The sequence below is a fragment of the Haliotis rufescens genome, unplaced genomic scaffold (genome assembly GCF_023055435.1).
Source record: "Haliotis rufescens isolate VD_foot unplaced genomic scaffold, xgHalRufe1.0.p SCAF_21, whole genome shotgun sequence".
Classification (NCBI taxonomy): Eukaryota; Metazoa; Mollusca; class Gastropoda; order Lepetellida; family Haliotidae; genus Haliotis; species Haliotis rufescens.
This window is the reverse complement of record NW_025963902.1, coordinates 315191-387279: the sequence shown is the minus strand read 5'-3', so window position 1 is coordinate 387279 and position 72089 is coordinate 315191. Positions and strand designations below refer to the sequence as shown.

Sequence of the window (72089 nt, the reverse complement as noted above, 5' to 3'; positions counted from 1 at the left end):
CGTCGACATGGTCGTTGGTGCCGTGATGGTCGCAGCCGACGTCAGATTAAAAACAACTCTTCATCATCGACGTGGTCGTTGGTGATGTGACGGTCGTAGTCGACGAAGGGACGTGACATCTGGCCTCTTCTGTTAACGAGCACCGATCTAAACTCGCTTTGTGGTTTGGTCACTTCTCAAGGGAGATGTACAACATAACGTGACCTCATGTAGCATGTATTCCAGATCAAAAACTAAAGGTAGCTTCGCCATCTTGTTTACCATAAACCGGAACTAGAATCTTGAAAGTATATATATTTACACAAACACTGCAATAATGCAATATTTATATTCTTGCAATTCGAGACTTTCACGTGCATGCACGTTGCTATATAAGACTGCAATAATGCAATATTTATATTCTTGCAATTCGAGACTTTCACGTGCATGCACGTTGCTATATAAGTGCAATAATCTTGGACGCGACGTTAAACCCAATTTCACCTCACCTCATCTCACAAAACCCTCCCTATTTGAAAAATTAAAACATGCAGAAGAATTCTTTGATTGCGGACTAAGCGCCAGTACAGTTCATATTTGGAATATAATATCGCTTACTTAAAATATTTTCAGTTGACAATGAAACACGTGAAAACATCAACTGAGAGGTGTAGTTTCTTTTGTCCCACAGTTATTGTACATGTGGCAGAGGCAGACTTTCTGACGCTTCGTGTGGTTTGTTTAAAATAGAGCGCAAATCTTGCATCCGGGCACACAGACTCGGCCAAGTCGGTGATAGACCGGGCGATATATGTACCACGTGACACACTGACCTTGACAAGACAACAACGTACTTTCACTCAGCCGACCCACAATCTGTCTATGTGGTCAGCTATCAGAGTTACATCACCTGACGGGACCATAGCTTTCATCTCTACACGCCCCTTTCTCAGGGTCACTGCATGAAGTCGTCATTGGCAGGGGCGGATCCAGGATTTTAAATGATAGTTTTTTTAGAAAGCATTTTATTTAAAAAAGGACCCGTGAAGATCCGGGGTAGAGTAGGTCTTCAGCAACCCATGCTTGCCGTAAAAGGCGATGATGCTTGTCGTAAAAGGCGACTGACGGGATCGGGTGGTCAGGCTCGCTGACTTGGTTGATGCATGTCATCAATCCCAATTTCGTGGATCGATGCTCATGATATTAATCACTGGATTGTCTGGTCCAGACTCGATTATTTACAGACCGCCGTCATATAGCTGGAATATTGCTGAGTGCGGCGTTAAACAACAAATAAACAAACAAACAAACTTTTACGAATCTCGTTTTCCAGGAGTATTTTGAGACGCCAAAGGAAGCGCCGTAAAATGTTGCCAGGGGCGATAACTCTTCGTACTCTGAGCAAACCCGTGACCCAATATTGGCCACCTGTGGGTCTCCCCTCAAAGATCATACTCTTAATTTTGTGTGAATAACATCAACACAAATAAAGCTTTACCAAATTCAATTTGATATAATTTCATCTTCTGGTATTATGGAAGTGGAGATAGGATTGCTCTAAATCAATGTTTTCTAAATTCTATCATTCAAGAACTCATTTATGTAAAAATAATAAATGAATAAATACATATATAGTTGGCAAAACGGAATGCAGCGGTTACCAGACACGCACATATTATACAGGTATTGTTCTCGTTATGTCGGTAAAGAATCTACAACTATTGAAAAGGCAGAACAGTCTATATTTGTAAAGTTAACATAGTCAGAAATCGGCTTTAAGGCATGTTTCTAGTCCTGCACCATGACCGTGGAATATATTTATTTTATGAAAAAATAATAATCTAGAAATACATACAAAAGCAAGTCTAGCCAGCTCAAGCTAGCTCTATTCCACAGCATAGGGATTTTTTTTATTTTTAGTGTCAAGAAGGATATTGTGTAATATAAGATTTCAGAGATTAAATGTTAGTCTAGCATGTTTCCTATGATCATTCATATCGAATGTTATTGATTATGGAAAATAATAACAGTTTTTATTACTGATGTTTTAACTGATTTTATTGTGAGAATTTGCTCAAAAGTTCAACTTTTGTTTTGCTCTAGTTTCCTAAGTTTCATAAAACAAATATAAAAATTGGTTTGTCTTGTCAAAATCCTCACCATATCTGCCTTGTTCAACTACCAGATCCGACACACGAGTACAGTTAGAAAACGTTAAACGTGATTATTCTTTTCTAAACTACCCAAACATTATATCATCTGAAGGTAATATGTGTTTTAAAACGTTTTCTCACAGAAAGCTGTGTAACAAGTAAATATCACAGTACAATCTTATATCTGTCTATCAGTCATTTTATTTGCATGTAGTTTTTTCTGTTAATGAAATGCTACAAATGTCTAGTTCAAATCTGTTTGTTTGCTTGGCAACATGCGTGCATTTTATACATGGGTTTATCGCCATACATGTAATGACGTTGAGAGTTATATGGCCTTTGTATATATATTGTGTTATGTATGTTAGTATATATACGCCAGGTCGTATGTCAGAAGGCATGTCGGTAGGCATGCTGGCATGTATGTCAGTAGGCATGCTGGTATGTATGTCGGTAGGCATGCTGGCATGTACGTCAGTAGGCATGCTGGTATGTATGTCGGTAGGCACGCTGGTATGTATGTCAGTAGGCACGATGGTATGTATGTCGGTAGGCACGCTGGTATGTGTGTCAGTAGGCACGCTGGTATGTATGTCGGTAGGCATGCTGGTATGTATGTCAGTAGGCACGCTGGTATGTATGTCGGTAGGCATGCTGGTATGTATGTCGGTAGGCACGCTGGTATGTATGTCAGTAAGCATGCTGGTATGTATGTCAGTAAGCATGCTGGTATGTATGTCAGTAGGCAAGCTGGTATGTATGGCAGTAGGCACGCTGGTATGTATGTCGGTAGGCATGCTGGTATGAATGGCAGTAGGCATGCTGGTATGTATGGCAGTAGGCATGCTGGCATGTATGTCGGTGAATGGGACAGTTCGTACAACAGGAATTTCCTGACAGACAATAGATTAACATGAATGCTCACAAAGCATGTTCAAAGCGGTGTTTAACCAAACCCAAGATGTCAATCCCTGTGAATGAACAAAGTTTTGCTTAAATCTGCCTGTGTTTTACTACGGCATCCGATCAGTGTCCAAGGGGTGGCAAATATGTTGTACAAGTATCACTTGTCCCCAACTTGTATTTTCATGTTTTCATGATTCAAATAAAACTGTTTTCTATATTTAACGGCTGCATCACCGCGGAAGCTAATATTCATAGGATATGATTTTTTGATTTTTTAACCACGCTCAATTCAAAATTTGAAACCTCAGCCTACCTAGCTCTACCTTGAAAACACATTATGTTTATCTCCTAACTGATTTGCACATGCTTTGATGAGAGATCCATCGAAGTCCAAAACATTCCGAGTTGTCCGTAGTTCCAGACAAGCGGAATGCCGATATAAAACCACATTGTCCACAAACTACATCGTTTCAATCGTTGTATCGAGTTGACCGAGTTGGAATGAAAGAGGTCCTATTGAACACACGAAGGTACTATCTATCTGGGGTGGTAGGTTCAGTGGATGTTATACCATATGTCGCCCTGTGCATGTGTTGATGTATTGGGTTGTAAATATGTCACAAACAGAATGCACCAGTGTGTCAAGGTAAGCATGAGTATCACGTGTCCAATAGCATACAGGTGAGGTGTTAGTGTGACGCAGTGAGGCGAGGTGAAATGTGTAACATCTCGTGCACGATTATTACGCATTTATAGCGAAGCGTGCGAGGGTGCGTGCAGGACTGTCCGTCTGCCTGCCTTTAGGACTAGTCTCGTCCGGACTAGTGCCGATTTGATATTGCTTGTCCACTGAGTGAGACACCATGCCGCAGTCAAAAAGGGCAGTGGGATTAGGTACAAGAGCCTCCTTACCCTGCCACGGTTTAGCATTGATACGCCACCAGTCCTTGTTTTGTCCCTTTATTGGCGAGCGCCAGACAGGGTAACAGCAAATTCTTTTTTGTTTGTTGTTTACCAAATCCTGGCGCGGCAAAGGGGCGCAATGCACTAAGGGCGTCCTATAGATAACACTTACTGAGATGCACTTGGTCAAAATGGCTGCGTAGACTGGTGTCTGTGCCTTCGTCAGTTGGCCACGAGAGGAAAAGAGACTCATTTGTTTGATAGGCATTACTTAAAAGTTGACGGATGACAAGATAGACACAATTTTATGGATAACAACTTCTTTAATACAGTGAAAAGCGGCGTTTCGGTATAGATCCTTATACCGTTGTCAAGCAAGACTAAATGAGGGACATAGTACAGAATATATATTGTAGGTGGAGGATTAACAGTAACGAACAATTGCATACATGAGTGGGATAACATTGGTATGTGTTGACAACAAAGAGATGATGCTGTCACAACACGCGACGTGATGGTTCTTACGAGCATAGTTATCTCTTAAAGATAAGGGGACACGGGTGGCCCAGTCGTCTAAGGCGCCACGATTCGCTGTGCAGAGTTGCATCCCTTGGACACGCCAGAAGCCTATGATTGTGGGTTCGAATCCCGGTTCGCTGCGATTTATGTGTCTGTGTGTGTGCGTGCGTGCGTACTAATGTCGGTTTTCTAGTGCTAACCCTCTGAGATACCATGCCGCAGTTTCATATGGATACCCTACTCGGACACAATGTAGTGACTCCGAGACGACCAGTCCTTGGTTTAGGCCCTCAATGGCGTGCGCCAGGTCAGGGTAACAGGTATACCATATATTATCGTCTTTTGGTATGACGCGGCCGGGGATCGACCGTGAAGATTCGGGTTACAATAGGTCTTCAGCAACCCATGCTTGTCGTAAGAGGCGACTAACGGGATCAGGTGGTCACATCGTATCCCAATTGCGTGGATCGATGCTCATGCTATCAATCACAGGATTGTCTAGTCCAGACTGGATTATTTACAGACCGTCGTCGTGTAGCTGGAATATTGCTGAGTGTGGCCGTAAACAAACTATACACACTGGGTTAATAAAACCGACATTTTTTAATTAATTCAGAACACTCGGCTGTTTTCTCGGCTTCATATCTCTGCTCTCTCGGCGAAACATCTTATATGAGTGAAAGTGCATATATTGTAGGGAATAAAAATCAATGATCAATGATCAATAAAATCCCAATAAAACACCCAGCTGTCTTCTTCACTTCGAGTCTCTGCTCTCTCGGTGAAACAATAGATATGAACAAGGCCAAACTGCAAACTCCGGAATGTCACATGACTCTCACCGAAGTCGCTTCTCTCTCACGCACACAACCTCCACAATATACAGGCCGAGTTGTCCAAGTCGGACCACTCAGTCAGACAGAGGTCTTTGTGGTGTCATTCCGGGTCATTGCTGTGTCATTCCGGGCCACGACGAACGGTTCCCCAGGTCACGGAAAGAGCCGAGTGGTTATGTAAGATCTTGGCGCTCGGCCAGCTTTCTGTGCCCTGAGACGACAGCTATGCTTTCTGCTCAACAACAACAACAACAACAACACACAGTGTTGTTTGTGTTTGCCAAACATTTACCAAATTTCAATGTTTCTGTGTTTGATAAAAGTGTATTGTTAAAACTATATATTTAACAACATTTTAATCCAAGGTGGCCCAGTTGACATGAATATGACAACGACTTAAACCTTGCTTTCCATGTTTGTTTTGGTCTATTTCGTTAAACTCGTGTATACACCTTTGTCAAACTCACAGTGTTTATCAGTTTGATAAGATAGTCTTATAATTACTCTACATGTAAAACCTGATTTTTGTTATCCAACAAGACCCCGTTGATAAGGTAAGTCGGTCATTTAACGACTCGTCATAACAGTGTATACAACATATGCCAATATCCTCACGTCATTGTGCGTAAAGGCGAATAACGGGTCGGGTGGTCAGGCTCACTGACTTGGTTGATGCATTTCATCGTATTTAAATTGCGTGGATCGATGCTCATGATGTCAATCACCGGATTGGCTGGTCCACATTCGATTATTTACAGACCGCCGTCCCAAGCTGGAATATTGCCAAGTTCATGGTTAAACAACAAACATTGTGCTAAGGTATATCAACTTGAGTTATAGGACACGTAGAGTCAGGATTCGAACCCGAAATGTGCAGTAGGTGACCACGAGGCTGCTACTGTGCTACTATTTACATTCACATCCAAAGAAAGTAGCCATCATCTACCTACCCAGCGTGTACTCCACTGTACTTTTATCACATCTCCAACCGCATAAAGTAAACTACGTTTATAACGAACACGCTTATAACGAACTGACTGATATATCGGACTTATTTTTTAGTCCTGGCCATTCGTTGTATATATGCTGTATCCATATGCTTATAACGAACTATGGTTATTACGAACTAAAATTAGTGGTCCCTTTGAGTTCGTTATAACCGTAGTTTACTGTATAGACATCTAGATCGTCCTATTGTTCGTGTTACCATAGCTCCTTGTTATCAAGCTCGGTACCATCACTACACCTTAATTGGCTTCTCACCTGCTAATATCATTGGCATCCTCATCTTATTGCCGCGATATAACTGTAATACTGTTAAAAGCGGCGTTAAACCCAACTCACTCACTCATCTTATTGTCATGGTGAGGTGAGGTGAAATGGGGTTTAAAACGTCGCGACGTGCATGTACGTGTGTGTGTTTGTGTGGCTGCTTGTACTAGTCCGGACTGATGCCGATTTATAGTGCTAGCCCACTGAGATACCATGCCGCAGTTTAACATGAATACCCCACTCAGACACAGTATACTGACTCTGAGCCGACCAGTCCTTGTTTTAGCCCCTTAATGCCGAGCGCCAGACAGTGTAACAACAAGTACCATCTTTTAACGTCTATTTGGTATGACGCCGGTCGGGGATCGAACCCCGTACCTTTCGCTCTCCGGGCTTATTGTCATGGTTGTACATTGATCCTACCTACATATCAGCATGTATATATTTACCATAGTACAGAGACTCAATAGGTTTTCTCAGCTGTTACCATAACGAGAGTCATGTCATTACCAATTCCAGATACTCGAATAGTATAATCCAGTTGCTGCAGCGGTGACTTCGTTCGCTGTTAGGGGCTTGTCTTTTAGGCGTCTAATGTGATTTTCCGATTCTCTGGGTGAGTGAGTGAGTTGGTGACGGGGGGGGGGGGGGGGGGGGGGACAGACCCCTGGTTGAAGGGATGAAGATGGTTTAAGATTCAGATTCTTTATTACTTCATAGACAGACGCAACAGCTTAGGGCATACTCAGAAAAGTGAGTGAGTGAGTTGAGTTTAACGCCGCTTTTAACAATATTCCAGTTATATCGCGGCATGTCAGCTTGATGTGGGAGGAAAGCCCGAAATGATGCTGGTCTTAGACGTTTACCACTTTGGTGAAACCCAGGAGCACGGGTATGGTGTTGACAAACCTAGAAACATAATCGGGGCGAACCGGGATTCGAACCCGCGATCATATGTTTCAGGCGTGCCCAGGGAAACTCTTCACAGTGAATTGCGGCGCCTTAGACGACTGGGCCACCCGTGCCCCCTCAGAAAAGTGACCACTCATGCATGATATTAATTGCAAACGCTCAATCTCAAAAACGAACATGTTGTAGACATATTTGTGTAACACACTTTCGTCGCACATGAGTGAAGTAAATACTTTTCTCTACTCGTTATATATAGTCACTAAGTGTTGCATCAGCTCCACTGGCCGCGTGACGTGAGCCAGCAGGCAGGCGTGTCTTACACCGGCATCCAGGCGACCACGCCCAACTCGGTATACAGTCGACCCTGCTAACTAAACTCTACTTACATCAATTAACACGCTGAAACATATTTTAAACAGTTTATCAGTATCAACCGGGTTTTTGAGGTTGTGAATATTAAGTGGCTGAAACAGGTGACTTTGGAACATCGAAATGTAATTGTGAGTGAGAGTAGAGTTCCATGCCACTCTTAGGGGCGGATCATTTAGTATTTAGGGCGGGGGGGTGGGGGTGGGGGGGTGGGGGTGTGTGTTGGTTGGAGTGATGTTTTCTTTTTTTTGTTGAAGGCTGAGATTTTGTTTGCTTTATAAAAGAGAGCTCTGATATTTCTTGACGTCACATTTCAAATTCAGCATATAGAAATAATGTGAAATCTTTCTCACTGTTCACTTAAACAGAACACATGTATGTGGTTATAAAACAAAACAATGAAAACTGTCTAACAAAGCATTTCTTAAAAATAAACAACACGTTTTACAACACCGCGTATAGCAAAAGCCCAGTGTGCAGTTTTCTTCAAATTGCCAGAAAACTGGTCAGCTTGACATGTGTGTATTCACAACAGCTGGAAGAATGTCCCTTAAAATTATTTAGAGTGTACATAATGGATATAAATAGCATAAGTTTTTATGTAAACTGACGAAACCCGAATTGTGTCACAAAATGGTTGACAATCATATCGCCCAAACAACACAACCAAAACATTCTGCTGAATGATACTCGTGCAACAGTTCCCAGATCAGTGCATAGAATTTGAGTTTGAAGTGAAACCTACAACATGCTAACCTACAAAGACATACGGATGTAAAAGTAGTAGCACCATGACTGTGGATTATATATATTTTATGAAAACAAAGAAGTATGAAAACGCATACAAAAGCAAGTCTAGCCAGCTCCAGCTAGCTCTATTCCACATGCTATGAAATCAGCATAGGGAATTATTTTTTTTTACTTTTAGAGTCAAGAATAGTCTGTCTTACAGACCCTGATACAAATATATATCAAATACAGCCCATGCAAGTCTATAATGTTTGGCAAGTCTAGATCACTGCAGTATCTGAAAATGAAGAGAGTCACTGGGCTCCTTTTTATTATATTTTTATTAAGATAACTGAACAACTGTTTTTTTTATGTACGATATGTTCATTTCAGAGACTAGATTTGAGTCTAAGTCAAGAAGGATATTGTGTAATATGAAATTTCAGAGACTAAATGTTAGTCCAGTGTAAAAGGAACGGTGAACTGTCTAGTCACACCAGACCGTTGGACAGTGTCAAATAACGTGCAAAGATAGGGCTACAATAGGGAGGATAAGCTGTCGGTATCATACATCAAGGAGCCACGCATGACCACGTCGCAACCGGTACTACCGTACTTGCGACGGAAATCCCCGGCCCTGTTTCAGCGAGAAAACAACAAGGCCCCAGAGAACGTTTTTCCTTTGCCAGCACAATCACCTGCGTTAGCATCTATAGAGAACACACTGACAGACGAATTAGAGCGCGACCTTGCCGCCAGTATAACGAGTGATCAGCACAGGCCCTCTGGAGGGAATGGCTTTGAATCCCATTTACCTTGATCATCGGCCCTCGGATGGTAGCTCAGGGTGATGACGGAAGACAAAACTCAGGGGTGAAGTTTTTGACGACAGTGTTTATTGTTGCAGGTTGAAATGAGTCGAAAGGGAGCATATTGATAACAACGTGACAGAACGCCCACCGGGACCGAGTGGCCAAAGTTCCCTGGGAGACCCGTTCTGTCACTCACACGAGTCGATCTTCTGGCTGTCTCCCTGACTGACCATGTCAGTCTGGTTTTGTAGAGAGAGGCGTTACGTAACGTGGGCAAGGTCATTGTCATGTATATACGTAACATCCGGCGACGTAAGGAGGTGTTAATTGACATTAAAAGGTAGCGCTGGGGAGTAAGGGTCCTGCCCGATCAAATACCAATCAAGGTATTTAAGATAAATGAAGTTATAATTAAAAGTATTGAAATGGTTTGCACTATTTTAAATAAAAGTATGTTTGTTGTTTAACGCCGCACTCAGCAATATTCCAGCTATATGACGGCGGTCTGTAAATAATCGAGTCTGTACCAGACAATCCAGTGATTGACGTCATGAGCATCGATCCACGCAGTTGGTATCGATGACATGCATCAACCAAGTCAGCGAGCCTGACCACCCGATCCCGTTAGTCGCCTCTCACGACAAGCATCGTCGCCTCTTACAACAAGCATAGTCGCCTTTTATGGCAAGCATGGTTTGCTGAAGACCTATTCTAACCCGGATCTTCGCGGGTCTTAAATAAAAGTATTGAAATGGTTTGCACTACCAGACGCCTCGTTTGGTTATGTTGTATTTTTCCCCGGTAAAGGTAAATGACGATTAATGGGCATGTCACACAAGGTCACCTGACACAGATTAAGTAAATATTATTGATAACCGTAATTAAGGAAAAGTGGCGGTTTACTCCCGCGATACCCACGAGGACAACTCACTGTGCGTCACCTATTGCTCTGGGTCATAGGGCAGTCAGCCATGGTACTTGGGGAGCCAATTATATGAAATGGTTTGTAATGTAAGGTTAACATATTCAATGATTTACATACATAACCATCTTCAAACACGTTTACAGGCCAACAAAGGGTCTTCTCAACTGGAGCTTTTCTGCTGGTCATACGGTCATTCTTTCCACTGTAAGATATTTGTGTCCAGGCTGCTATATGTATTCTCTTTGGTCAAACCCGTGAAGATCCGGGGTAGAACAGGTCTTCAGCAAACCCATGCTTGCCGAAAGAGGCGACTATGCTTGTCGTAAGAGGCGACTAACGGGATGGGGTGGTCAGACTCGCTAACTAGGGTGATGCATGTCATCAGATCCCAATTGCGTCATCCTCAGGATGGTTGTGTATCTCACGATAAGTCGTGATAAAGTTGTTGGAAGTGTTGATGGTGGCCGGAAACTCTTTTTTACAGCAACGCCAATGTGCAGTGGTGTTTCTTCTGTTCTTGACTCTAAGTCTATGACCATTATGAACTAAATTCTGTCCATCATGTGTGTAAGCAACAATCCAAACATTTACACGAACATTTGCCAACGCTTGTTTGATCTGTATACAAACATCTATACACATGGCATGATCATGAATTAACATGTGAATTTCCTTTATGAAAATCATATTTAAAGTACTCATCCATCGGGTATCCACATGATCAGACACTATTTGAGCAGAGTTCATCCTCAGTGAGTATGGGTTTACGCCGCTGTAGCAACATTCCAGCAACATCGCTGCGGGTGACACCGGAAAATGGGCTACACACATTGTACCCATGTGGGAATCGAACCCGGGTCTTCGGCGTGACGAGCCAACCTTTTAACCAATAGGCCACCCCAACGCCCAGTTCTCCCTGAGACGAGTCCCCCTACAACCAAAAATCTATAACAATACCCAGGGTGTGAAGGCACAGGTAGTTAAACTCCGCCCACACGTAACGCTAGCTTAACTGTACGCCACTCTTGTTACAGACTGTATTGATTTTTCCATCACAAGGGATAACTATTTCACAGTTTCATCGCTAAAGGATCTTTTTAATCACGTAAGTAGTCATTTAATTATTGGTTTTTTAAAAGAAATAGAATTATTAAATAAATTTTGATGATATGTTCTGTAAATAATAAATATTTTAGTATTGGTAGCGGAAAACTTGTTAACTGAGACTGTTCGTGGCTTTACCCTTGATGGGGGTTGAAGTAGTGTAAAATGATTGTCCCCCTGAGAGGGTATGTAAGACCACGTCATTCAAAGAAATTTTTTTTTCACCACAATTTTAATCGTAGTATATATGTTCATTTAACCTGGCTAAATGTGTCATTAATCGCCAACAGCGGAAGGGATGATGTAAATCCGGCTGGGGTCCATGCAGGTAGCAAAAGTCCCCATGGACCCTAGCATGGTGATCTACCTTCAGCTGCTGGCGAACTATAGCCCTTTTTTATATTGTACCGTAATTTATAGTGATATCTTTTTATTGTTGTATGCTAGTTTTACATATAACTCTGTGATATTCTAGTAATTTTACTGTCCATCGCTGACAGGTTCTTATTTGGTTTAAATATATGGATAAATATTGTATAACTTCTCGTCACGATATGGCTGAAATATTGCCGATGTGACGTAAAGCATAAACTCACTCACTCACTCTAGTTACAAGTAAGGGGATCGTGTCAAGAAAACATGGGGCGAGGGTCCCGAAGCGATATTTCAAATAATACTTTAACAGGGACATTTCATTTAGGTACACCTGTAGTTTCATATGTTCTGATTTCACCAATCAATATGCACAGTTTACTTAAGAACGGACTTTCGCTTCGTGTGAGTTCGTTGGAGGAGGCTCGAGTTTGGACCCTGCGCTATGAAGGTTCAAACTCCAATAAACTCACAGGCGTCAATTCTTGTATAGATTGTGCATTTTGACATAGCTGAAGTGAGCGAGATATGTCGATAAGAGTTTGATAACACTTCGTCTTTCCCTTGCTTTAGACGCGGGATAACTGCAGCATGTTTCCATGCTTTCCGGTCGTCCCTTTAGACCGTATCGTGTTGTACAACTCAGTGAGTAAGCTTCTGGTGGATCAGGTGTCTTTTTCAATCCCTCGTAACTAACCAGTTGTGTCAAGACCAGGTGCTGTGGCTTTTCAACATTGTATTGCACCATTAAACGCTTTCACAGATCCCGGTTAGAACAGGTCGTCCGTAACCCATGCTTTCCTAGTCCTGCACGATGAATTTTTTTTCTAGAAACGCATACAAAAGCAAGTCGTAGCCAGCTCTAGCTAACTCTATTCCACAGTCTATGAAATCAGCATAGGGAAATGTTTTTTTATTTTTTAGAGTCAAGAAGGATATTGTGTAATATAAGGTGAGGTGAGGTGAAATTGGGTTTAACGTGGCTTCCAAGATTATTGCTTTTATATAGCGACGTGCATGCACGTGTGTGTATTTGTGTGGCTGCTTGTACTAGTCCAGACTGATGCCGATTTATAGTGCCAGCCCAGTGAGATACCATGCCGCAGTTTAACATGAATACCCCACTCTGACACAGTATACTGACTCTGAGCCGACCAGTCCTTGTTTTAGCCCCTTAATGCCGAGCTCCAGACAGGGTAACAACAAGTACCATCTTTTAACCTCTTTTGGTACGACGCGGCCGGGGATCGACCCCCGGACCTTCCGCTCTCCGGGCGGACGCTCTACCACTAGACCACGGAGGCGGTCTGTGTATTATAAGATTTCAGAGAGTAAATGTTAGTCTAATGCTTGCCGTAAGAGGCGACTTTGATTGTCGTAAGAGACGACTAAAGGTAATCGGGTGGTCAGACTTGCTAACTAGGTTGATGCATGTCATCGTATCCTAATTGCGTGGATCGGTGCTCATGATGTCAATCACTGGATTGTCTGGTACAAACTCGATAATTTACAGACCGCCGTCCTATAGCTGGAATATTGCAACAAACAAACAAACATAGTTAATGTTATTTGTAGACCAGATGCATGCTTTGCGGCTGCTTTGATATCTTAGGCATGAACACTTTTTCCTGCTGGAATTCGTCACTGCAATGTTTGTTGCTGCGGACATATGAGACAGACAGGATGTTTTATGCCAAGTTTTACTCAGCTCTGATTGGCTATGTAAGTGTCACGCCCCCCAGTGGCAACGATCAGTCACGCATCTGCTGAGCCACGCTTGTGTCCTGTTTCTGTTCCATATGCTTTGAGAAGTCTAGATAAAACAGATTTCGGACTATAACTCAGTTCGACTTTGCTGAGATCAAAGTTTAAGTTTAAAGGCTCACAGAAAGACAGATTTGACAGACAGATCTATTTGTATAAAGGCCAATTGACCCATAATGAAAACATATCTGTCTGTCTGTCCAGGAGATGTTGCAGGGGTGGTTCTCTCCTCTAGGGGGTGTATGAAGGCTACATCCACTGGGTGAGCATCTGCTATGACCTTGTGAGAGGGAAGGACAACTTGTTCAGTGGTTGGGTTCAGGCCCCTTTTTTGACTGCACGAGACATTTGGCACCTGACAAATTGGAAATGGCAAAATGAGGGACAAATTCAAATAGAAAGGCACATGATTGACCTTTGTGATTATTTAATCTAACAGGAATGGTGACTTGCATGTTGCGGGGTATGGTGACTGATGAACAAGTACTCACGAGACCTGAGCCAGTGGTTTGAAGAGGTGCCATTACTAGACCATGATGGAGGGCAAAGGTATGTGTGCTACAGTCTATGACAGTTCATTTGCATTGAGGAAATCTTGCCCTAGGATGATTGAATGTTGCACAGATTTGAGCACTGAAGAGTCATGGTTGACGAGAATACCACCAATGGAGAGGGAGATTATCACTGACCCAAGTATGTGAAGGAATTCACCCCCTACAGCGCTAACATCAGACAGTGTACTTGCCTGCATCTGTGATAGGGGCGTACCTGCCCTTCTCAATGTGGAGAGAGACGAGGCTGACAGGTGCCCCCTGTATCTACTAAGGCATGACGGTGAACCAACCCGTACATACACCGCTTTCCTAATCTGTAAATGGGTGGACATACTAGATGATTCTGAAGTATGCCTACTGTCATATACGTGTCGATTCCAAAATTGAAAGAATATGTCAACCCAGAAATCTGTATGTGAAAGAATTCAGTGTGAAACCAACACACAACCAACAAATGGTATACAGTTGTAAATGTAACTGGGATACATATCAACACACATTACTGCACAACCATCACAACAGGAAACAAAGGAGGGGTAGTACAATATTCAATGGCAAAAAATAATATGATGGCAGGGGTCAATATCAAAATTAATACAAAAACACGGTGGTGATAGCTAAAGTCAGTGAACATAACATATATCTTAGTTGCCTTGGGGGCTGGATGCAAGGGGTCTAGTCAGTTAGCAACGGGACCGTCTTGATGTGATGGTAAAAGATTCATCCTCTTCAGCCACTGCCGGGCGTAGCCTGTGGCAGTCCATTTAGGTACCAGCTAACCTACATAAGATGTAGGGGAAGGCTGTGGGTGGGGTTGGGTCATGTTGGGTTTGACTGGAGTATATTGCTGTCAGTGTTGGCGCCCATTGCAGTCCTTGTGAGATCCTCCAGTGGCTCGTCAAGGTCACCGGTGTTGTGGTCGGATTCTGTTGTTGGCTTGGCAGGTGTCCGTGGATGAGTCGGCAGGGTCTGACTACTGATGTTGTAGTTGATGGGTTGGTATGTAGCCATTGGCTGATGTAGGCTCTCCGCCACTTATTAAACGGCGAGAGTTGGGGAATCGGCTCGCTTTGCACAACCAAACCCCACAACACTAAACCTGAGTGAATAAACAATCAGTTTATTAGACACAGAATGATATCTATGTATATAAATCAGTAAACAATAGAAATGTTTACAATCAATTATTAGAGCATTTTTACAAATCAGTTATAGAAATTATATATGCGAAGAACATTAGATTAACGGTGTAGGGACCTAATGGACAAAAGCCCTCATGGACAAAAGTGAGTGAGTATGGTTTTACGCCGTTTTAAGCAATATTTCAGCAATATCACGGCGGGGGACACCAGAAATGGACTTCACACATTGCATCCATGTCGGGAATCGAACCCGGGTCTTCGGCGTGACGAGCGAACGCTTTAACCAACAGGCTACCCGACCGCCCCTCATGGACAAAAGCCTTCATGGACAAAAGACCTCTGGGACATAACCCCCTACTCCCCAGGACAAAAGCCCCTATAAGCTTCATTAGTAAAGAAACAGAAGGTCTAGGTTTTAGTTAAATATTTTATTATTTTACGACACAACAACGTGTTATTCTGGGTGTTTTTTAACACATAAGTAGAATCAAAGTAGGAAGTAGGTCTTCTAGGCTTTCGGGGGTGTTGTCTTGAGATCATTTAGATGTTTACTTAATTAATACTCTGAGGCTTCCCTCATAAATGGTTGATTTTAAAACGTCCGTGGGTGTTTTTACGACATTCATTTAATAAATAATTGGCAAAATAATAGCTGATAGCTCATGTAGGGGCCTTTGACCAACTTGTCAAATAAGGGCTTTGTCCTAAGGGGATTATGTCCATGAGGGCCTGTATCCTGCAATCAGATTAACATGATATAGAATCATTACACGAGTAACGTACTACATTAGTCACGATACATATTCCAAGGTACACAACGTATGACACAACAGTTTACATATGATGAATAGAGTATACCCGCTAGCTAATACACTACTCGAGTGAGAATTCACACAAGATACATTCAGTTCAGCCACAATACATATTCCAAGGTACACGACGTAATACAGTCAATAGAATTGGCAGAGTTCACAGAGTTATTGTGAACTTTAGTGGCGCTATCTCGACCGAATTTTATAATTTATTAGTTTTACCGAGGCATTGATGATAAGGGTGTTTATGAGTGAAGTTTAGTGTCTGAGAATAATAGCCTGTCAGCTTTTCTCTTCTCCACCATGGCAGTTAGTGAAGCCAGAGGTGGACCTAACATTAACTAAACTTAAGAAATCTGACACAAGTCAACTAATTTATCAACAACAACATAAGCACATATGATACTTACAGTCTATATTTACAGATGGATCCAAGGATGGTGACGCAGTTGCAAGCGCCACCATCGTTGGATCCAGGACTACCTCACCCCGGTTACCAGATAACTGTTCTATTTTTACAGCAGATGCAAATGCTATTTCAACAGCACTTAAATACTAGTATATCGACAACCAAACTAAACATAAAGAGTTCATCATTTTTTAGACTCTCTTTCTTGCCTACGGGCTATCAAAAATATGTCTTCCACCCATCCACTATTAATAGAAATTATTGAATTGTTTAATAAATTTGCTACTGGCCAATACGACATCGTTTTCTGTTGATTACCTAGTCATGTTGGAATCACTGGGAACACAATGGCAGATGCTGCTGCAAAAGCAGCACTCAACAAATCTGCGATATCCTGCCATCCGCTGTTACATCAGAGATCTCTAAGTTTTCAATTGTGTAGATAACTATATCTTACATTGGTTATGTATAATTTGTAACTTAGATTGTAAGTGGCTGTATCCTCAAATGGGGTTGAAGTAGCGTAACAATATATTGTCCCCCTGAGAGAATATGTAAGACCACATCATTCAAAGTACATTTATTCATACCTCAGTTTTAATATTGTCATTTATATATCTGGGTAATCTTTGTCATAGTTTCTAAAATTTAACAATACCTTGTCCGTAAAAATTAAATTTGATGATAAAAAACAAACCAGATGACAATAAAACCGATCGCCCAAACGAATCACGGCAACGGCCATGGTAACCCGATGCACGTCCCCCCCACCTCCACTGTCACAGGCCTCACCGAGGACCCATTCTAACACCACGTCATCGCCGGGACCGTCTTCAGTGGCAACACAGCACCAGCACTTGCGTCACCAGTGGTGGGGAAGAGTCCTCTTCTCAGACGAGAGTCGTTACTGTGTCTCAACAGCAGATGGCAGAGAGAGAGAGTCTGACGACGCCGTGGGAAACGTAATTCGGATGCATGTGTTGTTGAGAGAGACTCGTTGGGTGGTTCGAGCATCATGGTGTGGGGTGGAATTGGTCTTGCACATAGGATCGGCCCTGTGGTCTTCCAGAACATCGGTCCAGACAGAGGCAATGGTGTCACAGCACCTCGGTATATTGATCAAGACTTGAGGCCACACGCCATACCTCATTTGGCACGTCGCCCCAACCACGAGTTTCAGCATGATAACGCCCGTGCCCACACTGCGAGAGCAGCAAGAGACTTCCTCCAGCAGAATGGCATCAGAACCATGCAGTGGCCTACCCTCAGTCCCGATTTAAAACCCATTGAGCACCTGTGAGACGAGATTCAAAGACGGCTGAATGACGTCCGACCAAGGCCGACAACTGCAGCTGATCTGCGTCAGGCGTTCCCCAGAGAGTGGGCTGAAGTGCCTATGGCCTACATCAACCGCCACATCCATTCCATGTAACGACATTGCACGGCAGTCATCAATGCACATGGCGGGCACACGAAATATTGACTTGTGATGCCAGTTCCTCAGAGACTGGTGTTGTGTTTCACTTTACGAACATTTGACACTTTAATTTCAACCTTGATGATGAGTTTTGCCAAATTTCATCTGTTTAATATGTCTCAAAGTATGTTTACAGTGTTTGGACAAATAAGGTTTCTCATATATCTATCCATGGTGACGTTTCTTTGGCGGTTCAGTATATAATTATTGTAACTGTTTCGTCACGATATGGCTGAAATATTGCCGATGTGACGTTACATTTCACTCACTCACTCACTTGCTTGTATGCCACGATTATGTACACGTGGTACGTGTGATTTGATGAGGGTGAATGATAAACAGCTGTAGATATAGATAACGGTATTAACGCCTTAAATTATTTTTGTTTGTTTGCCTAACTCTGTCTGACCACCGCAATAAGAGATACTGCTCCCGGATTATGTCAGATGCTTTGCTACTGAAGCTTTTAGCGGTACTTTTTACACTTCAGGCTCTGCTTATCACAGTATACAAACTAAAAAGGTTGGAAGAATGATGTTTGGTGAGTGATAAACAAAATCTCACCTTCGTGTCTTTTGATATCAAATATATGAGATTCTCTATATATTCCCTGTTGCCAATAATTAATATACTCAACAACAAAAGTTCCTGTGAAACTTATATTTTAGTGTATTTTTCAAACAAGTAAAGTTTGGTTTTCCAATATTGTTGTACATGTATGGAATCAAGTAAAAAAACGCAACTGCTACAGAAAAGCATGCATTCCATGCAAAGGTTGACTTTTATGCAAGCCCCATGCATTTCACTACCCAAGAATGGGTATAAAATTACGTGCGTTAACGGGATTCCATAGCATCGTGCTGACAACGACCACTCAGAAAAACAACAAAATTACGCAATTATTCAACATAACGAAATGCCACGCCTGTCCGAAAATGATCGTCTGCGAGCCAGTGGTATGCTTGAAGCAGGATCGAGTCAACGTGATGTAGCAAGACAATTTAACGTCCACAGAAACACCATTTGGTGTTTATGGCAACGTTGGCAACAGACGAATGCAGTCAGAGACCATCCTCGGAGTGGCAGGCCACGCGTAACCAATAATCGACAAGACAACTGGATTCGAACAACACACCGAAATCGATTCCAGCCAGAAACAGTGACTGCAAGAAGCATCCCTGGCCTTCGACGAATATCTTCACAAACCGTACGTCGTCGCCTCAGATGTGCAGGGATTGTCGCCAGAAGACCCGCCAGACGTTAAATTTTGACAGGAAACCACCGTCAAGCACGTCTACACTGGTGCAGACAGCGTCTACGCTGGACGGCCATGCAGTGGGGACAAGTTCTATTCTGTCTCGTTTTCACCTCAGCCACTGCGATGGACGGATTCAAGTGTACCGACGTCGAGGTGAACGTTACGTCATGGAAGAAGATCGGTAGCGTTATGGTATGGGGTGGGATTACAGCAAGACAGAGGACCCGTTTGATGGTGGTAGAGGGAAATCTCAATGGACAGCGCTACCGCGACGAGATCATCGGCCCTGTTGTTCTACCGTCTTTGCGTCGTCATGGCCCAGGCATTACCTTTCAACATGACAACGCCCGGCCTCATATTGCTCGACTTGTTCAGGATTCGCTTCAACAAAACAACGTGAATGTCATCCCCTGGCCGGCTCGCTCCCCTGATCTCTCAACAATCGAGCACATGTGGGATGAGATGGATCGGTGCCTTCGACGTCAACCACGTGTTCCACAGACACTCCAGGAACTTCGAAACATGCTCCAGCAGATATGGACAGATATCCCACAGGACTTTGTGCGACGCCTGGTCCATTCCATGAGACGAAGATGTGTTGCTTGCATCGCAACCAGAGGTGGACACACACGCTATTGATTTGTAAAGTGACATTTTGGTCATGTTTTTTTTAAAATGAAATCAGGCATTTTCTGAAGTCAGTATGGCAAATTAAACCATTTGAACACTTACAGTAGTCTTTTATCTGATGCAAACCGAAATTGTTTCAGATTTGGTGAAAAAACATAATTTTGCATTAAATCTTATTCAATGTCAAGGGAACTTTTGTTGTTCAGTTTATTTGGCATGTAACCGGATAACATATTTGTAACACTTGTCCTTGTCCCCAAGTTGACATATTTATTACTCACTGAATCTCAATAGTCAACATTGAAAAAAACGTAGTCGGCATAAGGTTGGAATATGAAAACAACGAAGGTGTAATGTTATTAAACGGTTGAGTAAATAGCGTTTTCCTCCGGTCTTTTAATATCTAGTGTACAAGAGCATGTTGAAAAAAAGTAATAAAATATTTGAATTTTATTACTTGTATCGACTACTGGTGTCATTTGATGTGAAAATGTACCAGGGGGATATCCTCTGTATAGTGCCCCGATACATATAGCTGGAATATTGCTGAGTCCGGCGTATAACAACAAATAAACAAAACCATCAAACAAGCATGTATTCTCTATGTACAGTTCGTGATGATCAACCATTTTAATTAAGACGTATACATTGTTTATTGTTGGAAAATAAATTTGATGAACGTTACCATGTCTAACTCAATCGATTTATTTGACTTCAGTTTGAGGAAGGTTTACCAGAATCGCTTGTCTGTGTGTGATTCTGTATTTTCATCTAATACATATTTTATTAAATAATATTATCTATACACCTTCGGTATCTGTAATATCCGTACTAATTGTGTGAGTGATCGATTTTGTAGAACGTAACATACGCTTGTCCAGTGATTTACGTGTTTATTGAGCCGATGTACTATTGTTTACATTTTATGGTTGGTGGGTATAAAATACCGTGTCAACCGACGAGACACGTGTCTACCTTATATGGGGCGTGACAACCGTGAAAAGTCGGTCAAATCTTCACAGATACTTGAGTTGACGGCTATTAATCAGTTTGCGTCTTTGCGTGAATGGAATGCAAACCTGACAGGAGATAACCTTCGCCAGCTATCTGGTATTACTCTACAGTTATCTAGGAAATATCTCATTCATAACGACAAAGCGATCGCAAAACAACAATCGGCCGTGCGATTATTGATTGACAGAAGGTGTGAGAGCGTTAGCCAATCAGAATCGTTGTACATATCATTCTCTCGCTGACCCAGACTGTTGGTCGCTACGGGATCGAGGGCTGGTGTGTTGCTATTGAGTCGACTGTGTGTCGGTTTGACGGAAATCATTAGCGTTGTGTCGCGTTTAGTCTCCACGTTACTTATATTTTGTAGATGTACAAATGAGGAAACTAACTATCTGAACCAAGGCATCAGTCGCACGTGTGTTACCCGTGCGGAAGGCTTATTTTGGCAAGAGCCCAATATTGTCAACACTTTTGAGATTTACAAGGATTTGCCATCTTCGGTTTCTTTCGGATACAAAAATTGCGGCCCTTAGCTCAATGAGACAAATACTGTCGAACAGCTTTCGATTTTCAGAGCCGGATGACATAGGTAAGTAGCCAATATGTTATAACGAATAACCGACAATGAAAACAACATGTAGGCCTACCACTGACGTAATTGTTACGAAGTAGAACTCGTTGTGTGTTGCGTGATGTTGATGTATTTTAGCTGAATTTTACAACTCCTTTCCCAATAACGAAAGCAGCACCTGTTAGCGTGATGGTGCAAGTACGTTAGGTGTACGAGTTGGTTTGCGACAACGCGCGAGTACGTGAGAGTATTCACGAACATGTTTTCGAGGGAAAATCGTAGTGGTTTCTAGAAGTGGGTCAAACGGGTCACGCGCTATAACGAGACCAACGTGGAATCTATTGTTGAAGGTTGTTGCTCTTTATTGCAAATGTTACCGTAAGCACGCAATTAATCAAAAGTGTACAATAAAATGTCAAAATATAATTAATAGTTGTATTGTGTACAATTCAATACAAACCTAACTAAAAGGACTAACCTCTGTTAATAATACAGGCCACTAGGCCTATTTGACTCTGGACGTCACCAAATGTTATTTTCAATAACAAGATATATTTGGTTTGTGTGAGGGTAACAATATACTTTCTATTTATGTAGCACCATTTCATAAATTTATAGTCAGGGTTGTTTATTGAAATTATATGTTTATCACAAGTCAATATTTATTCTGAGTGTATTATTAAGAGCCATTTAGGCAAATTATGGGCTGTCATTGTGACTTCTCTCACGTCATTGTATAGAGCCAGTTATAAAATGGCTGCAAAATTGCTTGCTTTTTAAAATTTCATCTTCATAATAGAAATGGGAAATTGTATTTTGAAACAGCTAAAGTTTCAAAAAGCACACAAACTGTTTTTAATATAGGACCCCAAATGGGGATTTTGCAGCGTTAGAAATAGGCACTAGTCCTATAGTCCTTGCCAAACTGCCCAATGGTAAAGCTATCATAAGGACTAGTATAAATTTGCCCTTTTTATAGGTTTTGTTATGTTATCATTATAAGGACTAGTGGACAAAAACTGTTAGTTTCTAACCCTGATTTTGGGTTAGAATAAAAGACAACTTATGGGTGTGGCAGACTCGGTGACCAGATTACAACGCAATTGTGCCCCCATGAAGTGGGTTGTTGCTCACAATATCAATCACTGGCTTTGTCTGGCCCATTCTCAGTTATGTACGGACCGCCTCCGTGGTCTAGTGGTAGAGCGTCCACCAGGAGAGCGGAAGGTCCGGGGTTCGATCCCCGGCCGCGTCATACCAAAAGACGTTAAAAGATGGTACTTGTTGTTACCCTGTCTTGCGCTCGGCATTAAGGGGCTTAAACAAGGACTGGTCGGCTCGGAGTCAGTATACTGCGTCTGAGTGGGGTATTCATGTTAAACTGCGGCATGGTATCTCAGTGAGCTAGCACTATAAATCGGCATCAGCCTAGGCTAGTACAAGCAGCCACATACATGCATGCAAATCGCTATATAAGTGCAATAATCTTGGACACGACGTTAAACCCCATTTCACCTCACCTCAGTTATGTACAGTCCACTCTCAGGGAATCCGGGGAGGGTTGCCAAACAATATGACAGTCTCTAAGCTAAGGGTCATAACAAATAATATTTTCGGTGAGGCCCGGGACAAAATGGACTTTAATATTATAATCTAAAGTGCTTTTTGCATTTTCTTTTCAGGAGGGTCATTAAAAAATATGCAAGGGCATGGGGAGGGTCGTCCAAAACTAGGACAAGCATGAGGGAAGGGTTATTATTTTCTGTACATTAGTGCATCAAGAACCTCTGACCCCCGCCTAATATATGACTGGTCCCTTCTGATTCCCGGGTAGTGTTGGGGTATTTTCAAAATGAAACAAATACAATAACCATTAATATGCAGCACTATTTATGTCTTTCTTAAGCATGTTAAGGTGTTTTTGCACTTATTTGCAAGAAGGGCATAAAATGTTTAAAAAAACGGATCTGAAACATTGTGAATGCGCTAATTGAATTCCTACACGGAGTAATGGTAATTGACCCTTCGAAAAGCCACGTAAACATAATGTCACTCTGACTGTTAATATTGCATTGCCTCAATCACGGACAGGACTTCTGGGTATTTTTATTATAAACTGTCATGACCCTCCCCAAATATGTTTATTGTTTTTTATAGCCTTCCATAGTCCTGCACCATGACTGTGGAATATATTTATTTATTTTATGAAAAAACAAAAACAATCTAGATACATGTATGTATACATGGTATAAAAAAAGTAAGTCTAGCCAGCTCTAGCTAAATCAGCATCGGGAAAATTATTTGTATAACGCATACAAAAGTAAGTCTAGCCAGCTCTAGCTAAATCAGCATCGGGAAAATTATCTGAAATGTTCACAGCTCCGTGACACCAGTACACAGGGCATGCAAACTCACTTCATGGTCACCGAAGTGACCACACATGTAAAATACCGGGTTTTGTAGTTGAAATTCCGCGTAATCAAGAGGCGACCCTGTCTGAATAACGACATGCTGACAGTTGAAGCTACATAGAAATCATCAGTTCAAAATATTGTCATGGCGACCGATTTGGGACAACCATTGTCTGAAAGAACCTTTAATTCCAAGGGCTTATTACCCTGTAGACATGACATGTACATGTCTTGAATCACCTACGGTAATTGCCATTGCTTGTAATATGCTAATCCTAATTGTTAATCCCTATTGGATATGAATACACAATGCCATTTAGAAAGTGGTCAAATGTATCAAATGTTATGTTTGGGATAACACTTTCTTAGTTAAGTACAGATTCTCGCACTTTTCCTGTCTGGGATTCGAACCCACACTCACCAGATTGAGGCACCTATCGCCAGCGCTCAAGGTCAGCGATCTAACCCACTCAGCCACCCCCAAAGTATGATAATCTGTTCTTTACTAAGAAAGTGTTATACCAAATATAACATTTGTTACCTATTGGATATATTAATGACTTAATCTGTGTCAGAGGACCTTGGCCTAGGGATGAAAAATAGGACGGTCTAGCTGGGGCCAGGCCAGGTGCTCCCTGGCACCAGCACAACACCCACTACCACTATGTGCTGACCTGGCACAGTTTCATGATAGTGATTCTTGTACATATCTATCTGAATGCAATGTTTCGGTGTAGATACTAACATGGTTAGCAAGCAAATGACATCTTCCTGAGGCAAGGGCGTTAACTGACTATACCCAGTTACCACCCTTGCCAAATAGGCTGGAATTTCCAGGCTCGATCGTAGCGCCACCAGAGGCGATTACGAGTTTTGTCCCTTCTATATCTCTCCAACTGACCAATTGGATTCCATCACTCATATCACTTGCATTTGCTTCAAACAAAATGGTGCTGCCGAGCCAAAACGATCAATGATCAATGTTACATGTGTTTCCAGTGCACGTGCAGAATGCCGTTGTTAATATAAGCAGGAGTACCAATGTTCAAACCGAAAACTTTAACACAGGGTATTCCGAAACGATAGTTACGTGTTTAACGACTGAATCCATACAATCTAGACCATATATATGCCATTCCAGAATGTTCTCTCGCTCAGGTTTCAATTTTTTAATCGAGAATTTGTCCAAATATGTCTCAAAGCGTAATCGCCAATTTGAAATTTGTGCCGTAAAGCATGAGAAAGCTGCCTTCTGATTGGCTAATGTCAACTTCTTGTCAGTCCTTCCATTGGTCAGTCAAAATTCGCCCAAGGTCGGTCTGACGTGACCTGTAATGGGATGTCCTCAGATCTTTGTTTAGCGTTAGCGAGAACTAAGATCTGATTTTAATGAGATTGTGATTGATTCTCATCAGGTAACAGGAGAGGAGTCACTTCAGTTTATAACAAAGCTATTTCAAGAGAATGGCTTGTCAATGTGGAACTAACATAAAAAGGAAGTCAACAGTTTGTGGTCGAGCCAGGCGCTAATGCTAAAGGGAGACAATTTAAGGGGAGGTAACTCTTGTATCATGACAATGATTCTGTCAAAGTGTTATGTAACTGTGGTGAAATATCAAGTGTTATATCACTGCATTGAAAATACCACTCTTCTCAACCTAAGAAAACTCAGCCTTTCACACTAAATATCCCCCAAAACTGACCACCACAGAAGATATCATTAGCTGAGATGAAGGACCTCCAGAGGTGGTATCCTGCAATGAAATTGCATCACAATGCTTTGCAGGCCATTGTGACATCATCAGTTACATTGACATCAGTAATAAGAACAAGTTGTCCCTGGAGTCCTTACTGTCCACATACCGAGACTTGCCTATTAGGAGGATAGAATTACTACAAATCCATGGATTTTTCTTTGAGTAGAGCCTCGCAGCAAGGCTAGCCCGAACCCTGTGTTAACTGGTAAAATGACAGGCTGTATGGTGCTGTACATCACCTCCTCCCTCATGTCCACTCTGTTGTTTGCTGCATGGCTGACCTGCTTAGCACCTCTTCCAATTTGCAAGGCTGTGTTTATTTCTAGCGTGGCCTACCCTACCAGATTGTTGATCAGGCTCGGGGATTATCTGGATTCCACAAAGTATCCTTGGCAGTAGACTAACATTTAGTCTCTGAAATCTTATATTACACAATATCCTTCTTGACTCTAAAAATAAAAAAAATTCCCTATGCTGTGGAATAGAGCTAGCTTGAGCTGGCTAGACTTTAGTATGTATGCATTTCTAGATTATTATTTTTTCATAAAATAAATATATTCCACGGTCATGGTGCAGGACTACCTTGGCAGGTAAATGGGAAGATTGTTATTTTGTTCAAAATAGGGATTTTTAAAGATAATTTAATGTACATTAACCATTGTTAACATTGCATTCAGTAATGAGAAACTGAGCGCAGCACATGCTTTGCAAATCCTGCAATCGACCGAAATCTGCATGACAATTTTGATTTCGGAGCGCAATTTTGATTGGACTATGCATAGACTCATTAGTCCAGCTAAAATGTAACTCCATAATACCAGCCTAGTTCGGCAGTGGAAACTGGACTTTTAGAGTCAGTTAACTCTCTTGCCTCGGGAAGATGAGCCTAGTTCGGCAAGGGTGGAAACAGGACTTTTATGGTCAGTTAACTCCCTTGACTCGGGAAGATGTCAAATGCTATACATTAAGGTTTCCTCTATAGTGGCTATGCACTTGGCATATAAGTAACCAAGCTTCAGTCACTTTTCATGTAGATTGACAACAAACTGATCGTCTCCATGGTCTAGTGGACAGAGCGTTTGTCTGGAGGGCAGACATATGGTGGTTCAGTCCCCAAGCATGTCTTACTAAAAGAGGAAAACAGATGGTGCAAGTTACCTGATTATGCAATAATAACAATTTTTAGATGAATTGATATGCTGAAAGTGAAAGGTTTTGAAATAAAGTTTTTATTGAATTACGAACTAACAAGAAAAATAATATAATTTTGTACAGTCCATACATATGGCGATTTTCACTGAAGTAAGTTGACGTCAGACATCTTTATGACGTCACGGCACATTTGAATTACGAACTAACAAGAAAAATAATATAATTTTGTACAGTCCATACATATGGCGATTTTCACTGAAGTAAGTTGACGTCAGACATCTTTATGACGTCACGGCACAATTGAATTACGAACTAACAAGAAAAATAATATAATTTTGTACAGTCCATACATATGGCGATTTTCACTGAAGTAAGTTGACGTCAGACATCTTTATGACGTCACGGCACATTTGAATTACGAACTAACAAGAAAAATAATATAATTTTGTACAGTCCATACATATGGCGATTTTCACTGAAGTAAGTTGACGTCAGACATCTTTATGACGTCACGGCACAATTGAATTACGAACTAACAAGAAAAATAATATAATTTTGTACAGTCCATACATATGGCGATTTTCACTGAAGTAAGTTGACGTCAGACATCTTTATGACGTCACGGCACATTTGAATTACGAACTAACAAGAAAAATAATATAATTTTGTACAGTCCATACATATGGCGATTTTCACTGAAGTAAGTTGACGTCAGACATCTTTATGACGTCACGGCACAATTGAATTACGAACTAACAAGAAAAATAATATAATTTTGTACAGTCCATACATATGGCGATTTTCACTGAAGTAAGTTGACGTCAGACATCTTTATGACGTCACGGCACAATTGAATTACGAACTAACAAGAAAAATAATATAATTTTGTACAGTCCATACATATGGCGATTTTCACTGAAGTAAGTTGACGTCAAACATCTTTTTGACGTCACGTCACAATTGAATTACGAACTAACAAGAAAAATAATATAATTTTGTACAGTCCATACATATGGCGATTTTCACTGAAGTAAGTTGACGTCTGACATCTTTATGACGTCACGGCACAATTGTATCCTAGCACCCATAAGGTCCCTTGTCTGCTGATGGGCCACAAATACTGATTGTATTAGGCGAAATAGCAATGCTTGCGTCCAGGTCCGACGGTTTATATATTATATTTCACATCTGTTAACACAGGCATGTGAAAATATATGTGACACTTTTCAAGGGTTAGAAACTAACAGCTTTTCTCCACTAGTCCTTATAATGATAACATATAGCAAAACCCTTAAAATGGGCCAATTTCTACTAGTCCTTAGGATACCTTTACTATTGGGCAGTTTGGTAAGGACTATAGGACTAGTGCCAATTTCTAACGCTGCTTTTCTAATTATAACAACGTGTGATGTGCATGGATGTTCTAATAGATAACTTCATTAACTTGCATATTCCTATATGCAAGGGGTAGGTGAACGGTTTGTGGTAGGAAGTGACAACATGGAGTCAACAGTTTGCGGTATGTACAAGTTTACTTTATGCTGGTATATATATATACAAGAAGCACTGTGTGCCAGGTCAGCACATGGTGATAGTAGTGATGGTCTTGGTACCCATCACCAGGGCCCTCTTGCACAAAGCGATCTTAGCGCTAAGATGATCGTAACTCCCATACTTTAACATAGGCTTACAATAGTCTTAGCGCATAGATCGCTTTGTGCAAGTGGGCCCTGATCTTGCTAGTTGGGCCAGCTAAGGGTGAGACCTGTCTTCATTCTTCGTCTCTGGACCAACTCTTTTATATTCAAGGTCATCTAACATGGATTAAGTCATTAATAGACCCGTGAAGATCCGGTGTAGAATAGGTCTTCAGCAACCCATGCTTGCCGTAAAAGGCGACTATGCTTGTAAGAGGCGACTAACGGGAGCAGGTGGTCGGGCTCGCTGACTTGGTTAATGCATGTCATCGATCCCAATTGCATAGGTCAGTGCTCATGATGTCAATCACTGGATTGTCTTGTCCAAACTTGATTATTTACAGACCGCTTTCATATAGCTGGAATATTGCTGAGTGCGGTGTTAAACAACAAACAAACAAACATTGAAAATTGTGTTTAATATTTGTATGGGAACCATGAGTGTCAATATACACGACAGTAAATAATGAGGACATAGTTACACAGCACGTTCAAGATGGCTGACAGTCCGTGTACAATGCAATGGAGATTAACAATTGGGATTAGCATCTTATAAGTAATGGTGTGATTCTAGAAAGATACATTTTATAGTTTCAGGGTAATTAGCCTTTCTTCATCTTCATTCAGACAAAGGTTGTTCAAAATCGGTTGCTATGACAATGAGCTTTATAACCTACCTCATATACATATACTGAACTGAAAAGGTTTCAGATCATAAATATTTTGGGGGATATGTTTATGTATAGAAAGATGAGCACATTGTTTCATAAAAAAATCCTCCAAAATTTTCATGATCCTAAACTTTTTGTTCATTATATTTTGAGATAATTATGAAATATGCAGTCCATCCTTTGTTAGGTTGCTGAGATATTTCATACTGTTACGAACCCCAGGCAGCTGATACAGAACGTGTACGTGTTTGTTGTATTGGAAAATGTATCTGTTCCATCATGTCCTTGAATTATTGAATACTATTTGTATGACAACATATCCAAGTGATCCATTTCATGTCACTATCTAAATGATATGAACGTCTCTAAATAGTTGCTACTAAAACATGTAAACTAATTTGTATGGTTCAATAAAATATTATTTTGAGTCCCATGTTCCCAGAATATGTTAAATATGTATACTTTAGGACATGTAGGAGGAGATTGATATTCTTGAATTTTTTTCAAATTTTAGATTAACATGATTAAAAAACTCTATTATTAATAAGGTGTTACCTATTTTTTTGCCTTATTTATGATAACCTTGCAAATCTCATTGAACAATCCCTGTTCCTAATGAACAGTTCTGACTCACCTTGTGGCGTTGGTGTCAGCGTGATGGTTGACCGGGACCCAGCAATCAACATAATCAATACCACATGCTACACATGGCTAGGGCAGACCTTGTTTGTGATGTAGTGGCAAATCACAACACTATACCATTGATATGCTACTCAAAAGAAGTTAAAGATCACCTGACTCTTTAATATGATTATGGTTAATCTGTCATGGCATAGAGTTATATTGTATGAACTTCAATGTTAGCTCCGATGTTTGACAGTTTGGACATCACTCTATGAAGGTTCATACTCCAATGAACTCACACAAAGTGAATGTCAATTCTTGAATACAGAAATACAACAAGATATACAGAAATACAACAGCATACATCATGTAGACCTTGACCTTGACCTTGACCTTGACCTACATCCTTCGAGGTACAAAAGAATGATACAGAGCTCCAGACAACTTTTTGAACAATTGAGTTTTTACTTGACGGTTTCTATTTTGATTATTTTATAAAGCAGCTCTCACACTTTGCCGAGGTGGTTGCTGGGCTCCCGAGCCTAACTCAGGACTCGGGAAGAGACTACATATATACAAGTATCATACGAGTCTGCTACGAGTGTGTCACGCGCCCCATAGGAGTCCATTAAGAATCTAATAGGAGTTTTTTAAGACTTGCATATGAGCAAGGCTCGCTAAATACGTTTATTCCTAATGCAGGATATTTACCATCCCCAAACACACTCACGTGATAACCTCTATATATGTACACACATGTAGTAACCTCTTTGTATACATCAGTCAGGACACGTCATGAGGTCACTGACCTTTTCACTTGACACGACTTGGATTAATTATGTTTCCATGGAAACAATTCATTTTTGTCTCAAACAAGTGCAGGGTTGCTAATGCTTTCAGTATTGAATGAAACGTACAAGTATCAAATCTATGTTTGAAAACCTCTTCATGGAAAACACAGCCGGTTTATCTCCTTATTCAGTTTTCAAACTTCTAAAAAGGACTGCTTTTACACACAGGCTGAAAAAAAGTCAAATAACTTTGTTGTCACATCAGAAGCAACACCAAAAATAAATATTAATAATAATTTGTTCAGTGGGACTCTTCTTAGGTAACCTTCACTGAAACTACTTGTAAGTTAATGAAATATGTAATTTCCCAAAGCAATACATTGCTATGCAAGACCAAGTAAATGCTTTTGAAAAATAAACAAATTACAGAAAAAGTAATTTAAAATTCTTATAAATATTCCCAAACAACTGCTGAATGTTACTATCAGCATCCATCTGACATTAACTGACTGAAAAAAAAAATATGCTCCATATCTTCAGGGATCACATTTCGGTAAACCTACACTAACCCCTTCATCCATTCCCGTGGTTCTCATGATCTTAAATTACCCACCCTTAATTTTCATAACATTTGACTGACCAATTAAACGTCGAGATAAGGAAAAAGGAAACAGTTGAGGGAGAACTTGCCACTGCCAGTTTTAGTTGACACGAAGACAAAATTTTAAGGCTTTCTTTTACATGTCAGTCTGTTTGTCAATGTTGGATTTCTGGCAAACTCTTTCGTAATCAATTAGACTGGCGGCCATATTGTTGGTATCGCCAACCATCATTGAGGCGGGTTTGTAACTTGCATTCTGATTGGTCTGTCAGATTGAGAAGCAGAGCAATTCAAATTGGCTAATCAAAATTAAGGGCGGGTAAGTTTAGATCGCAGGAACCATGGGATGGGTAGAGGGGTTAGTATAGGTTTACCGAAATGTGAGCCCTGGAGATACGGAGGCTGACACAAAACATGGCACACGGCACACAAACCTCAGTTATACTATACATGCTTAATGATGAAACTTGTTTTGGACAGCTCGTGCGCAAGTTGTTGAACATTTGCAACTGTCTTTGGGGAACCAGTCTCATCGCCAGGGCAACGAGACATGGGCATGTGCGTGGGCACCGGATTACTCGTACTTCGCCTGGTCGTGCGGCAACCGGATAGTTCAACTCCTGCCCTGGAATAGGTCCAGGAACTGCATCAAGTGAGTTAGTTACCATGGTTACAGTGCTTTATTTCGCCACGAGGTCTCCAAGGCTTCGACCTCTGTCCAGTTGAGACTTTATCATCTTTAAGTGTGTCTTTAAAGCCATCTTTAAACAGAATGATATAACTGATTATCCCTATACAGAGTTGAGTGGTTTAATTAAATAATTGTTGTCTAATATTGGTGATCAAGTGTCCTGTTTAAGTAGGCTTGCGAGGAGCTCTCCTCATTATTGGGCGACCCTCTGGGTCACACTCAGTGTGTGTTGTGGTGTCAGGTGACGGGATTAATACGCAGTGTGCTGCTCTCTGCTCGAGACCGGATTACCTAGCCAGCTGACAATAGGTGGCGCCACTCACAGCTGCTCTGTCATGAGACCTGAATACCTAGCCAGCTGACAATTGGTGGCGCTGCTCACAGCTGCTCTGTCATGAGACCGGATTACCTAGCCAGCTGACAATAGGTGGTTTAACGTCACGTTCAAGATGATTGCACTTACATAGCAATGTGCAGGCATGTGTGTGTGGCTGCTTGTACTAGTCTGGGCTGATGCCGATTCTATAGCGCTAGCCCACTGAGATACCATGCCACAGTTTAACATGGATGCCCCACTCAGACACGGTATACTGACTCCTTGTTGACCAGTCCTTGTTTTAGCCCCTAATGCCCAGAGCCAGGCAGGGTAACAACAAGTACCATCTGTAAATGTCTTTTGGTATGACACGGATCAAACCTCGGACCTTCCGCTCTCCAGGCGGACGCTGTACCACCAGACCACGGAGGCAGTCTATAATAATAAGGACTTGTGAACTATAACTGTTCTGTCACTGTAATTATTATTATTAGTGTTATTATTAATTATTAGATTTTAATCCAATTGTTTTGAATATGTATTATTTAACTCAACAAACTGTTCAAGCCTGCCAGCTCGACACAGTGCTGTATTACCAGGTCATTGGTACTAGGAGTAAGCCCGTGAAGATCCGGGGTAGAATAGGTCTTCCGCAACCCATGTTTGCTGTAAAAGGCAACTATGCTTGTCGTAAAAGGTGGTTAACAGGATTGGGTGGTCAGGCTTGCTGATTTGGTTGATGTATGTCATCGTATCCCAATTGCATGGATAGATGCTCATGTTGTCAATTACTTGATTGTCTGGTCCAGACTCGATTATTTAAATAGACTGCTGTCATATATAGCTGGAATATTGCTGAGCGCCATTTTAAACAACAAACAAACAAACAAACAAAACCTAGGGGTGAAATGATACAGCAAGGTCATGATATGATACAGCAAGGTCATGATATGATACAGCAAGGTCATGATATGATACAGCAAGGTCATGATACGATACATATCATGATACATAGGCCATGAAACCATACACATCGCGATACGCATATTTATGTCAAATCGCATGGAAACTTTTGACAGTAAATATTTCAGAGCAGATTAAAAATTGTTGTGGTTTTTTTTCTGCAGGGATGACAAGGAGTGCCACGAGTTGCGGCAAACTCTCACGATCGACTGTGGAGAAATTGTGTGGTCAGTTGCGTTTGGGTCCGGGACGTCCAATGTCAATGCTCATGTGTGGACAAGACTTAAACTTGACCACAACCTGATCCTTGCCACCGGTCTGCAGAGTGGCCGGATCAAGCTCTGGAACTGTGGCACTGGTAGGTGCAGAAACAGAAACAGAAACAGAAACAGATTGCACAAGGGCAATCTAGATAAAACAAATAATAGTTTTATGAATAGGCTAAAAAGAATCATAGTCTTGGTTCTAAGGCACCGCCCCCATCATCATAAAGTCCGCTGCATGTTTCGTTTTTATTTTCCATTTTCAAAACAATACAAAAATCAATGTGTTTTATAAATGTATAATATTTAATAGTTTTATAAATAGTCTTAAAAATATCATAGTCTTGGAATGTGTTTTATAAAAGTGATAGATTTCCTAGGTGGATCCAGGTGTGTGTGTGAGTGTGTGTCTCTCCCCCCCCCCCCCCCCCCCCCCCCACCCTCACCCCCATCTCCACCCCCATCCCCATCTCCACCCCCATCAACAACCAAATCTTGTATTTTGTAGACAGTAATTTACTGAGAGAGGATTTTGATATTTTACCCCTCCCTTTTAAAAATAGTGGTCCGCCTTTGGATTTAGGGTATTTCCATCTTATAATAATTAATTTATAATGTTGACTATGTGACACTGTTCATCTGCTTGCGAAATGTTCATAAGGTTACTTAAGATGGTATTATAATTAATATTATGTAGTGTACAGAGTTGCCTCCCTTAGATGTACCAGAAACCAATGATCATGGTCAGAAACATTAATTCTCCCTGATTGTGTTTCTAGATTTGACAACACCAGACTCATGCTTCTGGGTTTCACATGGAAACAACCTTTCTGTCTTTCTTCACACATTAAGCTCACACAAGTGGTGTTAATCCAAACTCACTCACTCCCTCATAGAATTTGAGCCACCTTTATCATCACCTCCGTGCTCCCTCGCTCATGTATATGTTAAAAAATTGACACAGATTTATTTTTTTCCTTCCAAATCTCAACTCCAGAATCAAAATGTAAGTGTAACAACTCCAAGATTTGAAATGCTTTTGTAATTAAACATTCTTCTGTTTGTAGATTTTGGTGATTAGCATGCCTTTGTGTTGATAACCATGATACATGTACCTGTATCACTATACACTTGGTTTTAGAATTTACTAGTGGGCCGGTTCTAATACTAACATGCTATGACCTTCTTCCATCACTTATCCAGTTCTTAGCACAATTTTACTGAATTTGGGGTGAAAGTTTAAGAGAGCATATGTCTTGAGGCACTGTCGGTCTATCTTGATAACACTAACAGGATCTGAGACTTAGCACGGATAATCCTAGCAATGGTATTTCTAACATTTCAAACATGACCGCTATGGCAGCCATTTTGAAAACGTCAATTGCCCCATTATGCATGCATCATTATGATCTAATGTCACAGTTATTCAAGAAAAGGTTAAAGGTGATCTAAAATTCAACAAGACTGTCGGGCAGGTGTCGGCAAGTGTTGCCTGCCCATCTTCAGACATTATCAATATTGAAAAAACGCGAAAAATGAGAGACAAATGACGTCTTGATTCAGATGAAATAATGCTGACAATTACTTGAGAATCCACAAGGCGTTATAATAAAACAGAATATGTAAGTTGGCTTAATATTATCTGCCAGACAGCCTGGCAGGTAGAGGGAAATTTCATTCAGCATGACAGAAAAGTTGCCAGCCGCGGGCAGGCGGGCGGGCAGGCAGGCAGGCAGGCAGTTATTTCGTACACTCATTTCATTGAGTTCCATGTCAAGAGGATAGGAGACAGTTAACAAATCACTGATTGTAGTCTGTGATAACAGAATCACTAACATTGTATATACTTCATATGTAGACGGATCGATCTTCTTGTCTTTCACAATACGCGGTGTAGATGTTATCCCTCTCGTTCTACTGATTTTGGGGTGAAAGTTTGAGAGAGCATATGTCTTGAGGCACTGTCGGTCTATCTTGATAACACTAACAGGATCTGAGACTTAGCACGGATAATCCTAGCAATGGTATTTCTAACATTTCAAACATGGCCGCTATGGCAGCCATTTTGAAAAGGTCAATTGCCCATTATGCATGCATCATTATGATCTAATGTCACAGTTATTCAAGAAAAGGTTAAAGGTGATCTAATATTCAACAAGACTGTCGGGCAGGTGTCGGGCAGGTTTCGGCAAGTGTTGCCTGCCCATCTTCAGACATTATCAATATTGAAAAAACGTGAACCAGAAGTGATAACAGAATCACTAACATTGTATATACTTCATATGTAGACGGATCGATCTTCTTGTCTTTCACAATACGCGGTGTAGATGTTATCCCTCTCGTTCTATTGTCTGTGTAGCAGGCGTCCATGTTGTTGCCCTGTGGGATTTAGGGGCTTGGTAGTCCAGAGTGGTGCAGTTATTAGAGTCAGTCTTGGGTTTAAGTTTAGACTTTTTCTCATCTGCATTGCATTAACATTTTTGTTTGGAATTTATTTTAATTACGATTCATATTATAACTGAATGAATTACAACTAAATACGTAAGTGTTCATTTGTCTCTGACAGAAATACAACAAATATATTTTCTTGTGTGGACTTCACAAACATGAAGCAGACAATAAAGTGGGCGGCCAGGGATCTGTTTTATTTCAGCAATGCTTGATCTAGAAAGGAACAAATATATAACCAAAACAATGTTTTTATAAACATAATTTCGTTCAAACACATAATTGTGTTTTGTTGATTCCGACAGGGCACCTGCTGCTGGAGTTGCTTGACCACAAGGATGTTGTCCGAGACATGGACTTCGCCCCCGATGGCAGCCTCCACCTGGTGTCGGCGTCGCGTGATGGCACGCTCAAGCTGTGGGATCTCAACATGGACGGCAACATGTACCGCACACTCCGCCCGCAGTGCAAGTGGGTGTATAGCTGCAGCTGGTCGCCCAATAAGAAATTCATAGCAAGCAGCGGGAACTACAAATGTGTAAGTAGGACTCTCACTCACTCACTCACTCACTCACTCACTCACTCACTCACTCACTCACTCACTCACTCACTCACTCACTCACTCACTCACTCACTCACTCACTCACTCACTGCCCCCTTTTTCACTCTCGCGACACTTGCAGGCACAGCCTCAATGAATGAATGAATGTTGTTGTTTTATGCTGTATTACAGCAGCCAGTAAATATTCATGCCTTGACCAGGCAGGCTAGTGACTGAAAGCATGAGTAACAATCCATGCAACCATGGCAACAGGTCATGACACAAATCAACCTGACCACCCAACACCAATGTTCCTGAGACCTTGCACCAAGCATGAGCAACGATCAATGCCATCTCAGACAGCTGATTCTCAAGAATGAACACTCTGAACTTTTTCAAGAATCCATTCTATTCGACTCCCAACACTAGATCTGTTCTAGTCGCTTCCCTCCACTAGATCCATTCTATTCGACTCCCAACACCAGATCTATTCTAGTCGCTTCCCTCCACTAGATCCATCCTATTCGACTCCCCAACACCAGATCTGTTCTAGTCGCTTCCCTCCACTAGATCCATTCTATTCAACTCCCCAACACCAGATCTGTTCTAGTCGCTTCCCTCCACTAGATCCATTCTATTCGACTCCCCAACACCAGATGTATTCTAGTTGCTTCCCTCCACTAGATCCATTCTATTCGACTCCCCAACACCAGATGTATTCTAGTTGCTTCCCTCCACTAGATCCATTCTATTCGACTCCCCAACACCAGATCTGTTCTAGTCGACTCCCATCACCCTCTCCGTTAAAGTCGACTCACACATAGATAGATCAGTAGTTACACTTGACACCAGATTGTGCTGATGTGCAAGCACCCAACAGGCATCTCCATAAACCTGTCAGTCTAATGTGATTTTTTTATACTATGGAAGCCGATCATGACACAGATATTAAGTCGTGAATTATTCAAGTGCATCTGGCCGTTCATGCAGATATGAACATGCTGCCTGGGTTATTACAAATACTAATAGTTATGTATGCATTAATACATGATAAGTTGTATTTTGATTCTGTAGATAGTATTGATTATTTGACATGAATTTTAATGAACAGAATAAGTGTATATATTTGTCATTACCATGTTCTTTTATTTATTACTTTATTTCTTTTTTTCTAGTGTGCAGATAGGCCATGTTATTTCAGTAGTAGATTACATTATATTGGTCAGTGTGAGTGTATGAAGTTAATCTTTTGTGATACATACCAAGTACATGTTGGATAGGCACGTTTGTCTGTACAGTTATTTGGTTAGGCAAAGAGGTGGCATGATGACCAGAATGTCATAAGTTATTCGTATTCATTACCATATTTAGTTTTCAGTTTCAGGCATATTGAATCAAACTCACGACATCACGCGGTGGTTACATTCTGCTAGTTTCTATACACGAATAAATATGGTATTAACGTACAAACTGTATGGGGATTGTGTCTTTGTTTGTAAGTTGTGTGGATATTTCTATTTAAAGTTTGTAAATAATTCATCATTTGGTAGCACTCTGGTTTTCTTTAGTAGGCATGAGCTTGTGATGAGAATCGTGAAAATCTGTCGGCCGATGCTGTTACCATGGTTACAACTTACAGTGGGAAATAACTGGTTTCTAGATTCCCATAGGTATTAACCTTCAACCTTGTTTCCTGTATGCGTATGGGTGTTTTGAAAGACTACCCTAAGGTAATAATGGGTTGAGGTATTGTTTGAAACTGGAGTAATATATGTCAGTCGGAATGACTAGGGAGCTCAAATAATTTGAAAAAAGGTTTATTGTCAGGTAAACACTTTATTTTTAATGTTGTAAGGAGATCTTGGTTGCAGCATGTCCTGGTTTGGGAAATTGTTTTCTTTAAGCATACAATGAGTGCGTGTTAAGGTCATGTAACCTGATGAGCTTATGTGCGTTGTTATACCATTTACAGCATTAATAACTGGCACTAGCCCTTGCCAAACTGCCCATAGTTAAAGCAGTGTTAAAAACTGGAACTTGTCCTATAGTCCTTGCCAAACTGCCCAATAGTTAAGGCAGTGTTAGAACATGTTAGAAACTGGCACTAGTCCTATAGTCCTTGTCAAACTGCCCATAGTTAAGGCAGTGTTAGAAACTGGCACTTGTCCTGTAGTCCTTGTCAAACTGCCCATAGTTAAGGCAGTGTTAGAAACTGGCACTTGTCCTGTAGTCCTTGTCAAACTGCCCATAGTTAAGGCAGTGTTAGAAACTGGCACTTGTCCTGTAGTCCTTGTCAAACTGCCCAATAGTTAAGGCAGTGTTAGAAACTGGCACTAGTCCTATAGTCCTTGCCAAACTGCCCAATAGTTAAGGCAGTGATAGGAACTGGCACTAGTCCTGTAGTCCTTGCCAAACTGCCCAATAGTTAAGGTATCATAAGGACCAGTAGAAATTTGCCCTTTTCAAGGTTATCGCTATATGTTATCAAAAGGACTAGTGGACTAAAACTGTTAGTTTCTATTGCTGTCCCAAAATTAGTTGCTATATGTTTACACTATTGCTTCACTTTGAGAGACCAGGCATGCCGTGATATAACTAGAATAATGTTAAAAGCGGCGTTAAACCCAACTCACTCACTTGAAGACAAATGTGTATTTGTCTGACATTTAATGTGAAGAAAGGCATTGTGTCAGTTTGTTTAATGAATAGACTAACATCTAGTCTCTTACGAAAAAAACATACAGAAAAAACAGTTGTTAAATTATCTTAATAAAAAATAATAAAAAGGAGCCCAGAAACTCTCTTCTTTCAAAGTGCAGTAATCTAGACTTGCTAACTAGTATAGACTTGCATGGGCTGCATCGGATATATTTGTTTCGGGGTCTGTATGACAGACTATTTAATGATATACACATCATGTTACCGAAAAAGGATAAATAAAGGAAATATAGTTGAGTTTTTGTGTGGATAATCCTTTAACCTACTAGCCCAAAATGTTTCACAATTCATGAAACTGGAAACTTAAATATTCCCTCCCTCCCTCCCTGTGTGACGCCTCCTCCAAGGAGTCACAGTCACCATTCTTATTAATGAAGCCTTTGTCCCACATACCTGCGTTATTTAGTGATAAGAGTATTGTGTTGCAGGAAATTACCTTCCAATAAACCCTGAGAACGCTTATGCTTGTTTATTTTGTCTCCCAATCTTGTCATGTTGTAAGACAAATTAACCTCTTCTAATGTCATATTAAACAACAGTGTCATCTTATACAGTTCTCTCTAGATAACAGATTCCGGGGTAGAATAGGTCTTCAGCAACCCATGCTTGCTGTAAAAGGTGACTATGCTTGTCGTTAAAATCGACTAATGGGATCGGGTGGTAAGGCTCGCTGACTTGGTTGATACATGTCATAGATCCCAATTGCGTGGAATGATGCTTATGACATTAATCACTGGATTGTCAGTCCAGACTCGATTATTTACAGACCGCCGTCGTATAGCTGGAATATTGCTGAGTGCGGCGTTAAACAACAAGCCAACCAGCTTTAGATACCAGACGTAACTTGGACCAGTTTGAAGACAAATTCGTAGACACGAGACACACACAGCCTTTACACTCTGGCCTAGTTTTTGTATGTAAAAAACAAGGAAAATATAAGCCAAATAGATAAAAATTGTATTGCTCTAGTTGCTTGAAATTATGCTTATTCTGAAAATTATTTATTTGTACTTTTGTTTCAAGCGCATTTTAGACAATTTCAGAGACACCCATTTTCCTAGATTTTGTCAAGATATGGAAAAAAGTAACTAAATTAATTACAAATATATTGTTATTTCTGATTGAAATTATCATTTTAATTATTATGCTGCTTCTGTACCTAAATATGTCTGTATATTTAAAAAAAAAATTGGACCAGTTATAAGACAACTGCATGGACACAGTCACACCCACACACACTATCACTGACCTTCTTTATGAAGGAATGTGACTTACAGTGACATGTGACCTATATCCCCTATGCCTAAAGCCCTCACTCAAACAGACCCTGTGCAGGAGACTGACAAAGAGACACAACACAATTGTTTTGCATAAGAATAAGTTGGTTGGAATGTATTGTCGTATGTATGTAATCGGGCTGAATGTCTTACATATCTTACTGATTCTGTTAATGGATTAATACTTGTTTATGTCGTTATTAAATGTTAAGTTTTTCAAATTTAATATCTGTAGAGGTTCCCGTGTATGTCTCCAGGGTGCCAAAACCTCACTCACTCACTCACTCACTCACTCACTCTGTTGATAACATGGGTATCAAATGTTGATAACAAGGGGGTTATTGTTGATAACATGGGTATCAAATGGTGATAACAAGGGGGTTATTGTTGATAACATGGGTATCAAATGGTGATAACAAGGGGGTCATTGTTGATAACATGGGTATCAAATGGTGATAACAAAAGGATAAAAAATAACATGAGTGTCAAATGATATAACACATGTTTCACATGAAAATAGATCATTTCCTTGCTTGGCAATCAACTTTAAATAAGTTTGGTTTAGTTAGGGCTGTTTGGACCACAGGCCCTTGTGTTGATTTTTAAGTTAAATATTTCAAGACCAATTATCACATAAGCATGATAAGTGTAAAAAATGCGGTATCCAATTATATCTTTACACATGGCCATTCTCTCCATACAGCACTCCTTGCCTTGTATCGCTATTTCTAAAGTAAAATCGCAAATCATGCAAATAAAACCGTCACATGTACATTGTGTATGTTGATTATTCTATCAATTCCTTTACATGATGCCTCCAAATTCTTTATTGCTATGAAACAATGCCGACCGAAATCCGTTGACACAAATAGCTGACATCAGACCCTTACAGAATGGGTGTGATTCAAACCAATAATCATAGGTTTCTGGAACGCCTTGGTGACACAGTTCATCAGTACCTGTAAGTTTACAACATGTCTCCTCACGTGTTCACTGACCCTCGTTCTGCAGGTGGTGCTGTGGGACGTTGAGGACCCCTATGACATCAAGGTGCTGCGGAAGCTGGAAGGACACTATCATGATGTCGTGAGCTGTGAGTTCTCCCCCGACAGCGCCCTCCTGGCCACAGCCTCCTACGACACCCGGGTCATTGTCTGGGACCCCTACACAGGGGACTCACTGCGGGAGTTTGGGTAAGGCACTGTTGTATATGTCACTGTGGTATATGATGCTGTTGTATATGGCACTGTTGTATATGTCACTGTGGTATATGATGCTGTGGTATATGATGCTGTGGTATATGTCACTGTGGTATATGTCACTGTGGTATATGGCACTGTTGTATATGTCACTGTGGTATATGATGCTGTTGTATATGATGCTGTGGTATATGATGCTGTTGTATATGGCACTGTGGTATATGATGCTGTTGTATATGACGCTGTTGTATATGTCACTGTGGTATATGATGCTGTTGTATATGTCACTGTGGTATATGATGCTGTTGTATATGTCACTGTGGTATATGATGCTGTTGTATATGACACTGTTGTATATGTCACTGGTATATGATGCTGTTGTATATGTCACTTTGGTATATGATGCTGTTGTATATGGTACTGTTGTATATGTCACTGTGGTATATGATGCTGTTGTATATGGTGCTGTTGTATATGGTACTGTTGTATTTGTCACTGGTATATGATGCTGTTGTATATGGTGCTGTGGTATATGATGCTCTTGTATATAGTGCTGTTGTATATGGCACTGTTGTATATGTCACTGTGGTATATGATGCTGTTGTATATGGTACTGTTGCATATGTCACTGTGGTATATGATGCTGTTGTATATGGTGCTGTTGTATATGGTACTGTTGTATATGTCACTGTGGTATATGATGCTGTTGTATATGGTGCTGTGGTATATGATGCTGTGGTATATGGTGCTGTTGTATATGGTGCTGTTGTATATAATGCTGTTGTATATGGCCTGCATATGATGCTGTTGTATATGGTGCTGTTGTATGTGGTGCTGTTGTATATGGCCTGCATAAGGCACTGTTGTATATGGCACTGTTGTATATGTTGCTGTTGTATGTGGTGCTCTTGTATATGGCCTGCATAAGGCCCTGTTGTATATGACGCTGTTGTACATGGCACTGTTGTATAAGGGCTATGTTGTATACATCATTTATGACAGGATCGAAAAATATTTACTTGAAGTTAAAATTGCAAGCTCAATTTGCCAAGGTTTTGTATTTTTCATGTTGGAAATATTATCATGGAATCTATTGCCATGTCCCAAGGAAAAGTATAAGTTGAAAAACAAACTGGCAATCCCAAAAAGTTTAGGGCTATTTAACAGATATAAAGAACCAGTTTCACACAGTACTTGATGCTCTTGTTGGAGCACCACTGTGACATTTGTCATTGTCTGTGCAATGTCAACATTTGTGATGCATGTTCTCTGTTTTGGTCACAATATGTCGTCAAGATTTACATGTTATGTGTTACTTTTTAAGGAGTTTTTGCACTTTAAAAACAAAGTCTAATAAATGCTTTGTGTGACTTGTACAAACTAAAGAACTGTTCTGTTCACAGACATCTCTTTCCCCCTCCAAGGCCAATCTATGCCGGCGGCGCCAATGACCACTACGTCCGGAGCGTCTCCCTAGCTGGAGACGGAGCTCACATCGCCTCCGTCTCAGATGATGGGTAGGAGTTTGTTTGTTTGTTTGTTTGACACTGCTACATCTGCTACATCAACCCAATACATCCGCTACATCAACCCAATACAACCGCTACATCAACCCAATACATTGGCTACATCAACCCAATACATCCTCTACATCAACCCAATACATCCGCCGCTTCATCAACCCTATACATCCGCTACATCAACCCAATACATTGGCTACATCAACCCAATACATCCGCTACATCAACCCAATACATTGGCTACATCAACCCAATACATCCGCTACATCAACCCAATACATCCGCTACATCAACCCAATACATCCGTCGCTTCATCAACCCTATACATCCGCTACATCAACCCAATACATCCTCTACATCAACCCAATACATCCGCTACATCAACCCAATACAACCGCCACATCAACCCAATGCATCCGCTACATCAACCCAATACAACCGCTACATCAACCCAATACATCCACTACATCAACCCAATACATCCGCTACATCAACCCAATACAACCGCTACATCAACCCAATACATCCGCTACATCAACCCAATACATCCGCTACATCAACCCAATACATCCGCTACATCAACCCAATACATTGGCTACATCAACCCAATACATCCGCTACATCAACCCAATACGTCCGCTACATCAACCCAATACATCCGCTACATCAACCCAATACATCCGCTACATCAACCCAATACATCCGCTTCATCAACCCAATATATCCGACCAGTAGGCGATGGTAACAATTATTAGACGTATCTTCCTTATACAATTTATGTTACATCGATCTATGGGGCATACTTTGAACATTAACCAATCAGTACCTTCAACACTGTAATAGTTCTTACTCCTAATTCTTGACATAAACTTCCTACTGTAAGTTATATTTAAGGTTGAGAGATGGAGTGTAATGAATGCTGTATTTGCCGCAGGTACGTCCGGTTCTGGGATCTTCACAGCCTCGGAGATCCCGGCATGATCAGCGAGAACTCCAACGCCCTCTGCTGTGCGTACAGCCCCGGCGGAGCAGTGCTGGCAGTGGGGTAAGCATCACTATCGGAAATACCTGCCTGCCCGCCTGCCCGTGGCTAGTAACTTTTCTGTCAGGCTGCTTGAAATTTTTCTCCCCCTGCCCGAATGTCTGGCAGATAATTTTAAGTCTACTTACGTATTCAGTTTTGTCATAATTCCACATTGATTCTAAATTAATTGTTTGCATTATTTTAACTGAATCAAGATCTTATTTTTGCGATTTTTCAATATTAATAATGTCTGAATGTGGGCAGGTAACTTTGAAGATGGACAGGCAACATTTATGGGTCACCAGCCCAGCTGTCTTGTTGGGGTTTAGCATTACAGTAAAGTACGGTTATAACGAACTCAAGGGGACTACTAATTTTAGTTCGTTATAACCGTAGTTCGTTATAAGCATATATACAGAATAACTACAGCAAATATTCGGGACCAAAAAAGTAAGTTTGTTATATCCGTCAGTTCGTTATAAGCGTGTTCGTTATAACCGTCGTTTACTGTATTTCCAACACTGGTTAGTTTGCTGATGTCTTCATCTGGAGATTAGACTACGGCTAATAATTTTGATGGAAATATATAATTCTATGGGAGATTCCTGAACATGGGGAAAATCTAGACTTGCTTCATATTGGCCTTTTACATTACGGACAAATGTGAAGCGGAGGGGAAAATAATGTGATTCAGGGTCTGTGAGACAGACTTTCTTGAGACTTTCATCCATTTTTCCGGGTGACATTTTGGTTTTGGCTGACCTCGGCTTCATGAGTCAGGATGATTGTTGTTTAACTCCCACTCTGCCACAGTTCAGGCGGGGCGCTGGGGTAGCCTAGTGGTTAAAGCGTTTGCTTGTCAGGCCGAAGACCCGGGTTCTATTCCCCACGTGGGTACAATGTGTGAAACCCATTGTTGGTGTCCCCTGCCGAGATATTGCTGGAGTATTGCTAAAAGCTGTGTAAAACGTCACACACTCACTCACTTATATTCCAGGTATATGACAGGGTCTGTAAATAATTATATTTGGACCAGACAATCGAGTGATTAATAGTGTGAGCAATGATCCATGATGTTGGCGTACAATGACATACAATCAAATCAGTCACAGAGCATGACCACCCAATCTATTCAGACCCGTGAAGATCTGGGGTCGAATAAGTCTTCAGTAACCCATGCTTGCCGTAAAAGGCGACTATGCTTGTCGTAAGAGGCGACTAACGGGATCGGGTGGTCAGTCTCGCTGACTTGGTTGATGCATGTCATCGATCCCAATTGCGTGGATCGATGCTCATGATATTAATCACTCGATTGTCTGGTCCAGACTCGATTATTTACAGACCGCCGTGATATAGCTTGAATATTGCTGAGTGCGGCGTTAAACAACAAACCAACCAACCAACCAACCAACCCATGATCTATTCAGTCATACGACAAGGATAGCTTGGCAGGATCTACTCCAACTTGAAATCCCGAATGGGTGATAGTTTTTGTCATATTAAAACTTGCTAAGCATCTCTCATTGTTTTTTCAGGACGCGAAATGGTGAAGTTACATTCTACAGAAGTGAGCGGGATGTAACGAGTTTACTGCATCTCGCGCGAATGACAATCAGAAAACGTCTGCCCACACCAAAGATAGATCATCTTTCCATCCCGATTAAGTTGAAGGAGTTTCTCAAATATCACGATGTGTAGAACTCGGCATTGTGGGAAGACTAGTATTCTGTGAGGAACCGTCATGGTGCAAGTCATGTCACAATATCGTGGAGATATTTAAATTATGGATTCATGTTTCATTCGGAATAAGGAATATCTCATCCACATTCATTTCCGTGATGACGGTGCTCCTGCTCCTCAATGACCAACCATTGGATGTTCGGGGGAGTCGCTGTTTAGAGAGTATTTGTTTTCTAAACAGAAAATTCTTGTTCATGTTTCAGGAAGTACAAATATTGTATTGACAGCGGTCATGTGACCAAAAATTCATTTCATTTGGTATTATGTCATGGATCCACGAATGGAACACGATATTAGGGGTGTAATGATACATAGGTAACGATACGATACGTCGTGATGCACATATTCAAGTCAAATTGTGTGGAAACTTCTTGACTATAAATCAATTTCTAAAGGAAAAGCTAGCTGTAGACACATGGTCGTAGCTGCTATTTTTAGGAATGAATTTGGAACGCTAATTACAATACATTTCGTGATATTTGACTGACAATATTGTTGGGGTCATTAAACGAGTAGGAAGTAATATATTTTAGCAAGTGTATCGTCTTGTATCGATACAGAAGAAAACGTATTGTGTATCGTATCGTCACATGAAAACTTACGATGGACCAGTGCACCCATTTTTATTTCACGCCTACAGTATATGTGTTTCATTAATTGTATTGGAAGAAGCCAGGATACACATGGTTGATCCTAGTGTAGGGTCTGCAATTGCTCACAATGATTATTTTGTATGCACTCTGTTGGGCTTGGATGTGTGATGAGTCCTTGGAGGTCTACAGCCACCTACACACAACTTGCTCCCACTAGTACCCTTCTACCCTTGCAGAATCCTATTGAAAACATCGCTTATTTCTTTAATGGTTTAAATAATTTGCTATACAATGCAATAATATGAAAAATAACAACATTTCTTTAGCTCCATAATTTATTATTTATTTGGCCTAAGTTGTTTTGGTGTTCGATTTGAGGAGGGGGCGGGGGGGGGGGGGGATAAATTCTGATATTGTTTCTTGTGCAATGTTTTGTATATTTACCTAATATATAGATGTCTGCACTTTACTGAGATGACTTTGGGCTTCATGTAAAAGGATTGCAATGGCCAGAGATTACGTACAGTACTATAATCAATTATTATTTATAAAAGTAATAATTGCATAAAATTATTTCTAAGCAATCAATTTTTGGCATCTGTTGCTTGAATCCAGAAGTTTTAATATATAAAGTGTCTTACCTAATATTAGTTCTAAATACAGTTCTCAAGTGATGCAGGCATTGGCTTGGCCCGGTTCATCTTCCTGAGGCAAGAGCGTCCACTAGCGATTGCCTATGCTTTTGTGGATGAAATCGCGAATGTTTTCGGTATCTGATCGACTAAGCGACTAAGTTGTCGCCTATGGTAGTTGCCATCTTTGTGAAGCTATATGAGATAAGAACAGCGATCTGATTGGATACCACGTTTTAATTACAAGGGGCACAATTCTTGATCTACGCAAGGTGGCGCTAGGGTCAAGCCAAGAAAAGTGGCCTTGATGGGGCAAGGGTAGAAACTAGGCTTTGATGTAGGCTAGTGGACATGCTTGCCTCGGGAAGATGGGCCTGGTTTTGATACTCTTATCCTGATGATTTAATGTAAGTGTATTCGACGTCAAGGCAGTCATCGCATGTTTGTAAACATAACGGTCCGTCGGTTGCGAGTTCAACTCCAAGGATGGTCATGGTCACCTGTCACAGTGGGGAGTTTTGACTGGTGGCAGCGATAGTATAAAGAGCTCCGCAAACGGGATATCACTGTGAGGAACTTGTTAATTCTAATGTTGGTATGAAGAGGTTTGATTGGCTGACTATTGTCAGACCATATAAGGGCTCTGTTATTTTGTTAAAAGCAATGGAAAGGCATCCTTACTCTTTCTCAAGGGTAGATGTGGATCAAGCAAAGAAAATGTGCCGTGATTGTTGAGGATGGGCCTGTACAACGGATTCTGTAAATATGTTTCACACAGCAAAGCCAAGCACTAGATGACCACTTCATAATATTTCAGTCAATTTCTTGCATTGGTCTATATGCTTATTAAATATAAGGTCACTTTCTGTTTAAAATGCTCAAGTATATTTTTATGAATATAAATTGATGTTTGCAATAAGCCAAAGATTTATCCGGTTACCATGGTAACTTGCACACTAAGATTTAAGCTTCATCCCACGGGCACCGACCCACCTTCATTCATGTCTTACACATTCATGTTGCAATTTGGTAAACAATATGAATGATATCTTCCCATTTTGTATGTGTATTATCTTGTTTATGCCTTGTACATTTTGTAAAAACTCAGACACTGATTTGAAAAATATTTTTTTAGGTAACGCCAGAATGGGGATAAATTTAATTCCCTTTTTTTTGTTTTTTGGAAAAAGGCCACCTTTGGTTATTTCTTTCAATAGTAAATTCAATTCCATTGGCTATTTTTTAAAGTTTATATTAGAGAGACATTTTTTTTAATGCTTCATGTTGTGTTCAATTTTTTTTTTTTTTAAATTTTGATGTTTGCCGGTAATATCCAACCTAATCCAAAGGTATTATTATCATGATGATGGTTATCATTTCTCCACTGACTTGGTCCTTGGTTATTGAGACCGTGGACAATGGTGCCAGCAGTCTGTGTCAGTCATATCACGTGTTGCCTTGTACGTGGGAGAGGGTGAAGTGTTCCTGTACTAGCCAATCATTGCTGGGAAATGGCAGTTATGAATATTTTGAAGTTATTTTACTCCTATAATGAGTATTATCATGATGATCATGTGTGTCCAGTATTTATATTCAAAGGCAGGAATAAATTATCATGTACATTTATTTACTAGGTGATATTGGTAATAACTGTGCTGATATTGACCGTACAGCTCCACTGATTAATCAGCTGGCCAGCGTGTACACCGAAACTACTGGCCAAGAGAGACTTGGGGGTTGGATACAAACTTCATATTGAGATAAACGAAGAAAGTTCATCACTATCATTTTACTGTCAAAATTCAGTACATGTCTAGTGGTGTGTGATAATAAGCAGACATTTCCTGGTTACTTGTGTAAAGAATATAAACTATTGCTTTACTGGTAAAGACTTCCTTCAGTGGTAAGTCAAGTTGGTCCATCTTCAGCTCAATTAGACACCATTACACGAGGGTGGTTCTGGGTGACAAGCTTCCCAAAAATAAAGATCTGATAAAATAATGAGAACAAAATGACAGTTTTGGCTTTGAGTATAAAGTACAACTAGTTGAAAGAAACCAATGTTTTTTAAACTTGTACCTAACTATAATGCTGAAATATGATCCAAGAAAACAGTTACATGAACTATTTTTACAATTTTGTTTCATCTTGATATTTCTCTAATTTATTTAATTAAACTTAAGCTGCTTAACAAAATATATGAAATAACTTTGCCTTGAAATGTATGCATTGCCTGTACAAATGCTCATGCTACAAAGTGGTTCATACAGTTGCACTTGTATGTTTGTATCATCAGGCTGTAGTTTGTCATGTAGTAATGTGTGGGGAGACTGGGGCAGAGATTAAATTATGGAGACATTTAGACGGGGGGAACAAGGGACATGTCGATCTTATAAACATAGGAGACAGACTTTCTTTGGTGCAGATTTGGAATAGATTTGATACCTTTATTTGGAATATGTTATCTTAGATTTGAAACCTTTATTGTGGAAATGTTATCTTAGATTTGAAACCTTTATTTGGAATATGTTATCTTAGATTTGATACCTTTATTTGGAATATGTTATCTTAGATTTGAAACCTTTATTTGGAATGGAACACATTAGCAATTATACCATTTATTGTCAACCTAAGAATGTATAATATTTGAAAAAGCTAGTTGTCTCATTTCTTCAAGAACACTCGTCAAATTGCATTTATTAATAAGGTAAGCAGAGTTTCCCTGATTTTTCTCCTTTCATGCAAATTTGCCTTAATCCAAACTCTAGGGTATGGAGGTTGTATGGGAAATGTAGTGATATTTTCAACAGGCAGTTTACATTTTCAGGATATTACTACACTATGGAAAGTAATTCCTCCATCCTCCCCACGACAGGGGGATAAATGTACTTATACCAAAACGTTCTGGATCTGTTTGAATAATTAAATCATTTTGTCTATGAATCATTATTGTTTCAACATTCAGTAAGTCATGTGTCACTCCCAATATGGTGGTTCTGCATGGCCTCCGTGAAATGGACTCCATGTTAATCCTTCATTCAAAATCATTATCTATGACCTGCCTGCAATACATGGAGACTGTGCATGACTCTGGACTGATAGATGTGCTATATGTAGGTGAAGAGCTTATCAGATGTTTTGACTCTGTTTTTCTGGGTCATTGGACCTCTAGAACAATAAACAACCCCTCAAATTGGTTCAAGTACGCTTTCCTACTATCAAGGAGGGAATATGGGTTGACGTTATCTATTCTACTTCCAGGGTGCATTGTGTAATTTTATAGCCCAGAACAGGTATATTTAATAGTAGATTCACAAATACTGTACTACTTTGATAACAATGCTACTGAAATACACAGGGTGGCCTCGTGGCTAAAGTGTTTGCCTCTCATGACCGACACATGGTTTGAATCCTGCATAGTACAATACCTGCTGTCACCATTGTAAACTGAAACTGTTCAAATGATAATGGGATTAAACATGGTGTCTATTTCTCAGTTCTGAAGCTAAGTTGGAACTTATGTTTATTAGATCGGCAAGAGTTGTGTTTCTGTGCTCACAGATTAATCAAGAAATTAATGGAAATAACAAACAACCCACACGCCTACAGAGAAACTCACAAATCTTAAATGTTGTATCTGATTGATGGATTATGAAAACAGTTCAGGCACCCTGCTTAAGCGGCCTTTGTTAACTTCAAAGTAAAAAATAATAGTCGAAGCATATTGTGAAAGTATTTGTATACTTATTTATATGGTTTTGAAATAAGAACAAAGCTTGTTCATTTAGGTATTTCCCTCAGTGTTCAAAGTAGAGATTATCTGTATAAGCCATGTGAGTTTTGTATTGCATTTATAAGATATTAGGAATACAAATTGTTCGGTACAGGCCTATGGTGAGAGTAAAACACATTTATTTCCCTAATTTTTTAAAATTCAATTTATGAAAAAATACAAGGATGTCTTAAAATACTTACAGAGGTTAATACATGTTTCATTCACTCAGGTAATATAAGAAACAGTGTATGAATACAATGCCTGTGTGAATCGCCCAGTAATATATAGTTCCGACTGATATGCCATGCTGGCACCCATGTCTGTTTACAGAAGCACTCACGCATCAGGAACCTCTATCGAGACATCTTAGGAAGGTTGCACTATAGTTTTTCCATCAAGTAGGCACGCATTATTCCTGCTTGCTGGGGGCTCGGGTGGCCCAGTCGTCTAAGGCGCCGCGATTCGCTGTGCAGAGTTGCGTCCCTTGGGCACGCCAGAAACCTATGATTTGGGGTTCGAATCCTGGTTGGCCCCAATTGTTTCTAGGTTTGTCAGCACCATACCCGTGCTCGTGGGTTTCACCGAAGTGGTAAACGTCTGGGACCTGCATCACTTCGGGCTTTCCTCCCACATTAAGCTGACATGCCGGGATATAACTGGAATACTGTTAAAAGCGATGTTAAACCACTCACTCACTCACTTGATGGCCTCCTTCACATGTTTTAGTCAGATTGGTTATGCACACCGATAACAACGTCCATTGTTATATCAATGGGATAACAAAACAACTATATTGGAGTAACATAAATAAATAGTATTTTTATACATTTGAATTTGCCAGAAATTAACCTGTACTAAAATTGGAATAATATCATTAAACCATTAGTGTGTGTTTCACATCAGTTTCATTCTATATCGTGACATATTTCACGTCGTAAGAGGCGACTAACGGGATCGGGTGGTCAGGCTTGCTGACTTGGTTGATGCATGTCATCATATCCCAATTGCGTGGATCGATGCTCATGAAGTCAATCACTGGATTGTCTAGTCCAGATTCGATTATTTACATACTGTCGTCATTTAGCTGGAATATTGCTGAGTGCAGCGTTTAACAGCAAACAAACAAACTTATTTCACCTGACATCTGTTTCCTCTGTAATCATGTGGTCTGAGAATTCAGCGGACACCAAACTCTTCCCGCAGGCGCCCGTTACTCTTTTCTACCATGTTAGTTATTATTGTTTATAAATACACTCTGGCACAATTATTCCTTACCTAGCTTTTGTTGTTGCTTTTGTTATTATATTTTTGTAGAAACAAAAAGGGCAAGATCTCATCATTCGATTCAAATTTTAAACCTTAGCTGTTACGGAAACTTAATCCAAATATGGCATTGTTACCTTGCTATAAATAGAGTCGTTTACCATAAAGGAAACCCCCATGTGTTGTGGCTAAAAATAGATTCATTGGATATACTCGCACAAAACTTGATGACATCATGTATGTAAATGTGATGCAGTGCAAACACTGAGAAGACCCAGTCTGTTTCAGAAGGCAGGGTGAGGTGAAACGGGGTTTAACATTCAATATTACTGCACACATGTAGTGATGTGCTTTCACATGTGTGCGTGCTTGTGCGTGCTTGTGCGTGCTCTTGTACTAGCTTGGACTAATGATGGTTTTATAGTGCTCGCCCACTGAGATACCATGCCGCAGTTTATGTACACTCTGCTCAGACACAGTATAGTGACTTCGAACCGACCAGTCCTTGTTTTATCGCTTTAATGTTGAGTGCCAGGCAGGGTAACAACAAGTACCATCTTTGAACGTCTTTTGATATGACATGTCCAGGGGACTGAACCCCCGACCTCCCGCTCTCCTGGCAGATGCTATATCCACTAGGCCACGGAGGCTGTCGTTTCAGAATGTCTTAACTACAATACACTGGTTCTACTGGAGGTTGGGAGTAACATCTTACTGTTCAACGTTCTGTAGGAATCTGTGGAACGTGTGTTCCTCCACTGTGATGTCATGGCCGCCAAGTTAATGAATAATAATTGCTATGTTTAAAATAAAATGTTTTCATGTCAACGTTTTCATGCACTCATAGACCGCCTCCGTGGTCTTGTGGTAGAGCGTCCGCCCGGAGAGCGGAAGGTCCAGGGTTCGATCCCGGGCCGCGTCATACAAAAAGACGTTAAAAGATTGTACTTGTTGTTACCCTGTCTGGCGCTCGGCATTAAGGGGCTAAAACAAGGACTGGTCGGCTCGGAGTCAGTATACTGTGTCTGAGTGGGGTATTCATGTTAAACTGCGGCATGGTATCTCAGTGAGCTAGCACTATAAATCGGCATCAGTCCGGACTAGTACAAGCAGCCACACACACACATACACGTGCATGCACGTCGCTATATAAGTGCAATAATCTTGGACGCGACGTTAAACCCAATTTCACCTCACCTCATGCACTCATATAAGACCAGATGAGCCTGTATTCACAGTGACATGAGGGGCGGTCGGGTAGCCTGGTGGTTGAAGCGTCATGGTGGTTGTCCTCCGCCATGATATTGCTGGAATATGATATTGCTAAAAGCGGTGTAAAACCATACTCACTCACTCACTCTCCCTACCTCTTATGTAGGACTTTCAGGCGACAGATGTTTATGATGTTTTTTTTGTGTCCATGTGGCTTCATACCACAGCTTTATTTTTCTGTAATTTTAATGTATAACTCTATATGTTGATTTTATAAAATCCGCTTAACTCTAATAATAATAATTATAATAATAAGTACATTTATATTGTACTATTTTTCAACATCACAAGGACAGGCTCATAGTGCTTAATTATTATTAACCCTGTCAATGGATCTGTGTGCACTCAATTTTCACACTCAACTCCCTGGGGAGTATACAACACAAGCTGCATGTAATTCACTTTTTATATTTTTTGCCAAAAATTATTCGAAAGAAGGTACCTCCACAAAACTGGGTTTTTTAGTAGGGGATATTTTTGTTGTTGATCAACATGATCAGAGATGTGATATCGCGTGGTATGTTGGTAAAAATGAATGATTGAACGTTTCATTAATATATGAACCTTGTTAAGTGCATCTTGGGTTATCAAATGAACTATTTCAGGGGATGAGCATTATTTATTCCATCGGTGCATATTTCTGTACAGTTTCTCCACCCTCTGCTTCATCTGGTATTGATACCATAGCAACCAAGTAACCATAGTTACCAGTCAGCATTAACGAAAGATGTTTTAAAATGAACTGGGAATCCACACAAACCAGGATGCTGTTGTACAAAGTGATCTTAGTGCTAAGGTAATCATAACTCCTTAACATCGGCTTACGATCATCTTAGCGCTAAGGTTGTTTTTGTGCAACGGCACCCAGCCTTATACCAGTGAAAGAGAGTACATGAAACGCTAATTACTCTGATCATATGAACAGGGGTATTTCTTTTTATAGTAAAATCAATACTGGAGAAAACACTACAGAAACCAATCCTCTATGTTCATATTATCAGAATACTTATGATTTTGTGCATTGATTGCCCGGTAATAAATATTGGTTATATTTATTTTTTGCATTGTCAACAAAAATATTTATGTAGGGCCAGACTTTTCTTTTTTTTGGTAACTGATTATTTGATTTCGTTTTCATTGTTTTCATTTCCTGAAAATGTTAGAAGGTAGGGGAAAAAATAAAGCACAATGTTAGGGGGAAATTTTTAGATAAATTTTCAAAAGTTTGAATAATAGCATAACAATTTATTTATTAACGAGTTGGGTTTTTTAACATTATACTTATTTCTGGTCAGGGGATAACATCCACTTCTGTTCATTGTATTTTGCATTTGAATTTTGGGAGTTTGTGGATTTAAAAAAAGTCTGGCCTAAAGGACAATGGACACATTTGCATTTCATTGAACACAACTGCGAAAGTTTATTTTTGTCTGTTAGGAATTTGTCCAGTACAGTGGACATGTCTTTGTTTCCTGTTATGGTTGTGTTTCCATACATATGGATTATTGAAAATATTTTGCAGCTTTTGTTTGTTTTCTCAGACAGTATTGTTGGCATGTGTACATATCTTCATTGAAAGCCTGTTTATATCTGTATACTGCTCCTTGTAAATAATGAAATAAACATTTATCTATTATTGAACTTTCCAGTACTCCTTGAACATTGGACATCATTGCTTACTGTAAACCCTGGCTCCGGTAAGAATATAGGTCGCCAGCAAGCTATGCTTGTCCTTAGAGGCCACTAGATGTAGATGGGTCCGGTGGTCAGACTCAGTGACTTGGTTGATTTCGTGTAATACCCCAGTTGTGTGGAATGTTCATTATGTCAATCACTGGATTGAATCAGACTCGATTATTTAGAGACTGCTGTCATAAAGCTGGGATATTGCTAAGTTAGGGTCCAACAAACAAACAAACAAACAATCAGATGGACACACTATACTGGAGTGAGTGAGTATGGATTTACCCCGAATTTAGCAATATTCCAGCAATATAACCTTGGGGGACCCCAGAAAACAACACACACTGTACCAAGGTATGGACTCCAAGCCTGGATGACTGCTTGTCATCAGATCCCAATTGTGTGGATCAATGTTCATGATATCAACCACTGGACTGCCTGATTCAGAATATTATGAGTGCTCCGTGAAACAACTGACAAAAAAACAACACAAACAGTTATTGCTTTGCTGAGGTTTATGCAATTGACTGGAAAATATTTCAATGATATCTGATCCAGTCTGTCAGCTTGTGGGAGAAAAGCCGGAAGTGATGCATGTCTTTGAAGTTTGTTACTTTGTTATTTGGATCTGACAAACCAAGAAACATCAGAGTGATTCTGGGACTCGAATCTTAGGTTCCTGGTATGCCGAAGGGATGTAACTTTGTACAGTGAACTACAGGGCTTCAGATGTTATTTCCCCTCATCCATTTCTGTAATGTAAAAGTCCTAAATGAAGTAAGTCTAGATTTTCCTCAGGGTCAGGATGAATGTCACATCTCACTGGGACTCCTTTTCAGTTTAAATGGAGTTATGTATTTCTATCAAAAATTATATAGAGTCAGAGACTAAACGTTAGTATAGGCTTCAGACGTATGGGCCACTTGGCAACCCAAGGGTTAGTTTAAGTAATCACGAACGGGAGGACTGGTTTACTAATTGTTGATATGGTTAATTCAAGTCCGAGGCCTGGAAAACTAACTAATAATATCGAGGGTTAGATACCAACGTTCCGTGCTCTAATCCACGACAAACATAAAATGGACCTAGGCACCTGAAATGTTTATCCAACATTGTTTTGTTGACCTTATTATTATTAGGAATTTGGAAAATGCTTGATTCTGATTGGTCAATCAAAAGTTTCAAATCACAATAACCACCTTTTCTAACCATGATCAGCCTGAGAACGATCCTTGCTGTGTCAGCACAATATTCCAGCTGTAGGATGGATGTCTGTAAATCCAGTGATTGACATCATGAACATTATTCCACGCAACTGGGAAACAATGACATGAAATCAGCCAAGATACGAGCCTGACCAGTAGTTTGTATGTTTAACGCCGGACTTAGCAATATTCAAACCAATATTACCGAGGTGTCTAAATAATGGAATCTGGACCATGACATTGCAAAATTGGTATATAATGACCTGCATCAACCTACCTGTCGACCCGATCCCGTTAGTCGCCTCTCACGACAAGTATGGGCTGCTGAAGGCCAGTTTTAACCACCAGGATCTCCTCTGGTATAAAGGGTATCGATCTATAAGCTAATGATAACCTTTATCACGCATACGCCCGCTAACACACACGCACTTATCCCCAAGCTCTGACCTCTGACACGCACCCGCGCGCGCGCGCACGCACACACACACACACACACACACACACACACACACACATGCTAATTACTATCACCTAGGGGCTGTAGGTGGCCTTGTCAGGCTTGTGATGAAAGTTTTCGAACGTCACGCCGAATGCCGTGGGTCCATTCTCCACAAGTGTATAATGTGTGAAGCCACTTCAGTGGTTTCCCCTTCCGTTGTGTTTGAATATTGATAAGAGCAGCGTAAAACCATACTCATTCACTACAACATCTAGACCAACGAATTCCCCTTCCCTCAAAGCTAACTTAGCAGAAAGTAGAATGTAACTCGGGTACTAGCCTGTCTCCCATTCGTGTTATTACGGGACAAGCCGAATAGCGAGTTACGGAAAGAGGCGAGTGGTGACGAACGGCCTGTCTCCCAGACTGTGGATAATAAATTAAAAAATGAGTAAATCCAGTCTAGAATTATTTGGCAAGTCTAGATTGCTTCAACTCCAGGAATTAAGCATCGCTCTGGTTTCCATCTATTTTACTTGTAATTTTGAAGATATATATTTTGAAATAACAACTTTAATTCTGGGACTAAGTGTTAGTTAGCTCGGGTACTTTAACTGTCTCCTACAACGACTACATCTATGTTGTCATGTGGAACGCGGGCGCGACTCGCCCAGACCGTGTGACATATAGTCCTTGTTGACTATCGTTGTCAAACTTAACTGGAGGTAAACACACGAAGCCGGGCGTCATGTTAGTAACGTTTGCTGTGTGGTATTGCCTAGCCTTGCTCCAAGGCTGTACTGAAAGAAAAGTCCATGTATGTATAGTAATTATATCTCCTAATATGCAAGTCAAGATGTGTGGACAGTACAGTCTAAGGACTCCAGTCTCTGATAGGGGCATCCTGTTCTTATTATTTACATAATCTTAAACTTATGATGTAAACTAATAATTATTGCCTAAGAGACTTGTGCAAGTCTAGGTATTGCCGTCTACTCTTATTTGTGACACAGTTCTCTTTGACTTTCTGCGCCCACCTTTATTCAAGACCAGTGAGTGTGTTAAACCGGCTCAGTGGGACTTGGGCACCGTGAACACATAACAAAAGCAGCGAGAGTGACAATACAAAGCACTACTTGTGGTGCTGCTCTGTAATGATTGTAGCTGTCTTTTTAATAACACGTAGACACAGACGCTTATGGAAATTAATTCAAAACCGTCATGTTGTTTGAATCAACTGAGCCCACCATTCAAATCCTAGGGACATCTTTGGTTAAGTGTTTTTCTCGCGACGCCGAGTGAGTGAGTGAGTTTGTGAGTGAGTTTATTTCAGTAAAGAGGCATCCGGCCCATTATACAATATGGATACAGTGGATTACAACAATAGCATACGCCGAGTAGTGAGGGAAACCAACACGTGGTATATACTATTCAAAAGAAGTTAACGACAGATTAGCGACAGTAATAGGAAAGAATCGGGTGTTCTGTAACTTAATTTGAGTAGTATATAGTGTTAATTTCATTACCTGCCGTATGCCCACAGTATTGACACAATGCCACAGAGTTTGGATGTGTTTATGTCGTAATATGGTGTGCTGTACAAACAGCTCCTTGTTTATGGGTATAATCATTTGCTGATGATAAGAGCGCTATGAATGTATGCATCAGTTGACATGGCTGGACCTTAGGTGGTAAATACGTACTTCCATGTGTCCGCTCCAGTGAGATGGCGTTTTACCCCCACGGTGAGGTGGCGTTTTACCCCCACGGTGAGGTGGCGTTTTACCCCCACGGTGAGGTGGCGTTTTACCCTCCAGTGAGATGGCGTTTTGCCCTCCAGTGAGATGGCGTTTTGCCCTCCAGTGAGACTGCGTTTTGCCCTCCAGTGAGGTGGCGTTTTGCCCTCCAGTGAGACGTCGTTTTACCAGCCAGTGAGACGTCGTTTTACCCTCCAATGAGACGTCGTTTTACCCTCCAGTGAGACGTCGTTTTACCCTCCAGTGAGACGTCGTTTTACCCTCCAGTGAGACGGCGTTTTACCAGCCAGTGAGATGGCGTTTTACCCTCAAGTGAGACGGCGTTTTGTCCTCCAATAAGATGGCGTTTTACTCTCCATTGATATGGCGTTTTGTCCTCCAATGAGATGGCGTTTTACCCTCCAATGAGATGGCGTTTTACCCTCCAATGAGATGGCATTTTATCCTCCAGTGAGGTGGCGTTTTACCCTCCAATGAGATGGCGTTTTACCCTCCAGTGAGACGGCGATTTGCCCTCCAGTGAGTGATATCTCCATCTCCTGCGATGTTGTGAATGTTGTCTTACGGCACACTCAGGACAATTGCAGCGTTCGTACTAAAGCTGTCACCTAACAAACCCGCTCCACCCTCACCACCCTTCATGATCCGGGGTAGAGTAGGTCTTCAGCAACCCATGCTTACCTTAAAAGGCGACTATGCGTGTCATAAGAGACGACTGACGGGATCGGGTGGCAAGGCTCGCTGACTTGGTTGATGCATGCCATTGTATTCGAAGTGAGTGGATCGGTGCTCATGCATCTTCCCGAGGCAAGGGAGTTAACTGACTTTAAAAGTCCAGTTTACGCCCTTGCCGAACTAGGCTGGAATTACTGGGCTCGATCGTAGCGCCACCAGTGTCTATTAGAACTTATAAATGTCCCTTCTAAGCCTCTCCTGTGGACCAATCAGATTCCACCTCTCGTATCACTTGCGTTTGCTTCAAACAAAATGGTGGCGCCCAGTCAGGACGATCTGATAGATAATCAAGATCTATAGTGTCGTAAAACGGGTCTTATATCGCGAAAAGCAACAAATCACGTGAGCACCTTGATTAAAAACATGAAAAATGTTGGAAAATATCTGCTGACAACGAGTTGGCGGTGCACATACTTTGCAAACCCTGCAATCGACCGAAATCTGAACGACAGTTTACGAACCGGATTTCGATTTCGGTTCGCGATTTTGACTGGACTCGTTAGTCCAGTCAAAATGTAACTCCATAATATCAGCCTAGTTCGGCAAGGGTGGAAACTGGACTTTTATAGTCAGTTAACTCTCTTGCCTCGGGAAGATGGTGCTCATGATATCATTCTCAGGATTGTCCGGTCCAGACTCAATTATTTACAGACCGCCGTCATATGTATGGCTGGAATGTTGTTATTTGGGCGTTAAACAACAAACAAACCCACAATCCTACTTCGAGTCACGTGATCGAGGAGACAAAGAAAAATAACATCCATGGGCGGATACAGAGGGTGTGTGTGTGTGTGTGTGTGTGTGTGTGTGTGTGTGTTTCCGGGGGGTGCGCCCCCCCCCCCCCCCCCCCCCCCCCCTTTATTTCGAAAAAAATCTTTATTTCTGTATAAATTACCACCAAAGACAATAAATAGATCTTAATTATGCACCCCCCCCCCCCCCCCCCCCCCCAACCCTTTTCAAAAAAGCTGTATCCGCCCATGACTGTCATCGAATAATGTTTTATGTACATATCCATATAATTTCCCTCGAATTGATGCATCAGCTGTTCTCCGTCCGTCACTGAACTCGTGATTCTTCTTCTTCAAAACGGGGATTTTAAACCACTGAATATATCGAGCTTTTCATTACAACAAGGTTGCCTTTATATATTCAAAAATTGAAAAATTCAAAATGGCCACCGAATACAGTCTCATCACCACGCAACCACGTCTACTTTCAAAAGTCTGGATGATAATTATTAGTCACTGAAATAAGGATGCGCTTCTGTACCACTAATCGCTCTGATCACAAACATGTTTAGAGGCTGCGTTTGATGAATACGCCAAATAATTATTCGCGATAAATGTTCCACACAAATTGCTATGTTTATGCTATGAGTAATGTTTATTATAGTGTCATATGTTATATACACCACATACCAAAGCACGTCCGAAATCCTACATATAGGATGTGTAGCCATCAAGCATTATCAAGCACGTCTACACCTATAGAATATGCGGAAAGAGAATTTGGGAGATGATGCAGATCCGATTACGTCACGCTGATACCTCTCCACGATGTGACACACCCTGTGAGATTGCCGTGTGGTCTGCACAGGTCCCGTCCTGGGCCAACTTGCACAAAGCGATCTTAGCGCTAAGACTATTGTATGTTACAGTATGAGAGTTACGATCATCTTAGCGCTAAGATCGCTTTGTGCAAGTTGGCCCAGGACGGGACCTGTGCAGACCACACGGCAATCTCACAGGGTGTGTCACATCGTGAAGGAGAGGTATCAGCGTGACGTAATCGGATCTGCATCATCTCCCAAATTCTCTTGCAAGTGGGCCCTGCAGTTTTAGGCGGTATGTCTTGAGTAATGATATTGTAACTCTTGACGCTTGATCGGAGTAGGGTAGTTTGGTGGTTAAAGCGCTGGGTATCACGCGGAGTGTTCGATGCCCATAATACGGTAGGGATGTTTGTTGGTTTGTTTGTTCCAGTGATTGATATCAGGAGCATCGATCTACGCAACTAGGAAACGATGACAAGCATAGCCAATTCAGCAAGCCTGACAACACATGGATTGCGGAAGATCAAATCTAACTCGGATCTTCACAGCCTAGACATTCTTGAAAAGATATTAAAATGTGTTCCGCGCCGTACCTGTATTATGAGTAGGAGTGATATAGCTTAAGCAATATTCCATCAATATCACGGCGGGGAACACAAGAGATGGTCATCACCCATTGTACCCATTCGGCGTGACGAGCGAACGCTTTAACCACTAGGCAACCCCAAGATGACATGCATCAAACAAGTCAGCGAGCCTGACAACCCGACCTCCTTAGTCGCCTCTTGTGGCAAGCATGGGTTGCTGTAGACCTATTCTAACCCGATTCTTCACAGGTTTGGTAGGAATGTGGCAAAAAGACACCTTACTATCTATACAATATAGCTAATCATAGCAATATACACCAGTGATATACACCAGCAATATACAACAGCAGTATATACCGCCAATATACACCAGCAATATACATCAGAAATATACACCAGCAGTATACACCAGCAGTATGCACCAGCAACATTCACCAGCAATATACACCAGCAACATACAACAGAAGTATACAGCAGAAATATACACCAGCAGTATTCACCAGCAATATACACCAACAGAATACACCAGCAATATACACCAGCAACATACAACAGAAGTATACAGCAGAAATATACACCAGCAGTATACACCAGCAATATACACCAACAGTATACACCAGCAATATACACCAGCAGTATACACCAGAAGTACACACCAGCAGTATACACCAGCAGTATACACCAGCAATATACACCAGAAGTACACACCAGCAATATACACCAGCAGTATACACCAGCAGTATACACCAGCAGTATACACCAGCAATATACACGAGCAATATACACCAGCAGTATATACCACAAATATACACCAGCAGTATTCACCAGCAATATACACCAGCAATATAAACCAGCAGTATACACCAGCAATATACACCAGCAATATACACCAGCAGTATACACCAGCAATATACACCAGCAATATACACCAGCAGTATACACCAGCAGTATACACCAGTAGTATACACCAGCAATATAAACCAGCAGTATACACCAGCAGTATACACCAGCAATATACACCTGCAACAAACACCAGCAGTATACACCAGCAGTATAAACCAGCAGTATACACCAGCAGTATACACCAGCAGTATACAACAGCAATATACACCAGCAATATACACCAGCAGTATACACCAGCAATATACACCAGAAGTATACACCAGAAGTACACACTAGCAGTATACACCAGCAGTACACACCAGCAATATACACCAGCAATATACACCAGCAGTATACACCAGCAAAATACACCAGCAGTATACACCAGCAGTGTTCGGGATTCCCACACACATCAAGCCTACACATCGGAATATGATAATTGAACTCTTTTTTTAAAGTGACATAACCCAAACTCACTCCCCATTATGTTAAGAAATGTATCCGTGAGTTTGTATTTGTAAGTCCGTGCAAGGAAGTTCAAGAATGAAGAATGAAATGTGCTTCACTCATCCAAGTTAACACTGATCTCTGCTCGCCCTTTGATTGTGACGTCACAGAGCAGTATGTTCTCACAGATGTTATTATAACCGCGCGTTTCAAATATTGAATACCCTTCCCCACAATTAAGTGTCTTCATTGACCCGCAGGCGTTCCCTCCCTTTGATTAATATGTAAGAAATGTGACCTGAAGAGACACGCAATTGAAAACCTGATTCCAAAGAAATTCAAAAGTAATCCCGGGACGCGACACGACTGTGCTAACTGGGTCATTTGCAACTCGGAATATAACTCAACTGAAATATCGTACTCACGTTCTGGTCCAAACTCCAAATTCCAAACAGTGACGTGGTGACGTGCACATTTAAAGATGCTGTGGGTTTGGAAAATTATCAAAAAAACTGTGTGTGCTTTAGTGACGGTTTGTATAGGACATAAAGGACGATACTATCTGAAGTTTTCCTTTTGGAGAATTACGGTACGTGAATTTTTAAGTTAGAACAAGCTGCACTGTTCAATGTACCACAGCACGCGGCATACTTTAGGATTATTTTAGGAAATTCGACTAATGTATGCAAAGGTCAAAGATTGTGTCAATATACAGTATGTAATATGACAATCTACCGTAGAACTCATGGTAAATGAGTTAGATCGTCACGAGGGTCCCTGCATTTAGAGTCCCCGAGGAGGAACCGTACAGTTGGTTTTTCACACCACTTTTTTTGTTCAAGACACCCTCATGTCAAGCGGACATTCTTTTGAGGACAAGCTATTTTTACATTCTTTTCAGGAACAGGTTGAATCTGGATTAATGTATGCACGTGTTGAACGTTCTTCCTGTTGTTTAGATTGAATAACATGTCGCTTCTCGAGAGGTCACACTCGATCCTTTGACATGTACACTGTCACGTGTGTTTGTTGTTTGTTGGTTTGTTGTTTAACACAGCACTCAGCAATATTCCAGATATGTGACCTTGGTCTGTAAATACTCGAGTCTGGACCAGACACTCCAGTGATTGACTTCATGAGCATCGATCTACGCAATTGGGATAAGATGATAAGCATCAACCTAGTCAGCGAGCCTGACCACCCGATCCCGTCAGTCGCGTCTTACGACAAACATGGGTTGCTTAAGACCTATTCTACCCCGCATCTTCCCGAGAGGATAGCCTAGTGGTTAAAGCGTTTGCTCGTCACGCTGAAGACCCGGGTTCGATTCCCGACATGGGTACAATGTGTGAAGCCCATTTCTGGTGTCCCCCGCCGTGATATTGCTGGAATATAGCTAAAAGCGGCGTAAAACCATACTCACTCACTTCACGGATTTAAACTCTCACGTCGCATATTAACGCGACCCGTGAAGATTCCGGGGTAGAAAAGCAACCCATGCTTGTCGTAAAAGGCCACTAACGGGATCGAGTGGTCCGGCTCACTGACTTGGTTGATGATGTCATCGATCCCAGTGGCGTGGATCGATGCTCATAATGTCAGTCACTGGATTGTCTAGTCCAGACTCAATTATTTACAGACCGCCTTCATATAGGTGGAATATTGCTGAGTGCGACGTTAAACAACAAACAATTAAACAAACAACAAGAGTTGGTGAAAAGTATACAACGTCCAGGTCAGTCAATCTAATGTAGTGTTCTTATTGACGCGCCCATAGTGTTTCTGGAGTCTTGATACAAGTCCTTCCAGTGGTGTTTATGTGTTATAATAGAAAGACAAAATCTCTGAAGAAGTGATATCAACTATAGAGCAGTCCTATGGACGGCCATCCGGGTAAAAAAATACAAAGTCGAAATAAAAAACAAAAGTGCACGAGGAATACATTTAGCACGTCAACATGCATTTACCATTTACACGGCGGAACAAGCCTTGACGTTTTTTTATTAGTCCTTTAGCAGTTTAGTGTCCTTTTTGTACACTGACGTTCTTTAGCACACTTTGCTCTTTCTTTACAAATGGCGTCTTTCGTTTGCGGGTTGTTCATTGATATCGGGCACTCTTGAAGAGCAACCTCTTCGTGGTGAGTGCTGGGTAACACTAATAGCTCTTCCCCCGTGTGGAACCGGGGCAGAATATTTCCACAGCACCCCATTGCAATTGGTGGTCGTAAAAGGCGACCAAATTGGGCAACCTGTTTGCCGTGGGTTGCATCCCTGTGTCGGTGGAGGACGGGATTCTGGTGGTTGACGGCACTGGAGCCAGGAACAGCTACCTAAGCCCTGCATCATAATGGGTGATTTGAATGGACACAACCCCCTATGGGGAAGTGCACATTCTACCAATAAAGGTAAAGTATTGGAAGATTTTATTTCCAACAATAATTTATGTATTTTTAACGATAATTCAAACACTTATTTACATCCTGAATGAGTTTGAATGGTCAGTCCATGATGACCTGTGTGGAAGTGAGCATTTTCCAACCAATCTCAAAGCTGTACTTCCATCCGATTTACCTTCATCATCACGATGGAACTTCACTAAAGCCAACTGGCCTTTATTTGAAATACTTTCATCTGACAAGTAAAACCTGATCTGTTTATCAATGTTCCTGACCCTGTACAACTGTTCTCTGCTGAACTAAACAAAATAGCTGATGCATGTATCCCTAAGTCCTCTACGGTTCCACACATACGTAAACCATGGTTTACTGCTGACTGCAAACAAGCCCGGAAGGTTCGGAAAAAGGCTAAACATTATTTCCGTCGCCATCCTATGGTACATAATTTGAAAACTTTCAAAATTTTAAATGCTAAAGCCAGGCGCACCTTTAAACAAAGCAAACGCCAATCTTGGCGGGCTTATGTTTCAAAGATAAACTCACGTACGCCTATGTCGAAAGTATGGAACATGATCCAAAAAATCAAATGTAAGGGTTCTAAATCTAGCATTCACCATCTTAAAAATGGGGATGAATTATTGACGGATACTTCAGATATTGCAAATAAACTTGATGAAACTTTGGCTAAACATTCTTCCTCATCTAACTATGTACCCCAATTTAAAAAGTATCAAAAACAGCAAGAAAAGAAATCTATTAATTTTCAATCTGATAACGGGATAGATTATAATGAAATATTTTCAATCCATGAGCTTCATACTGCCCTTGGGCAAGCTCATGATACTGCTACAGGAGCTGATAATATACATTATCAACTTCTGAAGCACTTACCAGAAACATGTTTAGAAACCCTTCTATTAATATTTGACGACATTTGGACATCTGGAAACTTTCCATCATCATGGCATGATGCCATAGTTGTTCCCATACCCAAACCTGGTCGGGATCATAATGATCCCTCAAATTATAGACCTATTTCATTGACAAGCTGCGTTTGCAAAACAATGGAACGCATGGTCAACAATAGATTAACATGGTACTTGGAATCTAATAATCTAATATTCAGTGTGGATTTCGGAAAAATCGAAGTACTGTTGACCATTTGGTTAGATTGGAGTCATTCGTTAAGAATGCCATTATTAACAAGCAGCATGCAGTGTCTATCTGTTTCGATCTAGAAAAAGCATACGACACTACATGGAAACATGGTATTTTAAAAGATTTACATGATTTTGGATTGAGAGGCCGTTTGCCTCAATTTATATCCAAGTTTTTATCAGACAGACAATTTCAAGTTCGTATGGGTTCTACCCTGTCTGATCATTTTCAGTCACGTTGTTTAGTATTAAAATAAATAGCTTATCTAAGGTTTTAAACGATTCAGTTGATGGATCTCTATTCGTGGATGATGTTAATATTTCATGCCGTGGTAAAAATATGAATACTGTCGAAAGGCAACTACAATTGTGTCTAAATAAAATCCATAAATGGTCATTAGAAAATGGATTTAAATTTTCAAAATCTAAAACGAACTGTATCCACTTTTGCAGAAAATACAAACCACATAAAGACCCAGAACTAGTTTTAGATGGCACTCCTATTAAAGTTGTAAAGGAGGCCAAGTTTTGGGGCATCATTTTCGATCATCATTTGACTTTCTTACCGCACATCAAGTATTTGAAAAATAAATGTCTGAGAGGACTTGACTTGCTAAAAGTTGTTTCAAATTCCAAGTGGGGAGGAGATAAAAAAACCCTCCTCCAACTTTACAGAGCACTTATCCGATCTAAACTGGATTATGGCTCCATCATCTATGGTGAAGCCTGTAAAAGTAATTTAAAATTACTGGATACAATTCATCATCACGGTCTGAGGCTTTGTCTTGGAGCCTTCAGAACTTCACCCATTAATAGTTTGTATGTGGAGGCTGACGAGCCATCCCTAAAACACCGTCGCATTGAATTGTCTTTACAATATATCTTGAAATTACATTCTAATCACGCGAATCCCGATCTTACATCCGAGATCTTATGCAACAGAAGTGGGACGCCCAAGTAGGTATCAATAAATTACATGAAATTAAACCAAATATCGGTTACACCTACTTGGGCTGTCAGTCCAGATTTGAAGAGGTCATTATGCGACGATGTCGTATTGGCCATTCAAGATATACACATGAGTATCTTTTAAATGGTGAGGATCCTCCGTTTTGCATCCCTTGTGATGAAAGAATCACAGTCAAGCATGTCCTGCTTGATTGTATTGATTTTTCCATCACAAGGGATAAATATTTCAATGTTAAAACAATTAAGGACCTTTTTAATGATGTTAATTCTCGTTTACTGTTCTGTTTTTTAAAAGAAATAGAGCTTTTTCATAAATTTTGATGTGCTAACTGTATTGTTTTAAAAATTGGTAGTGCAATTTAATAACTTAGATTGTTAGTGGCTATACCCTCGAGGGGGGTTGAAGTAGCGTAAAATTATTGTCCCCCTAAGAGGGTATGTAAGTCCCATTTCATTCCAGGTATTTTTCTGCATACCAGGCTTTTAAAATTCGTTATTTTAATCTAAGGCTTAACTGATACACTGTCGTCAGTGACTGAAGGGATGATATAAATCCTGCCGGGGTCCGTGCAGGAAGCTAAGGTACTGTAAGTCCCCATGGTCCCCAGTATGGTGATCTCCTTTCAGTGGCTGACGATTTCTAGCCCATTTTATATTGTGATGTTCATTAATGCTTACTGTTTTTATTATTCACAACTAGTTTTAAATCAAGTCTGTGATATTCTAGTTATTCTACTGTCCTTCGTCGACAGGTTTTTATTTCGTATAATTGTGTGTATTATTACTGTACTACTCGTCACGATATGGCTGAAATACTGCCGATGTGACGTTAAATCTTAACTCACTCACTCACTAATCACGCGAATCCAGCATATGACTGTGTCTTTAATCCCCTTTACGAAAATCTCTACAATAACAAATCATCTCTTATCCCACCACTTGGAATAAGAATACCATCTCATATTTCTGCTGGGGCGGTCAGGTAGCCTAGTGGTTAAAGCGTTCGCTCGTCACGCCGAAGACCCCGGTTCGATTCCTGACATGGGTACAATGTGTGAAGCCCATTTCTGGTGTCCCCCGCCGTGATATTGCTGGAATATTGCTAAAAGCGGCGTAAAACCATACTCACTCACTCACTCATATTTCTGCTGCTAAAATATATCTTGAAAATATAGCCCCCACTCAGCTTTTGTCTTCTCCACCATGGCAGTTAGTGAAACCAGATGTGGACCTAACCTTAACTAAACTAAAGAAATCTGACACAAACCAGCTGATTTATCAACAACAATATACTGAATTAAGAAACTCTTATGATTCTTACAAATCAATCTTTACAGATGGATCTAAGGATGGTGACGCTGTTGCCAGCGCCACTGTCCCTGGATCCAGGACTATCTCATCCAGATTACCTGATAATTGTTCTATTTTTACAGCTGAAGCCAATGCCATTCTAGGAGCTCTCAAATATATCAATAGACAATCAAAATATCAGATGTTTATCATTTTTTCTGATTCTCTTTCGTGCCTGCAGGCTATTCATAACATGTCATATAAACATCCACTTTTGATCGAAATAATTGAATTGTTTAATGCTCTTGCTACTGGACAATACGACATCGTTTTTGGTTAGTTACCCAACCATGTCGGAATAACTGGTAACACAATGGCTGATGCAGCTGCAAAAGCAGCGCTCAACAAATCTGTGACACCACTTCAAATCCCATACAGTGATGTTAAACTTGTTATTAGATGTTACATTAAAGATCTCATGCAACAGAAGTGGGACACCCAAGTAGGTATCAATAAATTACATGAAATTAAACCAAATATCGGTTATACCTATTTGGGTTTGATGAGGTCATTATGCGACGTTGTCGTATTGGCCATTCAAGGTATACTAATGAATATATATTGAAAGGTGAGGATCCTCCATTCTGTATCCCTGCTTGTGATGTACTGCTTGACTGTATTGATTGTTCTATCACAAGGGATAATTATTTCAGTGCAACATCAATTATGGATCTTTTTAATAATGTTTCGTCTCATTTAATAATTAGCTTTTTAAAAGAAATTGAACTGTTTGATAAATTTTGAATATGTGTACATAGTTAATATTTCACAGTATCAGTAGTGTTTAACTTGTACCTGAGATTGTTAGTGGCTGTATCCTCAGAGGGGGTTAAAGTACTGTAAAACTATTGTCCCACCGAGAGTGTATGTAAGACCACATCATTCGAAGTAAGTTTATTCCTACTACCGTTTTAGTCGTAGCATACTTGTTTGTTTTAATTTGGCTAAACTTGATGATAATTGCCAGCGGCTAAGGGATGGTGTGAAACCTGCTGAGGAACTGTGCAGGTAGCAGAAGTATTGTAAGTCCCCACGGTTCCTAGTATGGTGGCATACCTTTAGTTGCTGGCGATCCCTAGCCCCGTTTTTATACTGTATTGTACGGTGGCCCATAAGGGACATGGAGTCTGTTTTTCAATATTTTGATGTTTAACTTACTTTTATCTTAACCTTTTGCAAATTAACACAATCTGCCATACAAATATGCGATAAATCATGTATAAAAACATCCGAAAACACAGAAAATGTACTTTTAAGTAGCTTTTGAGTCGCTGAAATGTGAAGTGAATATGTCAAAAACTAAAATGGAAATGTCAAAAACCAAAACGAAAAGGTCAAAAACTAAAATGAAAATGTCAAAAACACAAAACGAAAATGTCAAAAACTAAAATGAATACACAGAAAACTATTTCCACCGCGGTGTAAATATTATCACCGCGGTTGAAATAGTTTTCACCTCGGTGTAAATATTATCACCGCGGTGGAAATAGTTTTCTGTATTTTCATTTTAGTTTTTGACATTTTCGTTTTGTGTTTTTGACATTTTCATTTTAGTTTTTGACATTTTCGTTTCGTTTTTCAGCGATTCAATATCTTCTTTACACATGATTTATCACATATTTGTAAGATAAATCGTGTTAATTTGCAAAAGGTTACGATAAATGTAAGTGAAATATCAAAATATGGAAAAAGAGATTCCATGTCCCTTATGGGCCACCGTAGTATTGTTATTTATGGTGATATCTTTCTATGGTTCAATACTAGTTTTAAAATATACATCTGTGATAATCTAGTTATTTTACTGTCCTTTGACGACAGGTTTTATAATAACATTGTATGTATTATTACTGTCTAACTTGATTAAGTCACGATATGGCTGAAATATTGCCGATGTGACTATAAATATTCACTCACTCACTCACTCACTCATTGATATCGTTTTGTATTTTGAATTCATTATTTGCATGTAAACAATGACCTTTATTTGTAACATTTGACATTTATTGCGCACTTTTGTCCTTAATTTCAACTTTGTATTTTTTTACCAGATGGCCGCCCACACAGTCTACCCCTGGTCGTTAAGGGAGTGGTGGGGTTGCCTAGTGGTTAAAGCGTTCGCTCGTCACGCCGAATGAGTACAATGGGTGATGCCCATCTCTGCTGTTCCCCGCCGTGATATTGATGGAATATTGCTAAAGCTAAATCACCCCTGTTCATAACACAGGTACATATTTTGATATCATTTCAAGAGCTGTCTAACCTCTGAAAATACCGGGTTAGATCTTCAGCAACCCATGTTTGTCGTAGGAGGCGACGTACGGGATCGGGTGGCCAGCCTCGTTGACTTCCTTGACGTATCAACATAGCGAAGATTGCCTGGTCCAGATTCGATTATTTACAGCCTGGAATATTGTTAAACAGCTGGAGTATTGCTGAGTGCAGCGTTAAACAACAAACAATTAAACAACAACAAGAGTTGGTGAGAAGTATACAACGTCCAGGGTCAATCTATCTAATGTTCCATGTGAATGATGATAGAACGTTAATATTCATCATGGTACCAGGTGTGTAATGAATGCCATGGTCGCAGTTCTTGAACAACATATGACCAGTTGGCAATAGTTTGACATACTTCACTAGAAATGAGTTACCAACAAGCTGTCTCAACGATCGGTAATACATTGCAATATAATACAATATAATACAATATATCAACATGTCCCTTCTGTAATGGTATAGAGGCACGTCTATTCAGTAATGCGAGGTCTGATGGTATATAGGTACGTGTCTATTCAGTAATGCGAGGTCTGTTGGTATATAGGTACGTGTCTATTCAGTATTGCGACATTTGATGGTATAGAGGCACGTCTGTTCAATAATGCGAGTTCTGATGGTATAGGGGCACGTCTATTCAGTAATGCAAGGTCTGATGATATAGAGGCACTTCTATTCAGTAATGCGAGTTCAGATGGTATATAGGCACGTCTATTCAGTAATGCAAGGTCTGATGGTATAGAGGCACGTCTATTCAGTCATGCGAGGTATGTTGGTATTGAGGCACGTCTATTCAGTAATGCGAGGTCTGATGGTATATAGGTACGTGTCTATTCAGTAATGCGAGGTCTGTTGGTATAGAGGCACGTCTATTCAGTAATGCGAGGTCTGATGGAAAAGGTACGTATCTATTCAGTAATGCGAGGTCTGATGGTATATAGGTACGTGTCTATTCAATAATGCGAGTTCTTATGGTATAGAGGCACGTCTGTTCATTAATGCGAGGTCTGATGGTATAGAGGCACGTCTATTCAGTAATGCGAGGTCTGATGGAATAGGGGCACGTCTTTTCAGTAATGCGAGGTCTGTTGGTATAGAGGCACGTCTATTCAGTAATGCGAGGTCTGATGGAAAAGGTACGTATCTATTCAGTGATGCGAGGCCTGATGGTATATAGGTATGTGTCTATTCAGTAATGCGACATTTGATGGTATAGAGGCACGTCTGTTCAATAATGCGAGTTCTTATGGTATAGGGGCACGTCTATTCAGTAATGCGAGGTCTGATGGA

At 40.6% G+C, this 72089-nt stretch overlaps 1 protein-coding gene, 1 long non-coding RNA gene and 1 pseudogene across 2 annotated transcripts; 1 reads left to right on the top strand and 2 right to left on the bottom strand.

Annotated features, from left to right (window-relative positions):
- The first annotated feature begins 21101 nt into the window (after window positions 1–21101).
- LOC124141670 (WD repeat and SOCS box-containing protein 1-like) lies at window positions 21102–50970 on the top strand. The gene is made up of 8 exons (XM_046509718.2): window positions 21102–21440; window positions 31607–31778; window positions 33261–33454; window positions 36113–36345; window positions 41355–41536; window positions 42946–43059; window positions 43997–44107; window positions 45622–50970. Exons 1-8 carry the CDS (start codon window positions 21389–21391, stop codon window positions 45782–45784), a joined length of 1221 nt encoding a protein of 406 aa, XP_046365674.1. The 5' UTR covers window positions 21102–21388; the 3' UTR covers window positions 45785–50970.
- A 1077-nt stretch (window positions 50971–52047) lies between these two features.
- Window positions 52048–52395, bottom strand: LOC124141675. The gene is made up of 2 exons (XR_006862054.2): window positions 52185–52395; window positions 52048–52117 (listed from the first exon to the last, which is right to left on the bottom strand). It is a non-coding gene; the product is annotated as an uncharacterized LOC124141675 (long non-coding RNA).
- An 18922-nt stretch (window positions 52396–71317) lies between these two features.
- LOC125382929 overlaps window positions 71318–72089 on the bottom strand; it is a 3064-nt pseudogene continuing 2292 nt past the window's right edge.

Bases quoted from the DNA above. Each gene is read 5' to 3' on its own strand.
- LOC124141670 (XM_046509718.2), top strand. From the start codon at position 21,389: ATGAGACAAATACTGTCGAACAGCTTTCGATTTTCAGAGCCGGATGAC. The intron at 21,441-31,606 runs GTAAGTAGCCAA...TGTTTTGGACAG, and splicing joins TTCAGAGCCGGATGACATAG to CTCGTGCGCAAGTTGTTGAA. The intron at 43,060-43,996 runs GTAGGAGTTTGT...TATTTGCCGCAG, and splicing joins GCCTCCGTCTCAGATGATGG to GTACGTCCGGTTCTGGGATC.